Genomic DNA, 72,089 nt, shown 5'->3' on the forward strand with positions numbered 1-72,089 from the left:
AAAATAAGAAAGAAAAAACCTAAGTGTGACTCCTTATTTGGAAAAGGTGGTCTGTGAAAAACCGGATCGGGTTCGGGGGTCAGGTTACTTATCGGGAAGGTACGGTAAAAACCGTAGCACCCCTCTAAGCCCCTAAAGTCAGGTCTCTACTAATAAGGTGAAGCTGACGTGGAAATCAATAAGAAAATCAATGAATACTTAGAGCGATCATGCACATATGAGAGTCAGAAGATGCATATAGACTAACCAGAGCGAGAATGAGTGCGTACCTGGGCAAAGAACCTTCATGCGCTATCAAGATAGGGTTAGTGCACAATTAAGGAATAATAGCATGCATGTCAGATAGCAGGGTAAATAAATCATGTATGATAACCAAGTCAATCAATCAGAACAATCAATCGATCATAAGATCATGTATGTGGGGTCCCCACCAAAGCCCGATTATTTTTGCGCGGACCAAATCCGTAAATTCCATTATTCAGAATTACAACATTTGATTCTTTGTTTTTTTTCAAAACATTTTTAAAACAGAGGAGGTGTGAAAATGGCTTGCCAGAAATAAAGTGGCAACCCATTTTTATTAAAAATGTGATTTTTAGGACCTAAAACCCTAAGGATGAGAATTTAAGAAAACTAAAATTATTGAAAGGGTTTAGAGATTGGAAAACTATTTAAAAGCTTGAATTTGAAAAAAATGTAAGAAACAAGAGTATTAGAGATTATTCATAAAAAACAAATAAGGATGAAACATAGAGAGAATGACAGTTCAGGTGTAGGCATGTGAGACATCCGGAGAAGGTGGAACGTCGACGGGACAGAATTCCGGATGTGAGACATCCGGAGGAGGTGGGATGTCGGCGGACAGAATTCCGGATATGGGACATCCGAAGAAGGTGGAATGTCGGCCGAACAGGATTCCGGATGTGAGACATCCGGATGAGGTGGGATGTCGGCGGATAGAATTTCGGATGTGAGACATCCGGAAGAGGTGGAACGTCGGCGGACAGAATTCCGGATGTGGGACGTCGACCGGACAGGATTCAAGATGTGAGACATCCGGATGAGGTGGGACGTCGGCGGATAGAATTCCGGATGTGATACATCCGGAGGAGGTGAAACGAGTTATGCCGCGCGTTTCAAGGGGGACCGTCTACGTGTGCAAGGGAGAGAAAGAAAGGTGGTGGTGGTAAGCATAGAGATATAAAAGGTGGTGAAGGATATATGGCATATATGAAAAGAACAGATTGAAGGCGGTGGCAAAATATGGGAGGGGAAGCCATAGAGGACATGGGTTAAATGGGAAGAAGACAGTAGCATTAACCACTACTGAAAGTCTCTCCTTTGGCAGGGTAACAAGCCTTGAACCAATTTCTATGAGCAGGACCTCAAATTCACTAGCCAAATGGATGCCCTTGCTTCTAAGAGCCTCTATTTCATATATCAATCAATGACCTCATACGAAAGTGGGTGAAGTCAAATGAATACCAGATAAAAGTCAGAGCATAGTAGTAGATATATCAATGGGGAAACCAAAATAAGGGCGAAATGACCTTCAGCAAGAACCATAAAAGAGATATATGGACATACTTGCCCTCAATCCACAAACATCACCTAGGAATGAGCAGAAAAAGAAAAGAAAAGCATACCTGAAAATGATTGCCTCCCACAAGATCGACCAGAACTCAGCAAAACACCTTTCTTCTTCCTTGCCTCTCTCTCCAGAAAATGCTCTGTTTTCTTTAGCTCTCTCTCTCTCTCTCTCGCTCTCTTTCTCTCTCCCCCTCTCTCCCCCCCCCCTCCCCCCCCCCTCCTCTGATTTTTCTCCTTTTTGTTTATCTTTCTTTCTCTCTTTTGTGTCTTCCCCTGCAAGCCACTCTTCTGCCCTGCTGTTCACTGGTCAGCAAGCATGGCTTGCCCAACCACTCTCTCTGCTGCTGCACGCCTGCTGCCGCCGACCTCAAACCCTCAGCTGGGGGTCCCCTACCTCTACAGTTTGCAGCTTTCCAAATCCCCTTTACAAGTGTCGAATTCTGATAGCTCCTCAAAGCACTAACCTGATTCTCTGTCAGCCTCTCCAAAGACGCCACGTGGTCTCCCGGGATCGTGCCACCTGGCCAAATAACCTGCATGAAAGGTGAGAAAGAAAGTGCTCCAAAATGGGGGTCTACACACCTGTTAACAAGTACATATATCATTTATTTTTATTATTTCTCTCACATCAATATATCTCCCTTATCACTTGCCACGTTTCCACTTTTTTCTTTTTTTTTCCTCTTCTGCCACCATAATCCATTGTTACCTATTATAGTTTTTATTATTATTTTTCCTTTATATTCTTTTTAATATGCTCATGCATTTTCTCATAAAACTTCTTTAATTTTTTTTTTTTTTACTCTCTAATTTCTCCATATTTATTGATTTTAATTATTTTTTGACATATTAAACTTAAAATGATAATATATAATAAATAGTTAATATAACAAATTAAAGAAAAACAAAATATATAATAGACAAAAATGAAAATATTATCCCACAAATAATATATTCTATGATTTTAAATATTAATTATAATAATACATTTTATAAATTAAGGTTTAAATTAAAAAATTCTATTTTATTATTTAGAAGTTTATGATATAAGATTTTTTATATTAATACTAAACAAAATATTTATTTATTTTGTAAATTCTATCACATGTAAAAGTAAAAATATCTTATAATACAATTTTATTATTTACATTATTTTTCTTTTAATTTTTATTTTAAATTTATCATATCAAAATCACAATAAGTGATAGTGCTTTTATCATTTTTCTTATGATTTTAACTTGATTGTGGATCTAACTTTTTTTTTTTGGTTAAAATCTTTAATTTTTAATTAAAATAAAATATAAAAGAAAATATATTTTTCATAAAAAAATGTATGTAACCTTTTATATTAATTTCATAAAAAATAGGTACATTCTTAAAAGAAATAGGTAAATTCGTGTTTAGGGGAACCGGAAACACTATCATACTTATCATGGTATATATATTCATTTAGGACCCTCGATAAGAAATTAGAGGTTCTTGCCCACCCTAAAAAGAACTTTGGAAGCCTAATTATATCCATTCTTAGAAGAACCAAGACCCCTATCTCCATTCTCATGGTTCATATATTCCTTTGAGGACCCTCAAGAAGGAATTGGAGGTTGTTCCCCACCTTGGAATGGACATTAGAACCCAAGGTATATCCTAAAGACAATTTGGTACATCCTTTACAAATTTTGGTATATATTTCATAAAATTTAGCACATCCTTAAAACAATTTAGTACATCCAATCCATGAGCTACCGAGACCTTTATATTATTACCCATAGTTTGTTTATTTCTTTAGGGATCTTTAGGAAGTAATTAGAGGTCATTCCCTACTCTGAAACGAACTTTGGAACCATAGGTACATCCTTAAGGAATTTTGGTACATCCAATTCTCGGGCCATCAAGACCCCTATCTATATTCTCATGGTTCATATTATCCTTTGAGGACCCTCAGGTAGTGATTGAAGTTCATTCTCCACCTCGAAACGAACTTTGGCACTCTTGGCACATCCTTTACAAAATTTGATACATTATTTACAAAATTTGGTATATCTTTTCCAAATTTGGTATATCATTCAACAAATTTGGTACATCCTTAAAAATATTTGGTACATACAATCCTTGAACTACCAAAACCTCTATCTTATTACCCATGGTCCATTTATTCCTTTAGGGATATTTGGGAAGTGATTGGAGGTTGTTCCCTACACCGAAATGAACTTTGGAACCTTAGGTACATCTTTGAGAAAATTTGATATATCCAATCCTTGAGCTAACGGGACACCTATCTCTCTTTCCATGGTCCATTTCTTCCTTTGGAGACCCTTGGGAAGTTATTGGAGGTTGTTTCCTACCTCTGAATGGACTTTGGAAACCTTGGTACGTCATTTACAAAATTTGGTACATCTTTCACAAAATTTGGTACATCCTTAAAAAAAAATTGGTTCATCCAATCCTTGAGCTACCAGGACCCCTATCTTATTAATTATGGTATGTTCATTCTTTTAAGGATCTTCGAAAAGTGATTGAAGGTTGATCCCTACTTTGAAACAGACTTTGGAACCAGTAAATCCTTAAGAAAATTTGATACCTCCAATCCTTGAGCTAACAGAACACCTATCTTCCTTCCCACGGTCCATTTATTCCTTTAGATAGCCTTAACAAGTGATTGGAGGTCGTTTCCCACTTCAAAACGGACTTTGGATCACTTAGTACATCATTTACAAAATTTGGTACATTCTTTATATTATTATTATTGTTATTGTTATTGTTATTATTGTTATTTTATTTTATTTTAATAGTAATTGTTGTTTGTGAAATTTGGATTGTTGAATTAATATGAAATTTGAGGTTAATTTGTTGTGGGTAGATTAATACGTAATTTGATTTAATTTATTGTTAGTGAATTAATTTGAAATTTGTTAATTTGGGTTTGTGGGTATATTGTATTTGGTGATTAATTTGGGGATATTTGAATTATATCAATTGCATATTTTTTATTTGGACTTGGGCCTATTTTTAAGTTGTTATTTATTTGGGCCTATTGGATTGGGCTTGAAATATTATTTCTCTTGATCATGTATTTTTTTTTTATGTGGGCTTGTTAAATGATGTGAATTTTGGGACCCATAATGTGGGTGGGATTTGTTAGATTATTTGAATATTTTATATGAGCTTGACCAATTTGAATTGTTTAATTTGAACATGAGACAATTATTGTGCATATTAAACTAGGCTTAGATTATGAAATATTAAATTTAGGTATAGTAGAATTTATTTTAAATTATCCAATAGATTTGGTTGATTGTGTTTGTATTTTTTGTTATTAGTTTGGATGTTCTGGGTTAAGACCTATAATAATTTGGGTTCATTTTAATTGACGAAATTTATGAGACTAATTTGAAATTGAAATTTGGGTTTGAATATTTGTTTGAGATTTTATACATATCTAGATATTTACATTTGTGTTATTTTTGTTTTTGTATAGACCCATTATGGAATCTTACTGGTTGAGTACGAATTGATGACACGTGGAGCTTATGGTAAGTTTATTTGGACACATATTTTATTTTCCACTTTTATTTGCTTTTATTTTAATTAATTCTTGTAAATATTTGTTCATATATATTTATTGAGTGTGTACAGAATTGAATATCGAATAAATTAGAAATTTTGTTTAAATGAGAGGAAGAATTCAGTAAATATGTTATAATAAAATACTAATTTAAAAATATTCTTTTTAATAAAAGAAAGTTTTTTTTTCATTATTTATAAAAATTCAGAAAAATGCATTTAGAAAATCCAAAAAAATTGTTTTTAATAGAATTCGAAAAATTGTTTTTAATGACGTTGTTAAAAAATTTCTTTGTTTAATAAAAATGGTCCAAAAATTGTTTTGTAAATAAAGTTGTTCAAAAAATTAATTTTTAATAAAATTGTCTAAAAATATTTTTTCAAATGATTTTTTTTTTCTTTAATTAAAATAGGATTAAAAGTGTTTCAGAAATAGAGAATTTAAATCTTTGTTTTTCTTTTTAATTAAAATTTCTTTTGTAAATAAAGTTATGTCATTTTAAATAATTTATAAAAATCACTCTTTTAAATGAAAATGAATCTAAATACTTTTGTAAAAAAAAAAAATTGTAAAAATTCATTATTTTCTAGTAAAAGCAATTAAAAATAATTTTTGTACCCAAATTGAAATTTTGTAATGAATTCTTTTGATACAATAAGTGTAAATAGCTTTTTTGAAAATTGAATACAACTGAAATTGAGAAAATAAATTGATTCTTTTTTATAAGTAAATAAATGGAAATCATTAATTCAAAATCATTTTTAATAAAATCCTTTGAAATTTCTCTAATTTTTTTAATATCTTTTATTTATTTAATTCAATAAATCATTTTGCATAATTCTCTTATTATTTATTTTGTATATTTTTGTAATTAGATTTCATCATTGTTTTTTTACATATTAATTTTCACCATGACTTATATATTGATTACTTTTATTGATATCCATAATTAATTAATTGATTGCCACAATTTCCTCAATTCGTTTAGTAGAGGTCGTACGTATACAGGCTTAGAGGGAAGTTACGACTCACCACCGTACCTTTCCAATGAGTAACTTAACCCTCAAACCCAGACTCGGTTTTTCACAGACCCTTTTTTTTCTTTCAGGAGTCACATTTAGATTTTTTTTTTTTTCTTATTTTGTTTTTCCTTTTAAAAATAAAACAAAAATAAGTGACGACTCTAAATCTTTTTCTAAAAATCAAATTTTCACCAAACAAAATAAAAAAGCGAGTTTTCGCCATTGAGTGGGAACACATCGAGCAAAATACAAGGTCCACAACACCATTTTTCATTTATAATTATCATATTTTATGCTTAGTCTTATTTTTTTTCAATCAAGTTTTCTCTAATACCACACACATAAGTTTGATTAAATGAAGGATTTTAGTACCACACGTATATAAGTTTGATTAAACGTACAAGTAAATCATGTAAGTATCATTTTTATCCTCCTACATGAATTGATCCAATACAGGTATAGATGCTTTTCCTTCAAAATTAATTAGGGGATGATAGCGATGTTTTTCCTTCAAGATTAACTAGGGAATGATAGCAAAAGTAGGTTTGAGATGTTATTTTTATCCCAATTTGTCTTGATTATTTACATTTATTTTCATCTTTTTTAGATAGAGAAAAATCAAAATAAAAAAACAAAGGAATTTTCCACCTCCCTCCCTCCTTTATCTATCAATATTTTTTTAAAAAATAAATTATATTAAAAATATGTATTACTGATAAATAAAATATAATTTAGAAATAAATTTTATTTATTTATTTATTGATATTAAAAATAGAAAAATAAAAAATTAAATTAATTTTTATTTCACCATTTTTATAATCAATACTGGTGGAGTAAGATAAGACAATAAACCTAACTTGGAAAAAAAAAATCAAATTCTTGACTTCTAACCCATTTATAGTTATTCTAAATCAATCATCTTAAAAAAAAGACAAATCCATTTTGCTTCCCTCTCTATTTATGTATATATATATCCCTTCAATCCCTTTCTAAATTCCAAACAAGGCCATTTTCAATCACGTGGGGAAAAGAGATGTGATTCACAAAAAAATTAATGTTTGAAAATCTGGGTTGCTTGACTAATCAGGAATTGGACAAAGAAAGCAAGGTTAAGAGTATGGAGAGATGAAGTTGTTGGTGACCAAATGCCATCCACAATAATATAATTAATTAGAATCTGATAAGACAATACAGAATTAGTAACAAGTCAGTCAGTTTAGGAACCTCCTTTGATTTTTAAATCATAGAAATGGAGTGGTCCAGTGGGCTTGCTAGTCAAGTCAATACAATAATGCACCCATCACGGGGATATATATCGGCAAGACCAAATTAAGATAGGCTCAAAATTCATGCCAGCATGACACTTGTGACAAGGAAATCAATGGTTACCATCTTCGGGCTCAACAGTTTTTGGATGGATTATGCTGACTAATTGTCTGTCTCTTTTCCACTAAATTATCACGTTTTTATTATTACTTAAAGTGCTGAATGATGGGACCTGCCTGCATCATCTGTCAGTCCCGATAGAATCCGAATAAATAAAGGGATACACTCTTTTGAAATATTAATAATAATAATAAATAACCCTTTGAAAATAATTCATGGTTTATCCCTTGGTATAAGAAGAATTAGAGTTAGAGGAAGCCTCTATAATTCATAAACAGGTGTTCAATGGATTAATAATATAAGATAATAATTTTTAAAAAACTTTTATGAGCCAAATGAAATATAAATAAATAATTGATGAAGTTAAAAGAAATAATAAATAATAATTCATAATATAATACTAAGTAATCTTTAATAATTTATATGTTTTCAACTCTTTCTATAAACCTTCCCATATTTGATTTTTTTTTTTATTTTGATATTACATTTTGATATAATTTTTTAATAGTTTTTTTTTTTATCTTTTATAATTAATAATTATTTTTTTAAAGAGTATTTTAGGTTTTTATGTATTAATTTTTTACCATTTATATTATTTTTGGATTTATAAGTCACATAAATAATAGAAATATAACGCTCTTTCCAAATTAATAAATATTAATTTATGATAAATTATTTATTATCAATAAATTAATAAATTTTTATTCATCCAGAAATTAGTAATCCTATTAGAAAAATAATTTAATTTTTTATTATATCTAATTCTTTTTATATTTTATATCTATTGTAAATTAAATTAGAGATCTTGAATTTCTTTATATTTTTCTTCATCATACTTTTTGTCATCAAAATGTAGTTTTAAATTTAATTGTTATTCATAATTCATAATACTCTTAATTTTTTTAACAAAAAGATCTTAAATAAAATTTCAAAAATCTCTTACTCTTTTTTTTTTTTTCTCTTTTTTTTATCAACCGTATGTAAATTAGAAAATGGGTTTATATTTTCAAGAATAGCATTGGAGAAAATGGTTTTTAAAAATCTCATTGCACTTCCCACCCTAAATCAATCCAATAGGAGAAATTAGATTGATTTTTACAGTTGTCTTGCTTTCAAGAGGAAGCTAATTTCTATGATTCGACTGAACCTACACCCATGTATGGGATTAATACCTGCAAGATGTGCTGAAAACTTTTAAATAATAATATTATCCAAACAAATCCTTTTGGTGGATTTCCAGTCTGGAACCTGTCATCACTGATGACGATTTATTATTTAAGTGACTTTTTAAACACACCCCTGCAGGATGGCTTGTCTTAATCAGGAATTCATATTTAATTAGTCAAACCTTATGGTTTTTCTTTTGTGCATAAAGTAATTGGTAATTAAGCACGTTGCCACAGAAGAAGCTTAAAAAATTCATGCCTTGAGTAACACGGAAGTAGAAGAAAACGACATCCATCATCCATTATACAATCAAGACCTGTTCAAGCGATGCCATATATATCACTTTTAATGAAACATAACTTCCCTTGATCGCCATGGATTTAACATTTTTCGTTAGCCCACGTGGCTGTGTCCCTGAGGAGTACTTCCATCAATCTCTCACTTTCATATGTTTGATGCGTAATTTTATAATCCCTTTCATTTGTCAAAAAGAAATGCTCATTAGTCGCTCCATCTTGCCAACTAAAATTAGCATTTATGCACCTCCCCCATGAACCTGTATTTAGCCACTTTCATTGTATATTTAGGTTTCAAAATTAAAGGATCCAAAAATACTAACCCTAAATAGAATTAGTATTTTGTATACATGGTTAATTTGTTGTTGGAAATGAAATATTATAACTACTTTGCAAATTTACTGCTTGCATTTGTAGAGAAAAAATTAGGCTTTGTTTGAAATGTGTTTTCGACGTTAGGTTGTTTGTCCCATGTGTGGGTTGGACTCATAAATGGGCTTTAGCCCAATTTTTTTTAAAAAAACAAATAAATAAATAAATAAAAATTAGGAGTGCAAGATACAAAGAGTATAAAGTCAAGAAGGAGAGAATTAAAATATGATTTGGGTGAAACTTGTGCAAGACGATCAAGTGGTGAATTGTATTGATTTTAGCTTAAATTAGATTTGGTGAATCCTTATGATGAGCTTTTTGTTTCTATTAGGCTTAATTCCCCATTTGAACTTTTTAAGGTGTTATTCCAAAATATCCCCTTACCGAGATCTATACTTTGCTTTTGGTGTAATGTTGAAATATCTATCTTTATTGATGATAAGAATTATTGTTAGTCAAGAATGATGTATTTTTTAATAATTGTGAGCCTTTAGTTTTATTTAAAGAGAAATCTTATAAACCCATTGTTTTCATATAGTGGAAGTTGATAATGCACTACGACCTTGTAATTTTTCTTCCTTCACATTGAAGGGTTTTATAGATAAAAATGTCTTATTTGTGCCCGTATTATTTCTTTTTATTGTATTAGTTTTGGTTGACATATTTTGTGATATTGGTTTTGCCAAAATTGATTTAAAATCCCATTTTAATCATAAATAAGAGAAAAGATTTTCGTTGCTATGTACTATCACAAGTAGTTTTCCCAACAAGTGATATCAGAACTATGCAATGTTGGCTAGAATTAATTTCTTGTGTGTTGATGAGGTGTGGATGGTCTTCAAAAAAAAAAAAGAAAAAAAAAAGGTGGGTTTGGATGCCTGTGAACTCTCTCAAGTGTAGTGAATGTGGGAGACATTCTAGGGGTGTTCCCATACAGCTCTCACTGGCAACAGAAAATAATAATAATAAACATAGTCGGATCAACATTTCAAACCCTAGCCATGCATCATTTTCAAACCTAATTTATAACCGTTCTAATTAATTTTCTTCCAACTGACTGCAGCATTATTCAACTACTAATTCAATTGAATATCAAAATTAATAATACAAAGTATAAACATCTTATTTTGAAAGGGAAGAAGATATATAGGGTTTTCAAAAAAGCTTTATTTTTACTCAAAAAAGAAAAAAAAAAACTTGTTTTAAAACATAAAATGGTTTTCAATCTTAGAAACAAAAATATTTATATTGTTATTATTATTATTTTTTACTTCTTTTTCCCTTGTAGTTTTTTTTTTTTAAACTTTCAAAAAATAAAAAAGAAGACTAGTTTTTACCATCACAATAAATCAAGTCAATGCATGAAGGGCGACTAAATGACCATCTTGGATAAAGTAGCTAATCGACCAAATGACCATCTTGGATAAGGTACTAAACATCTATGATTGATAGTGTATTTTCAACACTGATTGAAAAAGCACCTTTTGATATTCTAAATGGCCCCACCAAATGTCATGTCATGCATAAAGTTAGTTAACCTAATTAAGATATAGAATTGAAGGATTTAGATTTTAAATAGACATGACAAATATGATAGAGAAATCAATGACTTCAATTGTACTAAACAATTTTTAGTTCAATTTTTTGGATTGAATGTCCCTTGCTTTTCTTCTTTCTTATCTTCTCACTTTTTTCTTATTATGAATTATGGATGTGATAAGTATAATATCTGTATATGTTATCCTACAAGCGTGTCAAGAATATACAAGACTTGAACCAAAATACAAAAATTAAATAAAGTCTTATCATAATATGATCCTTTGTGATTGATTATTATTTTTCCCTTGGAGTGATTGTTAAATTATGAATGGAGTGCTAACTCCCAAGTTTACTGATAAATTGTTATAAGAATAATGTAAATGCTCTTACTTTTACCAAAAAATAAAAATAAAAATAAATCTATATATATCAATCTAAACTTATTAAAAATAAATTTAAATAATAAATCATTTTCTTAATAAAATAAATTGAAGGGGTTATTAATTTAATTGCAATTCTATCAAAATGAATTATTGGGACATCATTTCTCACTCTTCCTAATCGGATTTTGAGATGGAATAAAAAAATCTATACATAAGTAATGAATGTATTCAATCTATATAAATCCTTTAACATTTTCTAGTTAGTTTGAGCAAATTTACTGTTACGAAATTCATTGTATATTGAGGAAATCCACTAATAGGGTCAAGGCATGTAACAAGTAAAGTCTAATTCAATACCCCAACTCAGGCCCATTTATGGGAACATCCCTAAATATCCAATTTTGTACTCTAATTATAGGTTAAGATTTGTTGCTTCAATCCTATATATGCATATGCATGTGTCTATACTTTACATTTACAACAGGCCATGTTTAATTCATAAGCGTCAGAGATAATTGCTAAGACGAGCATTATATTTTACATTTACAACAGGCCATGTTTAATTCATTCCATCTTGAGAAACTTAGTGAGCATTTTCGTTCCTGTAAGTAGACAATTCAAATCCATCACGTTTCATTTTTGGATGCTTATTCTAGACACTTCAGTAAAATTCTTCCACTCCATTTAGGTTCCTTTATAGATCGATCATCCAGTCAAGGATTTATTATAGGACCTTGCAAATTAAGTCAAGGTTGTTTTTTTTATTTAGTCAAAACCTGCTACATGTTTTGGTGATAAATTTATAAATTAGGCACGTTTATATACTGAAGAAGCTTAGAAAATTTCTGCCTCCACCAACACTTAAATAAGAGAAAACGGCATCTATCCATCATACAACCAAGACCTGTCCAAGGTTTTGGTATGTCATTGGTTGAAAATTATCTGCCATTTGCTTTTGATTTGTCAAAAAACAACTAGATCTTCATTAATATCTATATTTGCTAAATAAAAAAGGACTAGCATGTTGGTACAAGCTGTTCGCATTGTTTACTTCTTGAAACATGGGCATTGCATTTGTCATAAGGGCATGCATTTAAGAAAAGCTCCAAGAAGAGTTGTCACTTAACGTGGTTTACAGTCAAGGAAAAAAAAATTCTTGAGCACCGAACCATCTTTATGGATCGTAGATGGGCAGAAACAATGAGCTGGAATATTGGTTTGAATAGACAATAATTAATACCATCTTTGTGTAATATCTTTTTTTATAATAAGTACGAACTTAAATTCTTAAAGATTGTTTAAAATTTGAGAGAATAATTTTTTTTTAATGTTTAAAATTTTTTAAAAGATATTACATTTTTAAGGCAAGTTTGAGAAGCTTTTGTATTTCTATTTTTAATTGGAAGTACTAAATTTATACATTCAAACAACACCTTATACTTCTAGAAATATAAGGTGAATAACAATGGTTTGACAGGGTTCAGTTGTTGCTTATGCTGCCCCTTTTTTTTTTCCTTTTTCTTTTTCGTCTTCCTCAAGTATATTTGCATTATAAATACCCACCTCCAGATGGTTCAATTGGTCACTGAAATTAGGCCAATTAGCAATGGCATCGACACAATCTTCAAGCTTTCGTGCTGCTCCTATTCAAAGTGTTCAGGAGCTCATCAAAGAGCCCATCCCTGCAGTCCCACAGCCATTTATCCTGGATGATCCGCAGCCTCCAATTCTCTCAGCCAGCACTCCCCTGCCACTACTCCCCACCATTGACATGAAACATTTAATTATGAGTGAAACCTCAGGTTCTGAGCTGGAGAAGTTGCACTCAACTTGCAAAGAATGGGGTTTCTTTCAGGTTTCTCTCAACATCTATAATCTCTAATCATTTTTTCTGTATTGCACTTGAACTTTAGGGGCTGTTTTGTTGTGTCCAGGCAAACGGAGAGGACCATTTGGGGCGACTGACAAAATTACTCAGAAATTAATGATTTGGCTCATATGATATCCCTTGCAGTTTTGTATGAAGTAGACCCCTATAATCCGTTTGCACCATGCATGACATATATATAGATATTAAACCAAATCCAATATGAAAAAAATAATAACAAATAACAATACAGAAACTAAGATGTGTGTTCATGGATGCATAGTTGGTGAACCATGGAGTCAGCTCTTCACTTGTGGAGAAACTGAAATCGGAGATCGGAGAATTTTACAAACTTCCCTTGGAAGAGAGAATGAAGTACAAGATGAGGCCCGGTGATGTTGAAGGGTACGGGCATCTTCCAATCCGGTCAGAAGATCAAAAACTTGACTGGGGTGATAGGTTTTATATGATAACCAACCCTATACATACAAGGAAGCCGTATCTATTACCAGAACTCCGTTCATCACTAAGGTTCTCTCTCATCATCATCTTCTTCGTCTTCTTCTTTCAGCTTTATATATGTTTTCTTCTTTAACTGCAGGGATAGCTTGGAATGTTACTTAGCGGAGCTGCAGAAACTAGCGATGATGCTTCTAGGGTTTATGGCCAAAGCTCTAAAGTTGGAGAAAGGAGAGATGGAAGAGTTGTTTGAGGATGGGATGCAATCAGTGAGGATGACTTACTATCCTCCATGCCCACAACCACAGCTCGTTATGGGGCTTACGCCTCACTCTGATGCAACCGGCATCACCATCCTTCTCCAAATTAATGGAGTGGATGGTCTCCAAATTAAAAAGGATGGGGTTTGGATTCCTGTGAGCTTCCTTCTAGATGCTCTTGTTGTGAATGTAGGAGACGTTCTCGAGGTTTCCCCACAGACTCCTTTCTCTCTTTCAAAAAAATAAAACAAAATAAAATAGAAAATGCTAAATGGAATCCGCTCTATATTTTCGAAACTTAAATCTTTTGTGTTTTAATTAAATATCATTTGCAGCCCCACGCTTCATGGTTTTATGCGCTAGTGGAGCTGTCACTTTGAGATTACAGGCACTGGCATGTGTTTTCCTTCAATATTCATTCAAACCTAAAGTACAATACAGGGGTAGAAAAAGAATAGAACACACACACAACACCGAATAATGACTAGTACTTGAGGAAAAATGCCCCCTTTTTTACCAACTGCCGTGTCTTCCTATTTTGCAGATTCTGAGCAACGGGGTATACACCAGCATAGAGCACCGGGCAACAGTAAATGCAGCAAAAGAGAGGATCTCCATTGCCATGTTCTTCAATCCCAAATTCTCAGCTCAGATTAAACCTGTACCCAGCCTGATAAATCCTCAAAATCCGCCACTGTTCAAACAAGTAGGCATGGAAAAATACTGCAAAGATTTCTTCTCCCGTAGGCTGGATGGAAAATCGTATCTAGAGCATATGAAGATCAAAAATGAGGAAGAATACAGTACCTGAAGTCAGTCTGATAAATCCTCACAATCCGTCATTGTTCAAACAAGTAAGCATGGAAAAATACGTCAAGGATTTCGTCTCCCGTAAGCTGGATGGAAAATGGTACATAGAGCATTTGAAGATCAAAAATGAGGAAGAATACCGTACCTGAAGCCTGGCTACATGTATATGGTTATGTTTAATTATGGTATGCTATGGTTTGGCAGTTGCATGGATCCTAGAAAGATTATAGCTTTGAGATGGGTAGTATTGTTACTATCTTATTACGTACACTTGCCAAATAATTTCTGTAAAATAAGGATAATTTTTTTCTTTTCTATACCGGAGATTATCTTCCTAAAATTTCATTATATTACACAAAATTTTGCTTTGTTTTAAACTATTAGACACATCTAAATATTAAGTTACAAAATTTACCTCTATTCCAAAATATTATATTAACCTCTTTGTCAAACTTTTTCTCCTAATTGTATTTAAATAAAATTATAAAATGACATTTTTACCATTTCTTATATCATGATGGAATGAAGTTGTTTCAAATATCTTTTCCCTTCTAAATTCTTCTTTTTATTTCTTAATCTCATTTCTCCCCATAATCTAGTCAACATCCCCAAACTTAATTAGATTTTCTCTCTAAAATATCTTTTTATGTACACTCTTCCTATCCTTAACCTCATCTCTCGTTGAACCCTAATCAACATCACAAACTAATGAAAATCAATATGATTTCCCAAATATCATGTTCATTTTCATATTGCTTCCCATTTGAAGCAATTCCCAACCTCCCTTTTGCATCATGCATTGAAGCCAATAGAAGAAATGGATTTAGATGAGTTTCAAAATCGACATCCCAAAATCAAACATAAAATGCAAAAGAAGTAAATTTCACCCTAATCCATAAAATGAAAAAGAAAAAGAAAAAATCCCCACCCACTTTATTCCCGATTCACCTCATCCTTCAATTGTCGTCAACAGATACATCTTCCTTAAGTCAATAACTTCCCATCAAACCCTTCTTTTTACTCAGAATCTTCAGCCTTCCTACCTCAAAAACCCTTGTCTTTTATCCATACACATTTCGTTCATCCAGCTTCACTTTTAGAAAAATAATAAGCAACCGTTCTATTTGTCATAAATGACTTCATATTTGTCAGATGATGCAAAATGGACCACTTGCTTGTTTGCATCGCTAATTACAAAATGCAAGATGACCTGGCAGAATGATGTTCAAAAACACACTTACTTCAACATCTGACTACAACTGACCCCAACTTTCAATGGATCATATCCAAAGCGGACAAGAAGTGAAATAAACCTACCCTTTTCATACCAATTAAAGACTTCTACACGTGTCTCTTTCTTGTCCATATATAGTTTTATAAAATGAGTGTTTGATAATATTTACAAATCATAAAGGAAACCAATGCTACATATTTCAAAAATATCATTTTATATTTCTCTTATTTTATGCTTAGTCTTGTTTTACTCGATCAAGATCTTTCTAATTAATACGCCACACAGATATAAATTTGATTAAATAAAGAATATATAAGTAGATCATACAGGTATCATTTTTGTCCTCTTATATATATATCGGCACGTGAATATGTAGATGTTTTTTCTCTATGGTATGATAATGGGAGTAGATTCGAGATGTCATTCTTATTCCAAATTATCATGATTATTTATGATATTTTTATCTCTATCCAAAAGTACAAAAGAAATTCTAAAGGAGGCAACTTTGGGGCAAACATGCAAGGGAATTTTCCATGCCCACTACACTATATTTTTCATTTTTTTTTTATTTTTTTAAAAATGAAAAATTATATTTAAAACAAATATAACTTATAAATAAAATACAATTTATAATTTATTAATAAATAAATATTCTCTTATTAATTGTATTAAAAATGGAAAAATAAAAATAATTAAATTAGATTATTTTTAATTAATTATATTTATAATAAGATAGGTGGAGTGATGTAAGATAATACCTAAACCCAACCCGAATTTGGAAGAAAAAAAAAATTGAAATTCACTTCATTTCCATTTATGATTCTCCTAAATCAATCATCTTAGAAACAAGATAAAAAAACTCCATAAAAAAAAAAGAAAAAAAAAGAATCTATCTTTCTTCTTTGAGATAATCCTTCATATTGAACTTATTTGGACATTTCTAATCTTTTCATCTAACCTAAAACGTTTTATTGTTCAAAATAGGACAACATTATTCATTTTCAAATGGCTTTAATCCCTCCAGTTCATTCATACCCCACCTTTGTATTCAAGATATCCCAAAAAGTTTCCAAGGTTACCTTTGTTAATGGAAATAGTTATAAACATTAACAAGTAATGAACAATATGAAAAATCGAGTATACACAAGATAACATATAATTAATAAGATGAAAAACATATTTAATAGTGAAATCAAGCTTAAATAGTGGGATTTGCCTTTATTAAATGCAATATATGGTTTTATAAAATGAGTGTTTGATAATATTTACAAATCATGAAGGAAACCAATGCTATATATTTCAAAAATATCATTTTGCATTTATCTTATTTTATGTTTAGTCTTATTTTCCTTGATCAAGCTCTTTCTAATATGTCACAGATATATAAATTTGATTAAATAAAAGATAAATGAATCAAGTAGGTATCAATTTTGTCCTTTTATATAAATTAGCACATAAATAGATGTTTTTCTTCTATGGTATGATAACGGGAGTAGATTCTAGAGGTCATTCTTATTCCAACTTATCATGATTATTTATGGTCATTTTTATCTTTATCCAAAAGTTAATAAAATAAAATTCTAAAGGGTATAACTTCAGGGCAAACATGCAAGGGAATTTCCCATTCCCACTACACTATATTTTTCATTTTTCTTAAAATTTTTTAAATGTAAATTATCTTTAAAACAAATGTAACTTATAAATAAAATACAATTTATAATTTATTAATAAATAATTAAAAATGGAAAAATAAAAAAATAATTAAATTAAATTATTTTTATTTAATTATATTTATAATCAAGATAGGTGGAGTGAGGTAATATAATACTTGAACTCAACCTGAGTTTGGAAAAAAATTAAATTGAAATTCACTTCATACTCGTTAATAGTTCTCCTAAATCAATCATCTTAGAAACAAGATAAAAAAAACTCCACAAAAAAAGAAGAAAAAAATCTATCTTTATTCTATAAGCTAACTACTAATTTTAATAATCTTTAATTATTTACAACCAAACAACCTAGGAAACTTTCAAAATGAACTTATATGGACATTTCTAACCTTTCCAATCAACCTAAAACTTTTTATTGATCAAAATAGGACAACATTATTCATTTCCATTTGACTTTGATCCCTCTATTTCATTCATATACCACCCTTACATTTGAGATATCCCAAAAAATTTCAAAGATTATCTTTATTAATGAAAATAGTTATAAATATTAACAAGTAATGAAAAATATAAAAAACCGAGTATACACAAGATAACATATAATTAACTAAATGAAAAATATATTTAATAGTGAAATCAAGCTTAAAATGTGGTATTTGCCTTTGTTAAATGCAATAGATGTTATCAATCATAAAACGAGATTTATTTCAACATCTACACACTTGTATATGTCAGAAGTGCTTTTCCTCCACTAGCATCAGACCTTTAAAGGACAATTTAGGTCAACCTCTCACCAACTAGATCAATGTATTTGCCTTATTTCAACCTCTATTGCTATAAAAATATAACCTTATAGAGCTTTTATCAAAATTCCAAACAAGTATCTTTTTAATCAAGTGATGAAAATGGGATAACCATTTGACAAAATGGTGAAAAATATTCTGATTTATCTTGACCTGCTGGTATATGATGTTCATAGAAAATGGGTAACCTTATTTAAGTGCTTGTAAATAATGGGTCTAACTGATCAAATGGTAGCCAAATTGACATAATTTGTTAAGCAATTATATAATAAATCAATTAATTTAGGAATTTCTTTGGTTTTCATTATCATGAAAATGAAGTGGGCCGTTGAAGTCAATGCATCCTAAGGGAACCAAATGATCTATGATGCATAAAGCTAGCTAACATTATTAACATATAGAATGAAGGGGTTGAAAGTTATACATGGACACGACAAGTATGATAAAGATCTTAATGACTTCAAATTGGCTAGCTACTTAGGTTTTGGCTTGATGTTCTTATTATTGATGTGACAAGTATGTTTTACATTTCTATCTTAGGCATGTTTATGCCATTATATTGAAATGAAATTAGTGAGTCATTTTCATTAGTTTTATTTCCGTGTAGTAAGAATTGGAATAGAAAAGTAAATGTCTCTCCTAGTATGAAAAATCTCATTTCTCACTTTTAAAGAATGAATCACTTAATTGCACAAAATACCTACATGATGATAGTATAATAGTTATAAGAAAATTCTTTATTTTTAATATCGGTCTAGAAATTGGATGTGATAAATAATGGTCTTTTTATTTTAATTAACTAAATGCAAGTTTGTTTTAGTAATTAATTTCAATCAATTAGTACACATGCAATGAGAAATTTGGTTCATTTATATCTTAAAAAACTAAACTCTATTTGTTTTTAAATTTATTTAAAATAAAATAGTATTAGCAATTATTGGTTTTGAATTATTATTATTTATTTTTAGCAAAATGAATACATTATTTTCTCACTCCTCATTGTCACGTACCAAATATTACCTTACAATCATGGAAAACATTCTTGAGTGGAGGTCTCATGTTTCTACATCGATTCACACCCAAATTATAAATGTATCAAAGATGGGTGGTAATATTAATTAACATATGCTTAATTATAGAAATATTTTGGAGTGATTTAAAGGTTATAACGTAAATAACAATGGTTTGATAATATTAGTTAGTGTGTTTATTTTTTATTTTTTATTTTTATTTTTGCTCCCTTGAGTATATTTGCTTTATAAATTCTCACCTTAGGAGGGTTAATAAACTCATGTAAGGGAAACTTTTAAATCTATTGATTTTTGGTTTTTACAAGGAGACAAGTAATGTTTTATATAGATGTACATGGCTGAAGCTTAGATGGAAATCTACACAGCAGGAGGATACATGTATGGAAATTTAATATAAATAGGAATATGGTTATTCTATAATAATTGTGTGATTAACCTTTGACAACCTTCCTTACTACTGCAACAAGCAATGACAACTTTCCTTGTCTTCTTTAGGAGAAGAATCTCCCTTAACAAAAGAATCTTCCTTAACACCCTCCTCAAGTTGAAAAGGGAATAGAAGTTGACTCCCAACTTATCTTAAAAGAAAGAGAATATCATCAAAGGTTTTGTGAAGGTATCAACGTGTTAAGAGGATGAAGAAATGCATTGGGGGACAATAGTACCCATAAAAATTTTCTCATAAACAAAATGGTAGTCAATCGTGATATGTTTAGATCAAGCATGGAACATTTAGGTTGATGGATATATGGAATACACTTATCACAGAACAACTAAGGAGGGTGAGGAAGTGTCGTACCAATGTCTCGTAGTAAGAATGTTAACCAAGTAATTTTGACTATTGTAGATGCCATGAACCTATATTATGCCTCAAAACTAGAACAAGCAATTGTCGGTTGCTTCTTTGAACACCATAAAATACAATTTGCCCTAAATAAGACACAAAAACCAATGGTGCTTCTCCTTGTAATTGAACATCTAGCTCAATTAGCATCACTAAAGACATATAATGGACTTTGTGAAAGATAGTGTAATCCAAAGTGTTAAGTGCCCTTTAAATACCAAAGGATTCGCTTCATTGCCTGTAAATGAATCGACGTAGGATTATTGAAATGTTGACATACCCGATTTACAGTTGGCATAATGTCAAATTTTGTAAAGGTTAAATATTACAAGACACCAACAACACTATGATAATCAATGGTATCAATAGAATTTATGTCGGTAGAAGTTTCCTTCTCTTGGAGGAACATTGGTGTGACCATGGGGGAACCATGAAGCATTTTCATTCTAGTGAGAAGGTCTTGAATTTATTTTGTTTGAGAAAGGGAAATCACGACTAAGTTGATGTTCTTTATTGCAAACTCACGACTAAGTTGGGTAATTAAATCTATAATACGGGGATCATTAATTATTACCACCAACAAAAATGTCATCCATATATATAAAAAGAACAATGGTGATATTACTTGTATGATAAATGAACAAAGAAGAGTCAGCCTTGGTATAATAGAACGTGTGAGTAAATATTGAATTTTCGATATATATATATATATTGAAAGGGGAAAAAATTATTTTGAAATAATTTGGCGCATATCATGTTAATTATATTTTTGAATCGAGTAGACTTAAAGTTTGGGCAAATGGATGTTTTATATTTCAGTTACACCATGGCATATATGGCTATGGTAAAAAAATAATAATAATAACATTTAAAGTAAAACGTGTGTTATGCACACTTGATGAACCATGGTCTGCTCTTCACTTTTGGAGAATCTAAAATATGAGATTGGAGAATTTTACAAGCTTCCATTGGAAGAGAGAATTTCCAACCGTACTAATTAACTGAATTCCAACTTACAGAAGCATTATCCCACTACTAATTCAATTGGATTTTAAAATTAATAATGCAAAGTATAAAATCTTATTTTGAAATGAAAGGAAGATATAAATAGAAAAATATGTTCAGCAATCAAAGAATAAATAAATCACTACAAAACAAAAGATATTTTAAAAAAAATAAAAAATATAGAAAGTAGATTAAGAACATTTTAAGCTTTCAAAATCATTTTCAAAAAACACTTGGCAAACAACATTTTAGGGTCCTTCCTCAAGCAGTTGGAATAGAACTCAATATATAAATCAATCTTGTGGCATAATTTTGCGAAAATGTTCAAAAGCTAGCCTTCAGGAAAAGGTATGTTTCTCTCTATAAATATGTATAGCCTTTATCAAATACTATATAAAACTTAATAAAATAACTATATATGAAATATCCACTAGTGAGGGTCGAAATTTATAAGTGATTAAGACGGCAGATCTAATGGTGAAGACTATATAAGTTATAATTTAAAAGTATGGAAGTAATTGTCGGCACGGTCCCATTTTTCATTGTTTTAATAACCACCATTTGTTAACTAAAATATTTAACGGGTTTGTCGGGTCAACATTGGAGTATATGCAATGGTGTCTTAGCCCCGAATATAACTCAATCTACAAATCAACCCTCTTGCGAGATCTAATTTGCAAAAGGTTCAGTCACATTTAAACTAGCTAGCCTTTTGAAAAAGGGTATGTCCCCCACTATAAACATAAATATACAGCCTTCATCTAAAGTCATGTAGGCTACCAAGACAACATTATAACAGATTTCCATAAATGAGATTGATATAAAGTAGGATGACAAATCTATACCTTATAACGCCAACATTGAGTTGAAAACCATGAGTTATAATTTATAAAACCAATTGCCGTCCCATGTTTAATGGTTTTAAGGTCTATATTTTCTTAACTAAAATATATAACAGTAGGGTTTTTTTTTTGGGTCAAGGTCAACTTTAGAGTATATGTGATTGATTGTGTTTTACCCTTTGTAGAATCAGTTAAGGGAATCAAATATTTAGAATTTGTTTGACAGTAATTCTAAAAAGTGTTTATATTTTTTTTCATATCTTCTCACATTTTTCTTATTATGGATGTGACAAATATCATAATTTATCCTTTACGATTAATTATTATTTTTCTTATTGAATGATCCTTAAATTATTAATGGAGTGATATCTCCCAAGTTAACCAATAAATTGTTATAAGAGTAACCTAAATGTTCTTACTTTGATAAAATAATAATAATAAAAAATAAAAAATAAAAAGATCATATACCATTATTGAAAAGATCTTACTTTGATAAAAAAAAAAATTAAATAAATAAATAAATAAAAAGATTATTGAAAAGAATTTAAATAATAAATCATTTTCAAATGAATTTAATAAAAATAAATTAAAGGAGCTGTTAATTAAATTTATATTCTATCAAAATAAAATACTGACACATTATTTATCATATAACATAATTAAAATATTCATACATAAATAATAAAACATGTATTCAGTCTATATAAATTCTTTAATAGTTTTTTTCAAACTTTTAAGTGTCTTTCTAGCCTTCATTGTAAGTTAAGTTCATAATTTTGTTCCATTCATCCTATTTTAGGATTCTACATACTTTCATGTGATTTAGACTCCTTTAAGGCTTCAAAGTTGTTGTAGAATCAATTGAGATTGAATTATTTGAGAATAATGATATAAAAGACTTAAAGTGGACTTATAGAATTAGAAATAAAATTAATTTGAAAAGAATTTTAAATGGAGAATTTAAAAAGAAAAATCTTTTCAAATAATAAAAATAATTTTTAAAAAAAATTCTAAGTTGAGAATTTTTTTTAAAAAATCCAAATCTTTTATGGAATTTGAAAAAGAAGTTAAATTAAGAATTTTAAATTTTTTTCAAATTTTTTAAATTTAAAATATGAAAATTTTCCAAATCTTTCTAAAATTCTTAAATTTCTAAATTATTTTTAATAAAATATAGTTTCTAAATTGACTCTAGGTCCATTGAGTTTTCTCTTATATACACCTATTGGGCAAATTCTCTCAAGTACAAATGCACCTAAACTTTTAGGTCATTATTCTTTACATGTAACTCTCTCTCAAGAAGTTCGTGATTTTTATACTTGGGTTCATGAGATAGATTTGTTGAATTGAGCCCTTAAAAAACAAGACATGATGTAATAAAATCGGACTTAATTGTCCCTTTACTATCATTTTTATGCATTGACATTGATTTGAACATTCAACACATATCTTTTAGATTGTATATGACTTAGGAATATTAGAAGTTATATAAAAAAAATATAAGTTATAGGTTATTTGTAAATAGATAAGTTGTACACAATCAATTCATAAATTTGGGTAATCTAGTAGAAATTATAGTGCAACACCTCCTAATTGAAAGAATGACTTATCTTGACTATCAAGATGAGTTTCTCTTAGTGAGTCTACTAGTATATGTAATGCATACTGGATAAAAACTACGATGAATTATAATATAAAACTATCAAATGTAATGATTCATTAAGTTACTATATTGTATGAATTCTTAACTTTGAGAGGATATTAAATCTATACTGAAATCAACAGGAAACTTTGACTTATGGATTAGACCTTAAAGTTGTTATATATTCCTATGAATTAAGTCGCTATTGATAAAGACTAGTGACAATAGATATTCTCAATAGAGACATCATGATATTTCATGGGATTGAAACATTGTGTCCCCTTGGGTGATCTATAGAATATGTGATCATAAAATCTATGATTGCAATAATTCATTTAGTGGAATTTAACATGTTTCTTAGAATTAAAGTATGTTAGTTGATTACATAATAAATGAGATTTATAACTCAATGATTTGAAAGGTAGTCTCGATAAGTGATAACACTATATTATTATATTACAAATATTAGTTCATTGAATGTTTGCATGTAGTGGATAGTAGGTACAGACCTGAGCTTCATCTCATTGTCATTTATATAAGGTACTAAAGTGTAGTTGATTATTTGTGGTGTGAAATCTTGCATCCACTTCATAATTAGATTTTAAGGGAGTTAGTATTCCTATGGGTCCTAGTGGTCCTTACTCTAAGTTCATATACTATGATGACAAGGTTTATAAGAGTTGGATTAACTCTAGATTTATTCTTATACATAAGGGCGTTTTGGTAATTACACAAAATTGCACAAGGGATAGTGAACAAGTTTTCTAAAATTGACTAATTGATTAATTAGATGATCATGTGTGATTAATTAATCAATCAGACTTATTGTGTGTTATATTAAGTGACCCCAGCTTTGGTGAGTTCAAATCATATAAACTAAGAAAACTGTATAAATACTTCTTTAAGGGTTAAAGTTTCTATAATTAATACATATTTTTTAGACTTAATATTTTATTTATATAAATAATAATAATAACAATTCAAGTGTATTTAACAAAAATCTTAAGAAATATGATTGAAATTAACCATAATATATATATATATATATATATATATATATATATATATATATATATATATATATATATATATATATATATATATATGCATTTTATTGTGGTTTCTATTAAGTAAATAAGTCAAATCCGTCAAATTTCATTTTTAATGCATTTCCGGATTCTTATCCTAGACACTTCAATAAATTTCTTAATTTTGATTTATATTAGGTGCTTTCATTCTATTTCCACTCCATTTTGATTCCTCCTGTCTTCGACTTCCACCCTGCTTTCAATAGTTAAAAAATGCCAATCTAATCAAGGGTTTTATTATAGGACCTTGCAAATTAACCCTCCATCAAGCGCAAACCCTCTAAAACTTGGCATCACAGGTGACGGTATGATAATGATATCGTTTCTGGCACACATGATTCTTTTCTTTCTTTTTTTTTTTTTTTCTTTTTTAAGTCAAAACCTGCCACATGACTTGGCAATGAATTTGTAAATTCCGCACGTTTATAGGAAGAAGCTTAGAAAATTCATGCCTCAACTAACACTTAAATAGGAGAAAGCGACACCCATCCATCATGCAACCAAGACCTGCTCAAGGGCTGCTTATGAGATAAGAATTAATTAATTATCTTTATTGTCTATGATGTTATAATTTAAAATAATTTTGATTTGTAATAGCAAATTTATTCTAAACTTGACTAATCGATAACTTGTTCTACCAATGGAAACATCATGGTAAACATATTAATAGAAAAATATAAATAAATTACATATGAAGATGTACAAGATTTTAACGTAATCCGATCAATCATATTTACTTCAACGTATGAGAAATATCATTTCACTATACGATAAAAAATATTATAAATAATAAAAATAAATACAAGTACTAGGTTTTGAAACATCCCATGTTTTTCACTTAACTATTATATTTTTGTTTTCGTATCATAAAACAAATATTCCTTCACATGTGTTACATGTTTTACAGACATGGAAAAATATTCCTTGAGCACTAAGTCTTACATTTCTACAAGGACCATCTTCATCATAAACGGCCGTGACAATTAACTTGAGTGATTGATGGGATATATTTTTTGATTTTTTGTTTTTCAAATTAGAAAATAATATGGTATGCTTATATAAAAAGTATAAATTTATAATTTTTAAAATTTGAGGCAGTAAAAAATTGTTTAATAATTTTCAGAAAAGTTATTGCCTTTATAAAATAAATCTCATAAAACTCTTCTATTTCTATTTTTAAAAACAGATGAAAGTAGTAAATATATCCGAACAACTTATGCTTCTCGTAATATTTTGGAGTAGCCTCGAAGTTATAATGTGAATAACAGTGGTTTGATACGGTTCAATTGTTGTTGCTGCTTTATTTGCTTTATAAATACCCACCTTAAGATGGTTCAATAGGTCACTGAAATTCGGCCAATTAAGAATGGCATCAACACAGTTTCCAAGCTTTCGAGCTGCTCCTGTACAAAGTGTTCAGGAGCTCATCAAAGAGCCCATCCCTGCAGTCCCACAGCCCTTTATCCTGGATGAACCGCAGTCTCCAATTCTCTCAGCCAGCAGTCCCCTGCCACTACTCCCCACCATTGACATGAAACATATAATCATGAGTGAAACCGCAGATTCTGAGCTAGAGAAGTTGCACTCAACTTGCAAAGAATGGGGTTTCTTTCAGGTTTCTCTAATCATTTGTCTATGTAGCACTTGAACTTTTAAGGGCTGTTTTGTTGTGCATGAAATCTAGTTTCATGTGTCCAGGCAAATGAAGAGGACGATGTGGGCCGACAGAAAATTATTCGGAAATTAATAATTTGGCACATATGATATCCATTACAATTTTGTATAAAGCATACCCCTATAATATCTGTTTGCACCTTGCATGACATATATATATATATATATATATATATATTAAACTAAATCCAATATGAAAAAATAATAATAATAAATAACAATACAGAAACTAACATGTGTGTTCATGGATGCGCAGTTGGTGAACCATGGAGTCAGCTCTTCACTTGTGGAGAAACTGAAAACTGAGATCGGAGAATTTTACAAACTTCCCTTGGAAGAGAGAATAAAATACAAGATGAGGCCCGGGGATTTTGAAGGGTATGGGCTTTCCCCGATCCGCTCAGAAGATCAAAAACTTGATTGGGGTGATAGGTTTTATATGGCAACCAACCCTATACATACAAGGAAGCCGTATCCATTACCAGAGCTCCCTCCATCGCTAAGGTTCTCTCTCATCATCATCTCCTTCTTCTTCTTCTTCTTCTTCTTCTTCTTCTTCTTCTTCTTCTTCTTCTTCTTCTTCTTCTTCTTCTTCTTCTTCTTCTTCTTCTTCTTTCAGTTCTATATATGTTTTCTTCTTTAACTGCAGGGATAGCTTGGAATGCTACTTAGCGGAGTTGCAGAAACTGGCGATGATGCTTCTAGGGTTTATGGCCAAAGCTCTAAAGTTGGAGAAAGGAGAGATGGAAGAGCTGTTTGAGGATGGGATGCAATCAGTGAGGATGACTTACTATCCTCCATGCCCACAACCAGTGCTGGTTATGGGGCTTACGCCTCACTCTGATGCAACCGGCATCACCATCCTTCTCCAAATTAATGGAGTGCATGGTCTCCAAATTAAAAAGGATGGGATTTGGATTCCTGTGAGCTTCCTTCCAGATGCACTTGTTGTGAATGTAGGAGACATTCTCGAGGTTTCCCACTTTCCCCACATACTCCTTTCTACATTTTAGAAACCGTAGCTACCGTTTTCAAACTTAATTTTTTCTGTTTTATTTAAATATCATTTTCAGCCCATGCTTCATGGTTTTAATAATTATGGGTTTATTAGAATGTAGGCTCCGTATATGCTTGGATCATGTAAAAAGCCTAGTCGTTCTTTCATTCTTTCTTTCTGTTTATTTCTCTCACCTTTTGGATAGATTTTGGTTTCTTTTTTAGGAATTATGAGTTTAATTATTAGAACATAAGCTTCCACTTATGATTGTAATTTTTTTTATTGTGCTCTAAAAATAGCCAAATAAAGTAAAATATAATTAAAATTAGTTAAAATTTTATATATTTTTAAATTATTTAATTTTTATATTAAGAATTAAATAAGTAAAATAAATTTAAAGAAATATATAAAAATAATTTATTAGTTTTAAATTTATTTTTTATTTTTTACTTTGTTGCTTCTTCTTTTTTTTTTTCGTTTTATTTTTAGGAAGGAGAACAGGGGAAAGAAAAAAGAAAAGAAGATAGAAGGCACACACAACACTGAATAATGAGTAGAACTTAAGAAAAAATTCCCCTTTTTTAACCAACTGCCGCGTCTTCCTATTTTGCAGATTCTGAGCAACGGGGTATACACTAGCATAGAGCACCGGGCAACAGTAAATGCAGCAAAAGAGAGGATCTCCATTGCCATGTTCTTCAACCCCAAATCCTCAGCTCAGATTAAACCTGCAACCAGTCTGATAAATTCTCACAATCCGTCATTGTTCAAACAAGTAAGCATGGAAAAATACGTCATGGATTTCGTCTCCCGTAAGCTGGATAGAAAATGGTACATAGAGCATTTGAAGATCAAAAATGAGGAAGAATACCGTACCTGAAGCCTGGCTACATGTATATGGTTATGTTTAATTATGCTATGCTATGGTTTGGTAGTTGCATGGATCCAAGAAATACTATAGCTTTGAGGTTGCTTGTACTGTTCCTATCGTACTACGTACGTTCTTGTCCAATAACTTCTGTAAAGCATGCATAATAAGAACCCGGCTCCACTGGGGCACTACTTGCCTGTAAAATAAGCATTCCCTGTAGCTGGTTGTTGTGATGTCGTTGCCTTGTTATGCATAAATATATAAAGAAGGAAAAACTTAGAATGATTGTGTTCCCTTGACATTGCACCGGAGTTACTTGATTTTCTGATCACTTAAATATTCAAAGTAATCAGTAATAATAAACAAGGGCCCCTTTAAGAAAAATATATATAGTTTTTTCGAATAGTTTTTAAATACAATAATCCATCGTTTTTAAAAACAAAATTTCAGTTAAAAACTTATATATATATATAAATCAATTTACTCTTGATGAAAATACACCTATCACTACTACAAAAATAATTTATGGTGTTACTTTTAAAATAATGACACCATATGACTTAAAATCCATAAAGGTGACACATCATATAAAAAATTTCAATTAAAATAGATGATATTAATTTTAAGTTTATATTGTTAGTTTTTGAAAAGTGACGCTATATAAAATAAAAAGTTAAAATACTATTAACTTAATAGGCCCACTTTAAGAATAATAATAGTATATAAAAATAACTCATTGTTTCGACATATTCACAATCCAAAAAAATCTCATTCTATAACCCTAACCATAATTTTCTTCTATCTCTTCTCACATTCATAGTTAACACACAATTGTTTTTCTCTACTTTGTGGACTATCAGGTAACTCAAAATCTCTTAGACCTATCATTTTCTTTTTTTTTTTTTCTTTTTTTTATTAATATCAAAATCTTTATTAGCATAATTGATTTATATTCATTGAAAATCTCATTCCATAACGCTAACCATAATTTTCTTATACCTCTTCTCACACCTATAGTTAACACATAACTACTCTTCTATACTTCGTAGACTCTCAAGTAACCCAAAATCTCTTAGATTTACAATTTTCATTTTTTTTTTTTTATTAATGTCAAAATCTTTATTAGCATAATTGATTTATATTCATTGATTTGGTATATATGTAATATGGATTGTGTAAATAGGGTTTTTTTATTAAGTTGTAGGAAAGTAAAAATTAGGTTTGACATTCCACCATATCTTTTGTTTCATTGTTAAACCCATAAACCTTAAAATGAAAGAAAATAAGATAAATGAATGATTTTTTAACATCTTTCATACTCAGAATGAGGGATAAATATTTTACAATATGAAATTTTCTTTTGATCTTACAAGAAATTTCCTTTGATGGGACTTTATGTTTATTTTCTATGAATATTATAGTATATTGTGATAATGATATGTATCGATGATATTTGAAAAATAGTTTTTTAGAAATTTATTCTTAATATTGTCATCTCCCACAAAAGGAAAAATGAAATAGTTTTCATATCATGTTGGAGTTGGTTTGGAATGTTGGAATTAACAATGAAAAATTAATTTTATCTTTTATTTATTAATGTAAATTAATTGTTTTTTAAAATTTAAATAGGAATTAAAATTTTTATAATTATAAAAATGATCAAATCTTATATTTTTATTTATTTTTATTCTTTTACATGGTATTATGGTTAATATCTCATTTTGTTCTATTCATATTTTTTCTATTTTTAAAATATGTTTTTTGTTTTTTGTTTTTACCTTCTTTTCTTATTGTTTTTATATGCATTGACCAAAATTTAGAATTTCCCTTTCAAAGTTAGAAAATTTCTATAAAATCCTTTTATTACATAAATTTTTTCAATTCCTTCCATAAAGCTGTTCCTTTTTTTTTTCTTTTTTTCTTTTTTAAGAAAATGTTTTATAATTTTCTTTTGATTTTCTATAAAAATTTCCTTTAATCAGACTCTTCATTGATGAAGATATTGGTTGGTCATATTTGGAAAATAATTTTTGAGAAAATTATTCTCAATATTGTCATTTCCCGCAAAAGGATTCTAAAAATATGTTTTATTTTTGCCTTCTTTTCTTATTGTTTTTATATACATTGACCAAACTTTGGAGTAATTTGAAATTGATGATGAAATTTTCCTTTCAAGGTTAGGAAATTTCTATAAAATCCTTTTATTACAAAAAAAATTCCAATTCCTCCCATAAAACTCTTCTTTTTCTTTTTTTTTTTTCTGAAAAAAAAAAATGTTTGATAATTTATTGATCTAAAGAATATTAAAAGTAAAAAATTTAAAATATTGAATATCTTTTCCTTTGATGTTTTTAATTTTTTATTAATTTTATTTGAACATATTTTTCATATCCAATTTTTTTTATTAATTATTTTAATTAGAAAAAAGAAATATCAATTGCTAAAAAATCAATAATTTTTATGAAAAGTTTTTTAATTCTTTCTTATACTATTTTTTATCTTAACATTTTTTAATAATGAATTAGGTTTTTTTGTCTTATATACACAATTTTCAATAATATCATGTCCTATCATATTAGTCGTTGAAAACTTTTTTATATTTTGTTACTAAAATTTTATTTTATATAATTGAGATGATATTTAATGGATATTATTATTTCACAAAATGAACATTAAAAAAATATTGAAATTAAGAAAATCCTTCCAAGAAATTAATATATATATATATATATATATATATATATATATATATATATATATATAAAGAATTAAATGTTAAAAAAGATTTTTAAAAGCATAACGAATTATAAAAAATAAATTTAAAAAGTGCAGATTTTAAGTGGAAGATTAGTATTTTCTAAAATTTTATATTTATATTTTGATTTTGTAGTTTTGATTTATTTTTTATTTTCTTGAATTGTTTTTATTTGAGTTCAAATGTGACGACTACTTTGTTATGAGATTTATTAAAGATGTAATTGTTGATTCTACAATTATTGCATTAAAGGTTTTACTCATTTAATAAATTATATATAGTTTCATACTTCCAATTATTGTAATATTAATGTTATTCTCATTTGATTTCAGTTTGATGATAAAAAAAAAAAAAAAAAAAAAAACATATTCTTAAGTAGAATTTGATGAAATTAAAGGAGAATTGACTACTTTTGTGTTATAATTAATCATGAATTATGTTGATGTATCGTGATCATGCTTGGTGAGTCCCTTAGTTGTTATATGAGTTTTCCATTAGTATTGTATAGCATTACTAATTCTTTACGAAATATTTTTATATCAAAATGGGAAAACGGAAAAAGAAAACATTAGTACTTAGATTTGTTTATTTTTTATAACATTAATTCATTTTTATTTTCAATAAGAACTCTAAAACTCATTAAACTATGAAATGCAGTTATATACTCTTTGGAGGACCGTATGAAGAATAAAAAGAAATGAGAAAAATGCAACAAGATTTTAGGTTTTTAGATATGACTCTTATGCCATATATTATAGGACATAAACGTTACTTTATTTGGTATTGAGAATTTTGGGTTTTTGGATGCAACTCTTGTGTCATTTTATGGTTAGCCTGTTTTATGCATATGAATTGCAGGTATACATAAATGTTGGGATGCTTCACATTTCTAAATCATGTTTTAATGTGCATTCACTTTTCTCTTTTAGTTTTGGTGGGTTTGATGTACTATCGTTTTGTGAACATTTGATATACAAATATTACTGGATGATGTAATGTATTACAGGTTAATCCCTAAGCATTACAAAAATATAAGTTAAATGTGATATAATTATTATATTTATGGACAAAATATGCATAGGTTGATCTTGTTTATTAATAAGCATTACAAAAATCTACAGGTTAATCAACTAAAAACAATTATATCTTCCATAATCATTTACAATGATATGATACCATAACTCAAAGGTAGTGCATTTAACGTGAAACCATAACTCAAAGGTGATGCATTTAATATGACACCTTATATATCTCACACAACTCTATATCAAATTAAGGATCACTAGAAATATATGGTGTCGCTTCCGAATGTGTCATCATTTATCTACTTTAGTGTCACTTTCAAATACGTTACCAATTGGTACCCTCTATGGTGTCAGTGGATAAAGTGACGCTATGTTGTAGCGACACCCTATGTTTATAGTGACTCATTATAAATGTCACTATATATTTTTTTCCTTGTAGTGTATGTAGAATGTAAAGGTTATTGGCGTAGTATTAGTATTTTCAATTATTTTTTAAAAATATTTAACCAAAAATAAATAAACGCTTTGGATTTGTTCTAAAAAATCAATATATTTTGATAATAAATTCTCAAAAACTGTTTTGAATCAAAATTAATCAAATACATATTTTTTTAAGTTAAAAAATTATTTTTATTTAAAAAAATAAAAACCATTTTTCAGAACAAATTTCAAACCAAGCCCGAGTCATCAAAACTTATGTTGTTAGCTAGAATTTGACTAACCATATCAAGGTGGTAGAAATGAATTCAAGTTCTTCCACAGATGAAATTGGATAATGTTGAGTCCAATTTCCAACCTAAATGAATAACTCTCAATTAATTAACCCTGCATTGTCTATTCTTAAATTATTTTTATTAAGGATAATTTTTCTCCTCTTTGTACATAATATGACCTTCCTCAAATTTCACAACCTTTCATTAAATTTTGGAAAATTTTGGATTATTAGATAGATCTAAATATTACACTACAAAATTTACCTTTACTTCAAAATACTATATTAACCTCTTTGTCAAGGTTTTTCTCAGGATTGTGATTAAATAAATTAAAAACTCAAAATGATATTTTTACCCTTCCTTGTATCATGATGGAAAGAAGTCACTTCAAACATGCATGTTTTACCTTCTATATTCTTCTTTTTTACTTCTTAATCTCATTTCTCTCATAATCTTATCAGCATCCTCAAACTTAATTATATTTTCCCTTTGAAATGTTCTTTTAAACTTCTTCCTATTGTTAACCTCATATCTTCTTGAACCCTAATCAACATCACAACCTAATTATCAAATCTTCCCTAAAAAACTTAATTAATTGCAAAATATTTATACTAAAAGCAATCAATATCTCGATTTTTTGTCTTATCCAAAGTCGTATCCCCTATCAATATGTTGAGAACTTTTAAGATAATTCCTTTTTTTTTTTTTAACCCAATGTTGAAGTTGAAGTTGAAGTTAAAATTATTATTTTCAAAAAATAATATTAATATTGTAAAAGTTTTATTAAATATGAAATAACTTCTTACATAAATCAAGATAAAGTTTTGTTAAGAGGTAATATTTTTCTAACTTTTATATTAAGATGTTTTTAAGTTATAAACTCTTCAATTAAAATTAATTAGTTAAATATAAAAAAAAAATTATTCATCTTTAAAAATAAAAATAAATAAATAAAATAAAAAAAGAGTTTTTTACTTCTCAAAAGTCATTCCACACGTATTATGATTGAAACTTGTTAACTCATGATGTCACTTTTGAGAGTCATTGTTAAATCACTTTTTAAGTATAAAAAAGGCAGCAAAAATATAGTAAGTTAGCAACACTATTGAATAATCAATAACAAAAATTAAAATGAAAGAGAATGAAGGAAGAACAAGCACAATTAGTTGAAGAACATGAGAGGCAAAATGAATGAAATTAAAGGGTTGAACATAATTTTTGGAAATTGATTTGTTAATTAAAGAAAGTGAATATGATTCTCAATATCCTATTCATTTTCAAATGGTTTCCTATTTGAAGCAATTCTCAACCTCATTTGAAACATACATTGAAGCCCGCTTTTATGGTGTTCAAAATGAACATTTTGAAGTCGGAGATGGTGTCGAGAACTGCTTTTATGCCAATGGCAGGAGCGGTGGGACATGCCCTTAAGGATGCATGTCCCTATCAGAATGATGATAAATTAATGAAAGTAGGGATGGTAATGGGCGGGTTTTTTCGGGTACCCGCCCCGCCTTGCCCCTAATGGGACGAGATTTAATTTTACTAAACGGATTTGGGGCGGGTATGAAATTTTTATTTAAAACCCAGGGTGGGTTTGGGTATTGCCTTATCCCGCCCCGTCCCTATTATATATAAAATTTAATTTAATTTAAAATTTAAAATTAATTTAATTTAAAATTTTATTTAACTATTTTTAATATATAGATAATAAAAAAAATTTAACAAAATAAGTTATAAAAAATAAAATAATTTTATTATTTATAAAATATATTTATTTTGATGTAATTAAATTTTTTTAAAGTAATTTAAAAAAAAAAAAAGTTAAATAGGGCAGGATGAGAATTGTTTTTAATAAACGGGGCAGGGTTGGGATGGGGGCGACCCGTCGCGAATCTGCCCCGTTGCCATTCCTAAATAAAAGGGGTGACAAATGGTGTTGATGCATCATTTTCATATTGTATTTAAGTTTTAAACCAACAATACATTTTGTAATCTATTTAACCTATTTCATGATTAGGTATTGTTTAATAATCAAATGGAATTAAATCTTGTATGAGTTTATATAATTAACCTTATGATTTAACTTTGACTTGTTTATTCAAAATCAAATTTATGTTATACAAACTGGTCAAAGATATAGAATAACATATTTATCAAACAAGTAATATATATTGACATGAATTTACTCTAAATATGAATATATATATATATATATATATATATATTCAACCCAAATTTGTAAAGGAGCAGTTGGATTCTAATCATGTTGTGTTAATCATTTTAAACTTTGTGACCCTTACAAAGGACTAGGCCTTTTGGGGATCTTATGAAATGATAATTTTTCACATAAAAGTTAAGAAAAAAAAAATTGTGGATGAGATATAACTCAAGATGAGAAGATATATTACATGGGATTTTAAAAAGCCAAAATTGAGAAGAGATAGATGGTTTTCAAAAATTAAAAAATTAAAAAATTAAAAGATTTTGTGAGTTTGAGCATATGAGAAATAAAAAATATTTATGAAAATGAAGATGAAGATGATTTATGAAAGATATATGATACTCTCAAGCTTAGAGTAGAATCTTTAAATTAGCCAAAAAAAAAAAAAGGTTTTCCATGCTAGAGTTTCATCTACACTAATTAAGATGGGTATTATGTATTGAAAAATAAGTTAACATTAATTAAAGTAATTTGGTTTTGATTGAAATTAATTTATACACCTTTGGACACATACGCAACTGGTTAAAGGCCAAGCTAATAAAGCGATTAGGTAAAAAGGTTCATATTTGTCAAATGTTTCAAAATGGATCACAAGTTGATTTGGACAAATCGTAAAATGTCATATGCATTGGTAGATTATCCATCCCTCCAATAGTAAGTACGGCTAGGTACATTGGATAATATTTTTATTTGACATGTTTATAGTGAAAATGCTAAAGAATCATATGTAAAATGACTTTTAAGAAAATGATTTTTTAATTTTTTTAAAATATTATTTAAATTTTATCAAATGTCTAATTTTTCTTTAAAAACATGTTTTATAATAAAAAACTATTTTTTAAAAAGCATTGTTGAATAGACTTTCACTCTTGAAAAAAATACCTCTAAAAGAAGATGTCAAATAAAATGATTTTTAAAAATACACTTATTTCAACACTTATTATGATCCAAAGTTTCAATAGAGATGAAGTGAAATAAACCTACCCTTTTAAACACTTTAGCACACATTTTTTTCTTGTCACATGGTGTCATAAATGTTTCTTTGTGCTTCATTTCGAGAAAAATATTTTTACAACTACTCTGAAACAAATAAATTAAAAACATCATTTTCATTTATAATCATCTTATTTTATGTTTAGTCTTATTTTTTTCAATCAAGTTTTCTCTAATACCACACATATAAGTTTGATTAAATGAAGGATTTTAATACCACATGTATATAAGTTTGATTAAATATAAGACAAGTAAATCATGTAAGAATCATTTTTATCCTCCTATATGAATTAATCCAATACAGGTATATATAGATGCTTTCCCTTCAAGATTAACTAGGGGATGATAGCGATGTTTTTTCTTCAAGATTAACTTGGGAATGATAGCAAAAGTAGGTTTGAGAAGTTACTATTATCCCAATTTGTCTTGATTATTTACATTTATATTTATCTTTTTTTAGATAGAGAAAAATCAAAATAAAAAAGCAAAGGAATTTTCCATCCCCTCCCTCCTTCTTAATTTATCAATAATTTTTTAAAAAAAATTATATTAAAAATATGTATTACTTATAAATAAAATATAATTTAGAAATAAATTTTATTTATTTATTTATTTGTATTAAAAATAGAAAAACAATCAATTAAATTAATTTTTATTTAACCATTTTTATAATCAATACTGGTGGAGAAAGGTAAGACAATAAACCTAACTTGGAAAAAAAAATCAAATTCTTGACTCCTAACCCATTTATAGTTATTCTAAATCAATCATCTTATATATATCCCTTCAATCCCTTTCTAAATTCCAAACAAGGCCATTTTCAATCACGTGGGGAAAAGAGATGTGATTCACAAAAAAATTAATGTTTGAAAATCTGGGTTGCTTGACTAATCAGGAATTGGACAAAGAAAACAAGGTTAAGTGTCTGGAGAGATGTTGTTAGTGGCCAAATGCCATCCACAATAATCTAATTAATTAGAATCTGATAAGAAAATACAGAATTAGTAACAAGACAGTCGGTTTAGGAACCTCCTTTGATTTTTAAATCATAGAAATGGAGTGGTCCAGTGGGCTTGCTAGTCAAGTCAATAATGCACCCATCACGGGGATATATATCGGCAAGACCAAATTAAGATAGGCTCAAAATTCATGCCAGCATGACACTTGTGACAAGGAAATCAATGGTTACCATCTTCGGGCTCAATAGTTTTTGGATGGATTATGCTGACTAATTGTCTGTCTCTTTTCCACTAAATTATCACGTTTTTATTATTACTTAAAGTGCTGAATGATGGGACCTGCCTGCATCATCTGTCAGTCCCGATAGAATCCGAATAAATAAAGGGATACACTCTTTTGAAATATTAATAATAATAATAAATAACCCTTTGAAAATAATTCATGGTTTATCCCCTTAGTATTAGAAGAATTAGAGTTAGAGGAAGCCTTCATTGAGAAGATTGCAAAAATTATTATTATTATTATTATTATAAAAAAAACTATAATTATTATTATTATGAAAAAATGTGTGGTTTTATACCCACATGAAAAAAAAAATTAAATTTATTTAAAAACAATTAAAAATTTATGCACTTTTTATTTAAAGTTAATATTTTGAGTGGTTGAAGTACTGTCCTTATTTTAGAGTACAAAAGACTTGGGATGACTTTTAAAGGATTGTATCTTATGAATATTTTTAAATGAGCCCATGAAATTACACTTTTCCCTGTTAAACTTCCTCTTTCTTTACTTGTCAATCTTCTCTCCTCGTAGCCTAAAGATTAAGGTGTCAAATGTCAATGAACACTGGCTTCTCCCTTTCCCAAAAATGCTTCTAAGCCATAGCCACTATCCCCAGTTAGCATAGGAAATGCTAAAAACCCTTCAAAAATAATTCATGGTTTATCCCCTTAGTAATTTTTGGATACACTCTTTTGAAATATTAATAATAATAATAATCAATAACCCTTTGAAAATAATTCATGGTTTATCCCCTTAGTATTAGAAGAATTAGAGTTAGAGTGAATTCATAAATCTTACTAAATGTATAAGATAATAATTTAAAAAGAAAAATTATGAGCCAAATGAAATATAAATAAATAATTGATGAAATAAAAAATAATAACAAGGACGTTGTGTTTGCATGGGGGGTGTTTGTGACATCCCACATCGGATAGGAGGGAAAGTTTCTGATGCTATATAAGTATGGACTTCTCTTAACCTTGTAAACGTGTCTTAAAGCCTTAAGGGCCCCTTTGGGTCCAAGGCGAACAATATTTACACGGTTGGAAATGGATCATTACAAATGGTATCAGAGTTGATCTCTGACTTCAGTGTGGGGGTTTGTTTGGCCCCGTAGGGGTGTTTGTCTGTTTGACCCCGCAATCCTATAGGATACAACGAGGACGTTGTGTTTGTATGGGGGGTGTTTGTGACATCCCACATCGGATAGGGGAGAAAGTTCCTGACGCTATATAAGTATGGACTTCTCGTAACCTAGTAGACACATTTTAAAGCCATGAGGGCCCTTTTGGGTCCAAAGTAGATAAGATCTACACGGTTGGGAACGGGTTGTTACAACATGAACCCTGAAACGACTTATTAAAGCAGTAAGAACACTACATTTCAACATGGCTAGTTCCACCACATAATTGGCACTATGGTTTATTAAAATTCCACAATTATCGTTCTCTACTTTTGCCTTTGCTACCAAAATAACCACCAATGCTCCCAAATCTACCACCAACATTACTATATCCACGACCTCCAAAGCCATTTCAATCCCAAAATTTTCCTCCACTATTACCTTGACTAGAGTTACTAAAACTATTATATTGATTCTAATTGAAAGAATTGTGTTGTTCAAAGAATTGGCCTTGTCCCCGGCCATATGGAACAAACTTTTTCTTATCCTTATTAAATTGATTATGAGTAGCTATATTAACACTAGGAAATGATTACAGAGAATTGTTATTTTTCTCAATTCTCCCTTCTTGAGTAAGCAAAAGAGACTCTATCTCATTAACCATGCATATATCAGTTCTTAAAGTAATTGAAGTAATAAATGTATCATACTATAAGCTTAAGCCTTCAAAGATTACCTAAAGATGATCAATAATTGATACAATATAACTAATAGAGGCTAAGCTATCAACTAGATTTTTTATCTTCAAAAAATAATTGTCAATAAAGGTTGATCCTTTCTTGGTGTTTCAAAGTTGTGTCAATAGAGGAAGGGACTATGTTTCAATAATAACATAAAACTACTATGATCCTTATTAGTTTTTTTGTTGAACGATGATTTTATGATATGACCAATGTAAGAAAGGATTTAAATTCTACTATCCCCATTAGGTTTTACTATTAAACCGTGAAGTTAAATATGTCACATGGGCCAAGAGAATGTTAGCTTACTTTTGCGAAGTGACTGAAGTGCCACTTATATTTAGGTATGGTAAATATGCCCAATTTGGTTTAATAAATATATAATTATTGGCTAAAAATCTCATTAGTCAATTTTAAGAAAATTTGATGATTAACTGTCCACTTCAATGAAAAATGGGATAAAAGGATTTATTTAAAAACTAATCATTTCTTTACTAAAAATTACATAGATACTTTTCTTTCCATCCAGCAACGTTTCATGATCCTACATGGGTTAAGAGATGGAAAGACAATTTTCTTCATCTTTGCTTTTCTATAATAAATTTCTTTTGCTCATGGGTCGAAGTATGTCTTCTCTCAATATATGTAAAATTAGTATATATATATATATATATATATATATATATATAGATATATATATATATATATATATATATATATATATATATAGATATATATATAGTGATTAATTTCTACATCCATTCAAATAAAGTGTTAAAATATGTAGCGTTATCCTTTGCTAATGTCCAAACAAGTCCATTTTCAATGACGTGATGATATTTGAAAATCTGGGTTGTATGTTAAGTAAAACGTCATATTAAGTGTCTTGGGGAGATGAATTTGCCGGTGACTAAAAGCTATCTAGAGTGATGTAATTCATGGGAATCTGGCAAGAAAATACAAAACTAATTACAAGTCCGTCAGTCTTGGAACCTCCTTAGATTTTTATACCATATGAATGGATTGATTTAGTGGGTTAGTCAAATCAATGCATCCATTACGGATGTACCTGCAAAATGAAATTAAGATAGGCTCAAAATTCACGTTAACATGACGCTTGTGATAGAGAAGTTAATGGTTACAATTTTTTAGTCAATAGTATGGTTTAAAATAGTCAAATTTGGAAAGATATATCCATTAATTAATATTTCTCCGTCTATATTCAATATATCCAATATTTTTTAATATCGATATAAAATTTAGAAATATATATATCCATCAATCAATATTTTTAGATATTTTAATGATATTTCACCAATTTCTTTATTTTTTTATTATTAAATAAATTAATTCTAATTATTTTATTTTTACATTTGATTTAATTTATTACCAAAAAATATAATTCTCTTAATAAGTCTTTTTTTATAGAATCTATATATTTACTAAATATAAAAAACATATAAATATTAAAAAAAATTATACATATATTATTATTTATTTCATATCCTTGAACATATTTAAATTAAAATGGATCATAATTCTAATATTAAATATATTTTAAAATTTGGGATGTTATCATAATATTATTTTAAAATAATATATAATACAACTTAATAATAAATATACGTTTATAAAATTTGTATTTTTTTTATCTATGTAGAGGATATTATTATCAAATATAACAAATTAATATATATATATATATATATATATATATATATATATATATATATATATATATATATATATATATATATCAATTTAAAAAAAAATAACTTCAAAATATCTATTTTTACTTCTTATATAAATTTTTAGAATTTATCTTAATATTTTCATAATTTTCATTTATTTCATTTTCATGTCACTGATATTTTGTATAAATTAATATATTTTTTATATATCCAATATATCCGTAAAATGAAATTGTTTATTGATATTTTCATTCTTACTTAATAGTTTTTTTTTTTTTTTTTTGTGGATTATCGATTATTTTGAATAATGCTCTTTTTCTGATTTTATGAAATGATAATTTTTCACATAAAAGTTAAGAAAAGAAAAGAATGTGGGTGAGATATAACTCAAGATGAGAAGATATATTAGATGAGATTTTAAAAACCCAAAATTGAGAAGAGATAGATGGTTTTCAAAAATTAAAAAAAATAAAAGATTTTGTGAGTTTGAGCATATCAGAAATAAAAATTATTTATGAAAATGAAGATGAAGATGATTTACGAAAGATATATGATACTCTCGAACTTAGAGTAGAATCTTCAAATTAGCCAAAAAAAAAAAGGTTTTCCATACTAGAGTTTCATCTACACTAATTCAGATGGGTATTATGTATTGAAAAATAAGTTAACGTTAATTAGAGTAATTTGGTTTTGATTGAAATTAATTTACACACCTTTATATACATATGCAACTGGTTAAAGGCCAAGCCAATAAAGCGATTAGTAAATGAGATTAGGTAAAAACGTTCATATTTGTCAAATGTTTCAAAATAGATCACAAGTTGATTTAGACAAATCGTAAAATGTCATATGCATTGGCAGATTATTCATCCCTCCAATAGCAAATACGGTTAGGTACATTGGATGATATTTTTATTTGATGTGTTTTTAGTGAAAATGCTTTTGAAAGAATCATATGTAAAATGACTTTTAAGAAAATGATTTTATAATTTTTTTTAAATATTATTTAAATTTTATCAAATGTCTAATTTTTCTTTAAAAACATGTTTTATAATAAATAAATAAAATTTAAAAAGCATTGTTAAATAGACTCTCACTCTTGAAAAAAATACCTCCGGAAGAAGATGCCAAATAAAATGATTTTCAAAAATGCACTTATTTCAACACTTACTATGACCCAAAGTTTCTATAGAAATGAAGTGAAATAAACCTACCCTTTTAAACACTTTAGCACCCATTTTTTTCTTGTCACATGGTGTCATAAATGTTTCTTTGTGCTTCATATCGAGAAAAACATTTTTACAACTACTCTGAAACAAATAAATTAAAAACGTCATTTTCATTTATAATTCTCTTATTTTATGATTAGTCTTATTTTTTTCAATCAAGTTTTCTCTAAAACCACACATATAAGTTTGATTAAATGAAGGATTTTAGTACCACATGTATGTAAGTTTGATTAAATGTAGGACAAGTAAATCATGTAAGAATCATTTTTATCCTCCTGTATGAATTAATCTAATATAGGTATATATAAATGTTTTTTCTTCAAGATTAACTAGAAGATGATAGCAAAAGTAGGTTTGAAAAGTTACTATTATCCCAATTTGTCATAATTATTTATATTTATATTTATTTTTATCTTTTTTAGATAGAGAAAAATCAAAATAAAAAAGCAAAGGAATTTTCCACCCCCTCCCTCCTTCTTCATTTATCAATAATTTAAAAAAAATTATATTAAAAATACATATTACTTATAAATAAAATATAATTTAGAAATAAATTTTATTTATTTATTTGTATTAAAAATTGGAAAACAAACAATTAAATTAATTTTTATTTAACCATTTTTATAATCAATACTGGTGAAGGTAAGACAATAAACCTAACTTGGAAAAAAAAAAAAAACCAAATTCTTAACTCCTAACCCATTTATAGTTATTCTAAATCAATCATCTTATATATATCCCTTCAATCCCTTTCTAAATTCCAGACAAGGTCATTTTCAATCACGTGGGGGAAAAGAGATATGATTCACCAAAAATAAATGTTTGAAAATCCAGGTTGCTTGACTAATCAGGAATTGGACAAAGAAAGCAAGGTTAAGTGTCTGGAGAGATGTTGTTGGTGGCCAAATGCCATCCACAATAATCTAATTAATTAGAATCTGATAAGAAAATACAGAATTAGAAACAAGTCAGTCAGTTTAGGAACCTCCTTTGATTTTTAAATCATAGAAATGGAGTGGTCCAGTGGGCTTGCTAGTCAAGTCAATAATGCACCCATCACGGATGTATACCGGCAAGACCAAATTAAGATAGGCTCAAAATTCATATCAGTATGACACTTGTGACAGGGAAATCAATGGTTACTATTTTCGGGCTCAATAATTTTTGGATGGATTATGCTGACTAATTGTCTGCCTCTTTTCCACTAAATTATCACGTTTTTATTATTACTTAAAAGTGCTGAATGATGGGACCTGCCTGCATCATCTGTCAGTCCCGATAGAATCCGAATAAATAAAGGGTACACTCTTTTGAAATATTAATAATAATAATAAATAACCCTTTGAAAATAATTCATGGTTTATCCCCTTAGTATTAGAAGAATTAGAGTTAGAGGAAGCCTCCATAAATTCATAAATCTTACTAAATGTATAAGATAATAATTTAAAAAGAAAAATTATGAGCCAAATGAAATATAAATAAATAATTGATGAACTAAAAAAAATAATAAATAAAAATTCACAATATCAAACTAAGTAATCTTTTATCATTTCTATGTTTTCAACTCTTTCTATAAATGATTCGCATATTTAAAATCTTTTTATCTTTTTGATATTACATTTTGACATCATTTTTTTAATAGTTTTATTATTTTTATAATTAATAATTATTTTTTAAGAGTATTTTAGGTTTTTATGTATTAATTTTTTACCACTTATATTATTTTTAGATTGATAAATCACACAAATAATAGAAATATAATGCTCTTTCCAAATTGATAAATTATTTATTTGTCAATGAATCAATAAATTTTTATTCATCCAAAAATTAGTAATCCTACTAGAAAAATAATTTAATTTTTTATCTATTGTAAATTAAAGGGAAAATCATCTAACCATATACCAACTACAAAAAATTTGAGATTTTGGAACTTTACTTTTTTCTTTTTAATTTTGATATAAAATGGGAAAAAATATTGTCGATTCATGCGCTCCAATAGTGCTTTCAAATTTATTTCACAATTACCCTTAAAAGTAAATGACAAAGTATACATTAATTTAATATTATCTGTTAACAAGTACACGTGTCATTTATTTTTATTATTTTTCTCACATCAATATATCTCCATTACTACTTGTCACGTTTCCATTTTTTGTTTTTATTTTTATTTTTCTGTTTTTTTCCTCTCCTGCCACCATAATCCATTGTCACCTATTATAGTTTTTATTATTATTTTTCTTTTTTCCTTTATATTCTTTTTAATATGCTCGTGCATTTTCTCATAAAACTTCTTTAATTTTAATTTATTTTTACTCTCTACTTTATCTATATTTATTGATTTTAATTATTTTTTTGACATATTAAACTTAAAATGATAATATATAATAAATAATTAATATAACAAATTAAATAAAAACAAAATATATAATGAACAAATTTTGGTACATCCAATACTCGGGCTATATTTATCTATATTTATTGATTTTATTATTTTACCTCATTTTCATTTTTGTCCATTATATATTTTGTATTTATTTAATTTTTTATATTAACTATTTATTATATATTATCATTTTAAGTTTAATATGTCAAAAAAATAATTAAAATCAACAAATATAGGCAAATTAGAGAGTAAAAATAAATTAAAATTAAAAAAGTTTTATGAGAAAAGGTAAGAGCGTATTAAAAAAAATATAAAGGAAAATAATAATAATAATAATAACTATAATAGGTGACAATGAATTATAGTGGTAGGAGTGGAAAAAAAAGTGGAAACGTGGCAAGTGGTAAGGGAGATATATTGATGTGCGAAAAATAATAAAATAAAATGACACATGTACTTGTTAACATGTGATATTAAATTGGTGTGTACTTTGTCCTTTACTTTCAAAGGTAATTATGAAACAAATTTAAAAGCACTATTGGAGTGCATGAATAGACAATATTTTTCCCATTTTACACCAAAATTGAAAAGAAAAAAAAGTAAAGTTCCAAAATCTCATATTTTTTGTGGTTGTGTATGGTTAGATGATTTCCCCTAAATTTTAAATTAGAGATCTTGAATCTCTTTCTATTTTTGTTGATTGATACTTTTTATCAACAAAATGTAGTTTTAAATTTAATTGTTATTCATAATTCATAATACTCTTAATTTTTTATATAAAAAAAAATCTTAAATAAAATTTCAAAAATCTCTTCTTTTTTTTTCTTTCTTTCTTTTTATTTTTTATTTTTATCAACTGTATGTAAATTATAAAATGGGTTTATATTTTCAAGAATAGCTTTCGGAGAAAATGGTTTTTAAAAATTTCATTGCACTTCCCACCCTAAATCAATCCAATAGGAGAATTTAGATTGATTTTCACAGTTGTCTTGCTTTCAAGAGGAAGCTAATTTCCTTGATTCGACTGAACCTACACCCATGTACGGGATTAATGCCTGCAAGATGTGCTCGTCTGATTGAAAACTTTTAAATAATAGTATTATCCAAACAAATCCTTTTGGTGGATTTCGTGGATTTCCAGTCTGGAACCTGTCATCACTGATGACGATTTATTATTTAAGTGAATTTTAAACGTGTCCCCTGCAGGATGGCCTGTCTCAGTCAGGAACTCATATAAAATATAGGAAACTTGTGTTTGGGCTGAGACTGGAATCCCAACTTTCCATTTTTTAATATTCTAATCCCAAAAATAATATAGGTTCATGCACTTTGGGTTGAGCTATTTTTTAATACCCAATATGTTCTCCTCTTTCTGTCAAGTTAACCTCCACATGTGAAAAAAAAAACCAAAAATAAAAGGAATTATTTTTAAAATATCGTTGAAAGCACAATTTCCTTTGTTTGTTTGGATGACGGGAATGGAAAATGAATTATAAAGAAGATAAAATGAGGGAAAAGACAAATCCTTGTGATTGGAGTCGTTCATTCAGTAATTTTTAATTAGTCAAACCTCGTGGTTTTTCTTTTGTGCATAAAGTAATTGGTAATTAAGCACGTTGCTATAGAAGAAGCTTAAAAAATTCATGCCTTGAGTAACACGGAAGTAGAAGAAAACGACATCCAACATCCATTTTCCAATCAAGACCTGTTCAAGCGATGCCATATATATTACTTTTAATGAAACATAACTTCCCTTGACCGCCATGGTTTTAATATTTTTCGTTAGCCCAAGTGGCTGTGTCTCTGAGGCGTACTTCCGTCAAGCTCTCACTTTCATATGTTTGATGCGTAATTTTATAATCCCTTTCATTTCCTTTTCATTTGTCAAAAAGAAATGCTCATTAGTCTCCATCTTGCCAACTAAAATTAGTATTTATGCACCTCCCCCATGAACCTTTATTTAGCAACTTTCATTGTATATTTAGGTTTCAAAATTAAAGGATCCAAAAATACTTACCCTAAATAGAATTAGTATTTTATATACATGGTTAATTTGTTGTTGGAAATGAAATATTATAACTACTGTGCAAATTCACTGTAAATATTTGTTAAAGGACAATTAATGTTGAAGAAAATTAAAGAGTTAAGAGTCTATTTGAAAGGTATTTTTGATGTTGGGTTGTCTACCCCATGTGTGGGTTGATGTGTGGGTTGAACGTATCAATGAATGGGCTTTAGCTCAATTGCTTTAAAAAAACAAACAAATATATAAAAATTAGGAGTGCGAGACACAAAGAGTAGAAAGCAAAGAAGGAGAAAATTAAAATAGGGTTTGAGTGAAACTTGTGCAAGACGATCAAGTGGTAAATTGCATTGATTTTAGCTTAAATTTGATTTGGTGAATCCTTGCAATGAGATTTTTGTTTTTATTGGGCTTAATTCCCTATTTGATCCCTCTGAGGTGTTCTTCCAAAATACCCATTTAGTAGATCTACACTTTGCTATTGGTGTAATGTTGAAATATCCATCTTTACTGATGATGAGAATTATTGTTAATAAAAAATGATATATTTCTTAATAATTGTGAGCCTCTAGTTTTATCTAGAGAGAAATCCTATAAACCCATTGTTTTCACAAGTGGATCAAGAATGATGTATTTCTTAATAATTATGAGCGTCTAGTTTTATCTACAAACAAACCTTATAAACCCATTGTTTTAACACAGTGGAAGTTAATAATGTACTTCGACCTTGTAAAATTTCTTGTGTGTTGAAATGGAGTAGCAAAATTTATTTTGGATGATAAAATTAACCCCATTTGTCAACCATGCCTTTCTATTATTTTATTTTCAAGATAAAGAAAGTTGTTTTAAAAAACAATTCTCAAACGTGGCCAGGTTCCTGAATCCACGCAAATGAGGAGGAAGATCATACCGGGGTGCTAAAAAGTCGTTGAGAAATAATGTGGCCATATCATGTTAATTGTTGTATTTTTTAGAGTAGACTTAAATTATGGCCAAATGGACCTTCATATTTCAGTTGTGCCATGGCCGGCAACATGGTTATCGTAAAATGTACCAGGAAAAAAATAATACAAATTAATATTATTTAATCTAAAGGGCTTGTTATGCACCGTTTATGAACCCTGGTCGGCTCTTTTGGAAAATACAAGATGAGGCCAGGAGATGTTGAAGATATGGAATGTCCCTAATCCGATGACAAGATGGAAAACTTGACTGGGGTGATATATTTTATATGATAGCCAACCCTATCCATAGAAGGAAGCCATATTTATCGCCAAAGCTCCCTCCCTCCATCACTGAGGTTCTCTCATCATCATTATCATGATCTTTTCTTCATACTTTTTCAATCATTTAATTTACGTTTTCTTCTCTTGATTGCAGGGATACATGACTGTTACTTATCGGAGTTGCAGGAACTTTGCGTTGACGCTTGTACGGTTTATGGTCAAAGCTCTAAATTTGGGCAAGAGACGGATGGAAGGGTTGTTGATTTGATGTGGGGAATATGGGATGCTGTAAGTGATGATGACTTATCCTCCATGCCCATAACAAGAGCTGGTCATGGGCCTTACGCCTCACTCCGATGTCACCGGAATACCATCCTTCTCCAAGCTAATGAGGTGTGGATGGTTTTCAAAAAAAAGAAAAAAAAAGATGGGTTTGGATGCCTGTGAACTTTCTCTCAAGTGCATTTGTCGTGAATGTGGGAGACATTTCAAAATATAGTCGGATCAACATTTCAAACCCTAGCCATCCATCATTTTCAAACCTAATTTATAACCGTTCTAATCAATTTTCTTCCAACCGGCTGCAGCATTATTCAACTACTAATTCAATTGGATATCAAAATTAATAATACAAAGTACAAACATCTTATTTTGAAAGGGAAGAAGATATATAGGGTTTTCAAAAAAGCTTTATTTTTACTTTAAAAAAAGAAAAAGAAAAAAGGAAAACATGTTTTACAATCATGAAACATAAAATGGTTTTTTATCTTAAAAACATAAATATTTTTATTGTTATTTTTTTTTTTACATTTTTTGCCCTTTATTTTTTTTTTTTAAAACTTTCAAAAAATAAAAAAGAAGACTAGTTTTTACTATCACAATAAATCAAGTCAATGCATGAAGGGCGACCAAATGACCATCTTGGATAAAACAACTAATCGATCAAGTAAATCTCTTGCATATATGTGTGTGTGAAAAATGTTAGTGGTATTTATCGAAATTCAAATTTGAACTTTTAAACAAACAAAATTGAGTGATATAAACAAATATAGATCTTAATTGAAAACAAATATATCACTATATGATTGATAGTGCATTTTCAATATTGAGTGAAAAAGCACCTTTCGATATTCTAAATGAACCCATCAAATGTCATGTCATGCGTAAAGTTGGTTAACCTAATTAAGATATAGAATTGATAATTTAGATTTTACATAGATATGACAAGTATGATATAGAAATCAATGACTTCAATTGGACTAAACAATTTTTAGTCCAATTTTTTGGATTGAATGTCCCTTACTTTTCTTCTTTCTTATCTTGTCAATTTTTTCTTATTATGAATTATGGATGTGATAAGTATAGTATACGTATATTTTATGCTACAAGTGTGTCAAGAATATATAAGACTTAAACCAAAATACAAAAATTAAATAAAGTCTTATCATAATATGATTGATTATTATTTTTCCTTTGGAATGATTGTTAAATTGTGAATGGGGTGATAACTCCCAAGTTTACTGATAAATTGTTATAAGAATAATGTAAATACTTTTACTTTTACCAAAAAATAAAAATAAAATTATATACATCAATCTAAACTTATTAAAAATAAATTTAAATAATAAATTATTTTCTTAATAAAATAAATTAAAGGGGCAGTTAATTTAATTGCTATTCTATCAAAATGAATTATTGGGACATCATTTCTCACTCTTCCAAATCGGATTTTGAGATAGAATAAGAAAATCTATACATAAGTAATATAACATGAATATATTCAATCTATATAAATTCTTTAATAGTTTTCTAGTTTGAGCAAATTTATTGTTACGAAATTCATTGTATGTTGAGGAAATCCACTAATAGGGTCAAGGCATGTAACAAGTATAGTCTAATTCAATACCCCAACTCAGACCCATTTATGGGAACATCCCTAAATATCCAATTTTGTACTCTAATTATAGGTTAAGATTTGTTGCTTCAATCCTATGCATATGCATGTGTTTATACTCAACGTATACAACCATTCCAGTAAGATAAGCGTCAAAGATAAATTGCTAAGACGAGCGAGCATTATATTTTACATTTACAATAGGCCATGTTTGATTCATTCCATCTTGAGAAACTTAGTGAGCATTTTCGTTCCCGTAAGTAGACAATTCAAATCCATCATGTTTCATTTTTAATTCATTTTTGGATGCTTATTCTAGACACTTCAGTAAAATTCTTCCACTCCATTTAGGTTCCTTTATAGTTCAAAAATACGGCCTAGATCGATCATCCAGTCAAGGATTTATTATAGGGCCTTGCAAATTAAGTCAAGGCTGTTTTTTTTATTTAGTCAAAACCTGCCACATGTTTTGGTGATAAATTTATAAATTAGACACGTTTATATACTGAAGAAGCTTAGAAATTTTTTGCCTCAACCAACACTTAAATAAGATAAAACGGCATCTATCCATCATACAACCAAGACCTGTCCAATGTTTTGGTATGTCATTGGTTGAAAATTATCTGCCATTTGCTTTTGATTTGTTAAAAAACAACTTAAATAGATATTCATTAATATATATATATATTTGCTAAATAAAAAAAGACTAGCATGTTGGTACAAGCTGTTCACATTGTTTACTTCTTGAAACATGGGCATTGCATTTGTCATAAGGGCATCTAAGAAAAGCTCCAAGAAGAGCTGTCACTTAACGTGGTTTACAGTCAAGGAAAAAAAAATTTCTTGGGCACCGAACCATCTTAGATGGGCAGAAACAATGAGCTGGAATGTTGGTTTGAATAGACAATAATTAATACCATCTTTGTGTAGTATCTTTTTTTATAATAAGTACGAACTTAAATTCTTAAAGATTGTCTAAAATTTGAGAGAATAAATTTTTCTTAATGTTTAAAATTTTTAAAAATAATTTTTAAAAGATATTATATTTTTAAGGCAAGTTTGAAAAGCTTTTGTATTTCTATTTTTAATTGGAAGTACTAAATATATACATTCAAACAACACCTTATACTTCTAGAAATATTCTGGGGTAATGGCTTACAAGTCGTAACGTGAATAACAATGGTTTGACACGGTTCAGTTGTATTTCTATTTTTTCTATTTTTCCTTTTTCTTTTTAGTCTTCCTCAAGTATATTTGCATTATAAATACCCACCTCCAGATGGTTCAATTGGTCACTGAAATTAGGCCAATTAGCAATGGCGTCGACACAATCTTCAACCTTTCGTGCTCCTATTCAAAGTGTTCAGGAGCTCATCAAAGAGCCCATCCCTGCAGTCCCACAGCCATTTATCCTGGATGATCCGCAGCCTCCAATTCTCTCAGCCAGCACTCCCCTGCCACTACTCCCCACCATTGACATGAAACATTTAATTATGAGTGAAACCGCAGGTTCTGAGCTGGAGAAGTTGCACTCAACTTGCAAACAATGGGGTTTTTTTCAGGTTTCTCTCAACATCGATAATCTCTAATCATTTTTTCTGTATTGCACTTGAACTTTAGGGGCTGTTTTGTTGTGTCCATGCAAATGGAGAGGACCATTTGGGGCGGCTGATAAAATTACTCAGAAATTAATGATTTGGCTCGTATGATATCCCTTGCAATTTTGTATGAAGTAGACCCCTATAATCCGTTTGCACCTTGCATGACATATATATAGATATTAAACCAAATCCAATATGAAAAAAATAATGACAAATAACAATACAGAAACTAAGATGTGTGTTCTTGGATGCATAGTTGGTGAACCATGGAGTCAGCTCTTCACTTGTGGAGAAACTGAAATCGGAGATCGGAGAATTTTACAAACTTCCCTTGGAAGAGAGAATGAAATACAAGATGAGGCCCGGTGATGTTGAAGGGTACGGGCATCTTCCAATCTGGTCAGAAGATCAAAAACTTGACTGGGCTGATAGGTTTTATATGATAACCAACCCCATACATACAAGGAAGCCGTATCTATTACCAGAACTCCCTTCATCGCTAAGGTTCTCTCTCATCATCATCTTCTTCGTCTTCTTCTTCTTCTTCTTCTTTCAGCTTTATATATGTTTTCTTCTTTAACTGCAGGGATAGCTTGGAATGTTACTTAGCGGAGCTGCAGAAACTAGCGATGATGCTTCTAGGGTTTATGGCCAAAGCTCTAAAGTTGGAGAAAGGAGAGATGGAAGACTTGTTTGAGGATGGGATGCAATCAGTGAGGATGACTTACTATCCTCCATGCCCACAACCAGAGCTGGTTATGGGGCTTACGCCTCACTCTGATGCAACCGGCATCACCATCCTTCTTCAAATTAATGGAGTGGATGGTCTCCAAATTAAAAAGGATGGGGTTTGGATTCCTGTGAGCTTCCTTCCAGATGCTCTTGTTGTGAATGTAGGAGACGTTGTCGAGGTTTCCCCACAGACTCCTTTCTCTCTTTCAAAAAAAATAAAATAAAATAAAATAGAAAATGCTAAATGGAATCCGCTCTATATTTTCGAACCCTAGCTACCATTTTCAAACTTAAATCTTTTGTGTTTTAATTAAATATCATTTGCAGCCCCACGCTTCATGGTTTTATGCACTAGTGGAGCTGTCACTCTGAGATTACAGGCACTGGCATGTGTTTCTCTTTAATATTCATTAAAACCTAAAGTATAATACAGGGGTAGAAAAAGAGTAGAACACACACACAACAACGAATAATGACTAGTACTTGAGGAAAAATGCCCCCTTTTTTACCAACTGCCGCGTCTTCCTATTTTGCAGATTCTGAGCAACGGGGTATACACCAGCATAGAGCACCGGGCAACAGTAAATGCAGCAAAAGAGAGGATCTCCATTGCCATGTTCTTCAATCCCAAATTCTCAGCTCAGATTAAACCTGCACCCAGCCTGATAAATCCTCAAAATCCGCCACTGTTCAAACAAGTAGGCATGGAAAAATACTTCATAGATTTCTTCTCCCGTAAGCTGGATGGAAAATCGTATCTAGAGCATATGAAGATAAAAAATGAGGAAGAATACAGTACCTGAAGTCAGGCTACATGTATATGGTTATGCTTAATTATGGTATGCTATGGTTTGGCAGTTGCATGGATCCTAGAAAGATTATAGCTTTGAGATGGGTAGTATTATTACTATCTTATTACGTACACTTGTCAAATAATTTCTGTAAAATAAGGATTTCCTGTAGCGAGTTGTTGTAATGTTGTTTCCATGTTATACATAAATAAGATTGTATAAATTATATAAAGAAGAAAAAAAATTTGTCGTGCTTGTGTTTCCTTGACACCACCATTGCTAGTAATAATAAACAAGGGTTTGTCAACATAAAAAAAAAAAAAAAGTTTTTAAATAGAGCTTTTAAATATTATCAGTTATTTTTAAAAACAAGTTTTTTTTTTTTTTTTTTTTTTTTTTTTTTTTTTTATAAAAAAACTTAGATATAAAAAACAAGTTTCTTAATTTATTCTTTGTAAAATCACTATGAACCTATATTAAATGTAAATTTACTCAACAAAGTATATTAATATTTTCATTTTTAGAATTTTTTTTTTTTAAAAAAAAACCCTCAAATTTGTTCTCAAAAATCAATATATTAAATTCTCTAAAACTGTTTAAGATAAAATAATAATAATAATAAAATTAATTGATATGTTTTTTTAAGTTAAAAAATTATTTTTTATTTTAAAAAATAAAAAACTATTTTTTAGAATAATTTTCAAATAAATCCTAATTCATTAAAACTTATTTTACTAGCTAGATGTTGACTAATAACTTATTTTACTAGCTATATTTTGACTACTAAGCCATTGTAAGGTGATAGAAAAGAATTCAATTTCTTGAATAGAAGAAATTGTATAATGTTGGTCCAATTTCAATTCTATATGAGCAAGTCTTAATTTAGTCATAGTTTTCTATTCTTAAATTATTTTGATTAAGGGTAACATTTCTCTTTTTTACACCGGTATCATCTTCTCAAATTTCATAATATTACACAAATTTTTGCTTTATATTAAACTATTAGACAAATCTAAATATTATGTTACAAAATTTATGTCTATTTTTAAACATTATATTAACCTATTTGTCAAGCTTTGTCTCCAAATTGTGATTAAATAAAATTATAAAATGACATTTTTATCCTTTCTTAGATCATGATGGAATGAAATCGTTTCAAATATGGTTCCCGTTCTTAATTCTTCTTTTTAATTCCTAGTCTCATTTCTCCCCACAATCTAATCAACATCCCCAAACTTAATTTGATTTTCCTTCTAAATGTTCTTTTATACTTCCTCCTATTCTTAACTTCATCTCTTCTTGAACCCTAATCAACATCACAAACTAATGAAAACCAATATGATTTCCCAATACCCTTTACATATGGTTTCCCATTTGAAGCAATTCCCAACCTCCCTTTTGAATCATACATTGAAGCCAATAAAAAAATGGATTTAGATGAGTATCAAAATCGACATCCCAAAATCAAACATAAAATGAAAAAGAAGTAAATCCATGATGAAAAAGAAAAAGACAAAATCCCCACCCATCTTATTCCCGATTCATCACCTCACTTTTCAATTGTCATCAACAGATGCATCTTCCTGAAATCTAATTTCCAATCAAACCCTTCTTTTTACCCATAAGCTTCAACCTTCCTACCTCAAAAATCCTTATCTTTTACTTTAAAATACTCATTTTCAGTTTTCAACTCATCTTCTAGTGTCCAGATTTGAAAGAAAAGAGAGCAGAGATATGTATGTTTTGAAATTTCAATATGTTCAAAGTTTCATTTTCTCATTTATGTGTGTTCATTTTTATTTGAAATATAAATAGGTTATAAATGTGTTTTTAAGTTGAAATGCAGGTCATGATTGAAAAATTTTGTGTCCAAAACGACCATTTCGAGGTCAAAGATGGTGTCGAGAACTGGTTCTATGCCATATGGCGAGCATGGTGGGACATGTCCTTAAGTTTGTCCATTTTCGTATGTATTAGAAAGTAACCATAGTCTTAAAAGCAATTATTAGTTTTTTTTTATCTTCTTTTCTTTCTTTCTTTTTTTCTGTTTTGCTTTTTTGATGGTAGAGTAGGGGAAGAGTGATTGTAAAGGAAGGGATGAAAAATTGTGTTGGTGAATTATGCTCATGTTGTGTAAATTGTTAATTACTCAACTAAATAGATCAACTTATATATGATATAAATAATTATCAAATAAAAATAATAAATTTAAGCATTATATAATTATTAAAGACCCAACACATCTTATAACTTATTTAACTAATTCAATAATCATGTACTATTTGATAATCAAATCGAATTAAATCTTAAGTAAGTCTATATATTTAACCTTTTCACTTAATTTTGATTTATTTATTTAAAATCAAAATTTAAATGAGTCAAATATAAAATTAAATAAGTTCGAGTTATAATTAGGTTAATAAATATGATTAATTCGAATTAAATTTATGCACTATAGGTTATAAAAAAACTTATTTATTAAATTGGTTACATAGACAAAAATGTGTCTCAACACAAGTATAATTAATTTAAATATGTGAATACCGTGTTGAATTTGAATCAAATTGATGAATCCTTTCAAACTTTACTACCTCGGATTGAGTCTTTTGATTTTTATAAAATGACTCTTTTATTAAATAAAAAAAACTAATAAATAAATGATAAAAGAGGAGAGGCAAATATTCTCGGGTGGGATATAACTCAAGATAAAAAAGATAGATTAGATAGGATTTTAAAAAACAAATTTGAAAGCCGAGAAGAAATGGATGGTTTTCAAAAAGCCATTGGTCTCATGCCTAGATGAGAAGATATAGGATCAATTCAATTTAATACAATTGAAAATTTGAAGATGGATATATACAGGGTTCCCATTTCATTTCAATTCAAAAAATTATCTTTTTTTTAAAAAAAAAAGAATAATTGTGAGTATATATAGAGACTAGCCGATGAGAGATAAAAATGAAATATTTGGTTAAAATGATGAAATAATTCCCAAATAAAAAATTTAACAATTTTCATGTTTTTTATTTATTTATAGAAAAGTAACTTATTTTTTTACATAAATGTCATTTCTTATGTCAACTTTTACATGTAGGTTTTAAGAGAAATAGTTTATTCACAAGAAAATAATGAGGACATTTTTATCCAAATAATACCAAAAGATGGTGAGAGATTAAATTTCAAAAATTGAGTTTTGAGAGGCTCTTTTAATCAAATAACCCAATAAAATATATATGAAAATAAAGATCATAAACAAAAGATATATGATGCCCTTGGGGGTTAGTTTAGAATCATTAGATTAACAAAAAAAAGGTTTTCCAAGTTAGAATTTCATCTACACTAATTAAGGTGATTATTATGCATTGAAAAACAAGTTAATGTTAATTAATGTAACTCGATGTTGATTAAATCTAATTTATAAATTAATTTAATAGAGATATCTTAGAAATAGAGGGTGGTGAAAAAACACCTTCTTTGTTTTTTTCTCAATAGCTAATTGCAAATGATTGGTAATTAATTTTGCATAAAAAAAACATTATTTGCCACAAAATTTTTTAAATCATTTTCCAAATAAATTTTTGTTAATGGACCTAACTGAAGAAACCTTCATTTGTGACTATTTCATAATATTTTCCTATTTGTAATAGTGCCCAAAAAAGGTTTGGGTCCACCCTTTGTTTTACTCAGATTAATCAATTCTATTTCTTAATAAAGGGATTAGTAAATGGGATTAGGCAGAAAGTAGTTCATAGTTGTCGGATGATGCAAAATGTGAAAATACTCGAGCACTGATTTAGCAAAAAGAAGAATCTGTTTCTATTCATGCATCAGTTACAGTAGACTAATGGCTATATATATATATATATATATATATATATATATATATATATATATATATATTACAGTGTAACTAACCTAACCATCTAACCATCTATTGAACCACCTAACCATTCTCTAACTAACCATAACAGCATCTGTTAGAGAGGAGAGGAATCAGCTGCTGGTGCGGGTGCTTGTCTATCATCCCCCCGCAAGCTGACTGGTCTCGGGACAACAGAGAGACGAGTACGAGCGGCTGAGAACTGACAGCTTGGAACATGTTTAGTAAAGACATCTGCCAACTGGTCGGTAGAAGGAACATATTGAATCAAAAGCTCTTTGCGAAGGACCTTATCACGGACAAAGTGAAAATCAATCTCTATGTGCTTGGAGCGGGCATGGAAGACAGAGTTAGTTGCAAGAGCAGCAGCACTGATATTGTCACACCAGATCATAGGAGTGTCCGGTTGAGGAATGCACAATTCTTTGAGCAGAAATTGAACCCAGGAGACCTCAGCGGCGAGAAAAGCAAGTGCCCGGTACTCCGATTCTGCACTACTACGAGAGACGACACGTTGCTTAGTGGAGGACCATGAGATGAGATTGGTGCCAAAAAAAAAAACAAAAGCCACTGGTGCTTCTTCTATCATCGGGACATGAAGCCCAATCTGCATATGTATAGCCTTGAAGAGACCAAGATGGTGAGGCATGGATAGAAAGACCATGAGTAGCAGTACCTTTGAGATAGCGAAGTATGCGTTTAGCAGCTTGCAGATGAGAAGTGGTAGGATGAGCCATGTATTGACAAGCTCGATTTATTGCAAATGAGATTTCTGGTCTTGTAAGAGTGATGTACTGAAGAGCACCCACAAGACTACGATAGTGAGTAGCATCAAGAGTAGATAAAGGTTCTCCATCTGCTGCTGATAATAATTTTCCCAAAGCACCAGGTGTGCTAGCAGATTTGGCCCCAAGAAGATCAGCACGCTCAAGTAGTTGATGTATGTAGCGTTGTTGATTGAGATGAAGAACATGAGGAAGCCGAGTGACTTCAATGCCAAGGAAGTAGCTAATATCCCCAAGGTCTCGAAGAGCAAAATGAGAGCTAAGCTGAGAAATGATATGATGGACCTGTGGTGGATTGCTGCCAGTAATGAGAATATCATCCACATAGATTAAGAGGATGACAATATCAGATGCAGAGTGGAAATAAAATAAAGATGCATCAGCCCTTGAGCATTGGAATCCCAACTGTAAGAGAAAGGAGCTGAGCTTGTGGAACCAGGCTCGAGGCGCTTGTTTAAGACCATAGAGAGCCTTCTGTAGATGACAAACATGAGTGGGGCAAGAGCTATCTTCAAAGCCTGGAGGTTGCATCATGAACACCTGTTCTTTAAGATCTCCATTTAAAAAAGCATTGTGTACATCTAGTTGTTTAATAGGCCAGTTGGAAGAGACAATAATGGAGAGAACAAGCCTGATAGTGCAAGGCTTCACAACTGGACTGAATGTCTCAAAAAAATCAATGCCATAGGTTTGATGAAAACCTTGGGCAACCAGCCGAGCTTTGTACCTATCAATGCTGCCATCAGGTTTATGTTTGAGTTTGAAGACCCATTTACACCCAATAATTTTGGCATTAGACGGAGGTGGCACCAAAGACCAAGTTTGATTCTTCAATAGAGCTTGATATTCTTGTTCCATAGCAAGCTTCCAATTGGAGTCTTGAAGAGCCTGTTTGATAGTTCGTGGCTCAGCCATAAGTGAGGTAAGGTAGGTCTTCTGCTTACAAATACCAGATTTGGATCTGGTAATCATAGGATGGCTAGGAATTGGAGCTGTGGAGTCCTGGAGGGAAGCAGTAGAAATCTCAGTTGTTTCATCCACAAATGGCACCTGAATGAGCGGGGGTAAAGACAAGGAGCTGGCTGGAGGTGATGTGGGGACTGGTTCGGATGGGATAGCTGGAGGAGAGCTGGTTGTGGAGGGGAAGAGAACAGGAGATGGAGGAAAAGGAAATGCTGGAGTGACAGGAAAATCAGCTGATTGGTGGGAAGGAGAAGTCAATGTCTGAAATGGAAATGTAGTCTCTGCAAAGACTACATGCCTAGAGATATATACTCTGCCAGTTGTAGGATTAAGGCAAAAATAACCCTTATGAAATGTTGCATAACCAAGAAAGATACAGGGTATGGACCGTGGTTGAAATTTGTTGGAGTTGAGATGTCTGAGGTGTGGATAACAAAGACAACCAAAGACTTTGAAATGGAAATAATCAGGTGGGTGTTTGTAAAGGAGAGAAAATGGGGAGCTGTAATTGAGCAAAGGAGATGGCATGCAATTGATAAGGGTAACTGCTGTAGTGAAAGCATAGGACCAAAATTTGGATGGAAGGGCAGCTGTGTAAATAAGAGTGAGCCCGGTTTCTACAACATGGCGCATCTTGCGTTCGACCCGGCCATTTTGTTCAGGTGTATAAGGGCAAGAAAATCTATGGAGTATACCATGAAGAGATAGAAATCTGGTGAGGGCAGTGAACTCTCCACCATGATCTGTTTGAAGACATTTAATGGTGGTCTGAAACTGGTTTTCAACAAGATTTTTAAATTGAACAAAAGTGGAATGAACCTGGTCCTTAGTAGGGAGTAAATATAACCATACAAACCTAGAGTAATCATCCATGAGCAATAAAAAATATTGGGCACCTGTGGAGGAAGGAACAGGTGCTGGTCCCCACAAGTCTGCATGGATGAGTTCAAAAGGAGAGGAGGCCCAGGAAGTGGACAAAGAGAAAGGAATTTTGTGACTTTTGGCACAACAACAAGCATTGCAAACATCAATTGTTTTATTTGAGTTATATGAGTTGTTACATGTATGAAAAATTTTCTGAAGTATTATAGCAGAAGGATGGCCAACTCGTTGATGCCACAACATAGTAGTAGGCTGAGTTTTTGTGAGAAACACTTGATGTTTAGAACTGGCAGTAGGTGAGCTGATAGATGAGGTAGGAAATTTGTAGAGTCCACGTTCAAGTTGGCCTTGGAGAAGAGTCACTTTGGTATCCTTGTCCTTGACAAAAAAGGAAGAAGGATGAAATTCAAGAATGGTATTATTATCAGTACAGAATTTTGACACACTGATGAGATTTGAAGTGAGTTTTGGAACATGAAGCACATTATGTAAGACAAAGGGTTTAGCAGAAGTGTGGAGAAAGGAATGACCAACTTGGGTTATGGGTAGGGACTTACCATTGCCAACCATCACAGAGTCAGTACCATTGTATGGAGTACCATTGTGGATATTAGCAGCCGTGTGGGAGAGATGGTGAGTGGCGCCTGAATCCAAAAACCAGGAGTCCATTGATGCTGGGGAAGGTACTGCTATCATGGCTTGAGCAGGAGGAGTGGGACCAGTTTGAGAGGTTGATGAGGCTGGTGCATGTGGCCCTTGATAATTCACATCAAATCTGTGATAACAAGAGAGGACCATGTGCCCAAACTTGCCACATAACTGACATTGTGGTCGGTTATTTGTCAGGGATCGATTATTGTTGAACCGGTTAGGGCGATATCCTTGAGGATGTTGCTGTCGTGAATCTGGAAGAGTGTCAGGTCGTGGGGTTGACATGAATGGCTGAGGTGGTTTCCCTTGAGAGGGTTTGTTGGACTGTGACCTTCGTGGTCTGTTATGAGTTGCAATATTGGCAATGAGGAGGTCTTCTCAGCAGCTGTGGTTTGAAGATGCAGCCTCTGTTCATGAGTCAGAAGGATGCTATGTACCGCATGAAGTTGAAGGTCATCATCTCTAGCTGTGAGAGAAGCCATGATGGGGTTGTATTCAGCCCCTAGTCCACTTAGTAATTGAAGGATTTGATCCTTTTCTGGCACTGGTTCTCCAATAGTTGCTAGACTATCGGAGATGTGTTTATGAGTTTTTGGATGTATTCCATCATGGTAAGAGGGCCTTTTTTGGTTGTTTGAAAAGCAAGTCTCAGCTGCATTGTTCTTGCTTTGGTGGAAGCAGAGAGGCTTCGTTGGAGGGCTGTCCATGCTTCATGGGATGTTCGTAGCCCAACAATTTGTCCCATAACATCTGGGGTGAGAGAAGAGTAGATCCAACTCAGGATCATACTATCATATCTCCTCCAAACCAGAAAATCTGGGTTCACTTCTCCGGTGGATATTATTTTTGGAGGACATGGTCTCCGACCTTCAATATGGTCCTCAAATCCATTGGCATATATCACATTCTCCATTTGTGTATGCCAAAGGATGTAATTATCTCTATCTAGTTTGATAGGAAGAGGATGATTCAGCATGCTCATGTTCAGGGTAGAGGTTACCTGAGAAGAGACAATCTCCGACGTGGTTTGTGTTGATGAAGCCATCGGAAACTAGGTACTGTATGTTCTTGAAGCTTTCTTGAGGTGAGTAAGAAAAGCAAAAGATAATCTACAGATGATGTATATCAGAAGAAAGTTGCAGCAGAAAGAGTTGTTGGAGATTTCTTGATTGTCTTGCCGGGGAAAGAAATCAGAAAAAAAAAATTCAGGAGCCTATGGCTCTGATACCATGAAAATACTCGAGCACTGATTTAGCAAAAAGAAGAATCTGTTTCTATTCATGCATCAGTTACAGTAGACTAATGGCTATATATATATATTATATATATATATATATATTATAGTGTAACTAACCTAACCATCTAACCATCTATTGAACCACCTAACCATTCTCTAACTAACCATAACAGCATCTGTTAGAGAGGAGAGGAATCAGCTGCTGGTGCAGGTGCTTGTCTATCAAAATGGACCACTTGCTGATTTGCATCACTAAAAACAAAATCCAAGATGTCTAGGGGGAATGATTTTCAAACACGCTTATTTCAAAACTTGACTAATACTGACTCAAACTTGACTAGTCAAAGTAGACAAGAAGTGAAATAAACCTACCCTTTTCATACCAATTAAGCACTTTTACACTTGTTTCTTTCTTGTGTCAAGCAGAAAGGTGGTGTTATAAATTTTTCTAAACACAGGTACTTTGACCATATATAGCTTTATAAAATAGTGTTTGAAAATATTTACAAATCATAAAGAAAACTAATGCCGTATCTTTTAAAAATATCCTTTTGTATTTCTCTTATTTTATGTTTAGTCTTATTTTCCTCGATCAATCTCTTTTTTCTAATACCACATATGCGTAAGTTAAATTAAATAAAGATAAGTAGATCATGTAGATATCGGTTTTATCCTCTTATATGAATTAATCAACACGTTTATAAATAGACATTTTTCTTTTATGGTTAATTAGGTATAATAAGGGGAGTCGATTCTGGAGGTGATTCTTATTTCAATCTGTCATGATTATTTATATTTATTTTTATCTCTATCCAAAGGAAAATAAATTTCTATGTGAGACAAGTTTGGAGCAAATGATCATGAGAATTTTTTCATACCTATTACATGCTCTATGTTTTTCATTTTTCATTTAAATTATATTTTAAACAAATCTAATTTATAAATAAAATATAATTTATAAATGAATTTCCTTTTTTGTATTAAAAATAGGAAAATGAAACAAAAATATTTAAATTAAATTATTTTTATTTAATTATATTAATTTATAATCAAGACAGCTGGAGTGAGGTAAGATAATATTTGATCCCAACATGAGTTTGGAAAAAAAAATCCAAATACTCACAATCTATATATATATATTATCTTGCTTCTTTAAGCTAACTACTAAATTTAGTAGTTTTTAATTATTTATAAACAAACAACCTAATTATTTATATATTTAGACATATATAACTCTCTCAACATTATTCATCTTCATGGGACTTTAATTCTTGACTTCATTCATACCTCACTGTTACATTTCGGGTGCATGCCCCAAAAGCTTTTCAATATCATCTTTATTAATGAAAATATTTATAAATATTAACAAGTAATGAAAAATATGAAATCTGTACACAATATAATACACAATTGACTAGATGAAAAATATATTTAGAAAAATATATTTAATGGTGAAATCAAGTTTAAGATGTAATATTTACCTTTATTACCAAACAATATATGATATCAAATCATAACGAGATTTATTTCAACATCTATACATTTGCATCTATCAGGAGCGCTCTTCCTCCACTAGCATCAGACATTTAAAGAACAATTTGGTCCGACTTCTCACCAACTAGATCAATGTATTTGCCTTCCTTCAATATCTATTCAAACAAGTTGCTATAAAATATAACCTTACAGAGCTTTTATTAAAAGTTCAAACAAGTCTCTTTTTAATCATATGATGAAAATGGGATAAAAAAAATTGACAAAATGGTTAAAAATATCTGGTTTATCTTGACCAGCTGGCATAGGATGAACATAGCACATGGGTAACTGATCAAATGGTAGCCAAATTGACATAATTTGTAAAGAACATAAAAAATCTTTAAGACAAACTTCCATCTAACATCCATTCAAATAAGCTGTTCTGAATTATATGCCTATAAACCTTTATTAAGATCGTTTTTATCATCTAGTGATGAAAATGGGATGAGAATAAGACAAAATGGTCCAGAATCTGGCTTACTTTGACCTGCTAGTTTGGACTCAAAAAATAGCAATTGTTAAATATAATGTCCTTATAATAATTGATCAAATGATAACTAAATTGACATAAATTTGTTAAGAATTACAAGAAATTAATCAATCATTTTATGAATCTCCTTATGTTTGGTTTCCTAAAATTCTAAGGAAAAGGAAAACAATATAAAATAATAATTTTTTCATATTCAAGTTAGTATTAAAATATAATTAAACTATTTAATTTTTAAATAAAAGAAGAAAAGTAAGTAAAATAATTTTGAAGACTAAGCAAAAAAGAAATAGTTTATTAATTTTAAATTATTAACTATTGTTATTTTTTATTTTGGTTTCCTTTTTTCTTCTATTTTTCTTATTTATTTTTTCCCTGATATTTTTTCTTAGACATTTCCAAAATCAAACAAGGGCTAGCTTTTATTATCATGATAAATCATGTCAATGCATCAAGGGGGACCAAATGACCATCATGGATAAGGTCAGCTAACCTAACTAGGGGTTAGAGTTTATATATATGGACATATGATAAAAGAAAGTAATGACTTTAGTTGGGTTAAAGAGTTATTTTGGATTGAATGCCACTTCTCCCTTATTTTCTCATGATTTTCTTATTTCATGTTTATATGCACTCCAAGGGCACCAAATGTTAGGTCTAGCATAAAGCCAACTAGCCTAATTAAGATTTAAAATTAAAGGGTTCGGAGTTTATGTGGACATGACACAATTTTTTGACCATTCTCCAAAAAAAAATAATAATAATAAAATAAATAAAAGGTTGGTGTTGATTATTTTCATTTACAAGGTTAGCTTAACTTATTTGGAAATATTCATAAAAATAATTATCAAAAACAATCTTTGAAAGTATAATCTATCTAGGACAAGTCATGTTGTGCATAAAACTACTTAACCTAATTAAGATAGAGAATTAAAGGGTTACGTAAACGTATATGACAAGTATTTCTCAATGGCTTCAATCAGCCTAAACAATTTTTTGAAATATTGAATGTCACTCACTTATCTTATTTAATTTGTATCTTCTCACATTTTTCTTATTTTGGATGTGACAAATATCATATCTTATCTTTTGTGATTGACTATTATTTTTATTTTGGAATGATCCTTAAATAACAAATGGAGTGATATGTCCCAAGTTTACTAATAACTTGTTACAAGAATAATCTAAATGTTCTTACTTTCATAAAAGGAAAAAAAAAAAACATAACCATATACATTTATTGAAAAAAATTTAAATAACAAGTAATTTTCATTAATAGAATAATTCTTATTTTAATAAAGATATGGTTACAATACCCAAGTGTATATTTTTTATATGAAAAGACACTATTAATTAAGTGGTATTATGATTATATTTTTAGGTCATATTTTAATTTAATTTATTTATATTTTATATATTAATTTAATTTATTTATATATTTGTTTAATGATATAAATCTCATAGTTATATTTTGTTTGGTGGGTGCTACCACCACCACCACCACCATGTCTTAATATTTTCCTTTCATTAATTCTTTATTTTTATCATGAAAAGTATTGATTTGATATGATAAAGAGTAATCATTATTTTTCAACCTTTTACATTCAATATTTGTCATTTACCAACTAAAAAGGTAATAAAAATAATAATAAACGCCCCTGCAAAATAATAGTAGAAACAAGCTTTTTTAATCATGACAAGTTTTTTCCCTCTTTGTATATTTATACAATACTATTTATGAATAACAAGGAAACAACATCACAACAACCTGCTACAGGGAATCTTTATTTTACAGAACTTATTCGATAAGTGTACGTAATGAGATAGGAACAGTACTACCAACCTCAAAGCTATAATATTTCTTGGATCCATGCAACTGCCAAACCATACCATACTTAAACATAACCATATGCATGTAGCAGGGCTTCAGGTACTTTATGCTTCCTCATTTTTTATCTTCATATGCTCTAAATATGATTTTCCATCCAGCTTACGGGAGGAGAAATCTTTTAAGTATTTTTCCATCCCTACTTGTTTGAACAGCGGCGGATTTTGAGGATTTATCAGACTGGCTGCAGGTTTAATCTGAGCTGAGGATTTGGGGTTGAAGAACATGGCAATGGAGATCCTCTCTTTTGCTGCATTTACTGTTGCCCGGTGCTCTATGCTAGTGTACACTCCGTTGCTCAGAATCTGCAAAATAGGAGGACGCGGCAGTTGGTTAAAAAAGGGGCATTTTTCCTTGAGTTCTACTTATTGTTTAGTGTTGTGTGTGCCTTTTATTTTCTTTCTTTTGTTTTCCCTTTTTAGAAAATTTGAAGGAAAATGCAAGAAAGAGAAAAATGAGAGGGAAAATAGAAAAAATAAAAAATAAAGTCAATAAATTAATTTTATATATCACTTCAAATTTATTTCACTTATTTTAAATATTTAATATAAAAAATAAATAATTTAAAAAATGTCTTAATTTTTAATTAATTTTAATTATATTTTATTTTCTTTTGTTATTTGTAGAGTACAATCAAACACAGGAAAATTATTGTCATCGATGGTGGAAGCTTATGTTCTAATAATTAAAACACAAAAAAAATTAAGTTTGAAAACCGTATATGGGGATTCCATTTAGCATGCATTTTCTAGTTTATTTTATTTTATTTTCTGAAAGAGAGAAAGGAGTCTGTGGGGAAACCTCAAGAATGTCTCCTACATTCACAACAAGTGCATCTGGAAGGAAGCTCACGGGAATCCAAACCCCATCCTTTTTAATTTGGAGACCATCCACTCCATTAATTTGGAGAAGGATGGTGATGCCGGTAGCATCAGAGTGAGGCGTAAGCCCCATAACCAGCTCTGGTTGTGGGCATGGAGGATAGTAGGTCATCCTCACTGATTGCATCCCATCATCAAACAATTCCATCTCTCCTTTCTCCAACTTTAGAGCTTTGGCCATAAACCCTAGAAGCATCATCGCTAGTTTCTCCAGCTCCGCTAAGTAACATTCCAAGCTATCCCTGCAGTTAAAGAAGAAAACACATATATAGCTGAAAGAAGAAGAAGAAGAAGAAGAATATGATGATGATGATGATGATGATGATGATGAGAGAACCTTAGTGCTGGAGGGAGCTCTGGCAATAGATACGGCTTCCTTGTATGTATAGGGTTGGTTACCATAAAGAACCTATCACCCCAGTCAAGTTTTTGATCTTCTGACCGGATTGGAGAAAGCCCGTACCCTTCAACATCACCAGGCCTCATCTTGTATTTCATTCTCTCTTCCAAGGGAAGTTTGTAAAATTCTCCGATCTCCGATTTCAGTTTCTCCATGAGTGAAGAACTGACTCCATGGTTCACCAACTGCGCAATCATGAACACATGATTATAGGGATCTGTTTGCACGAACCCTAGGTCTACTTTATACAAATTTGTAATGGACATTATATATGCTAAATTATTAATTTCTGAATAATTTTGTCAGTCGCCCCACACATCGTCCTCTTCATTTGCCTGGACACATGGAAACCAGACTTCATGCACAACAAAACAGCCTCTAAGAGTTCAAGAACTTAAAGAAAAGTGTATAGATTTTGAGAGAAACCTGAAAGAAACCCCATTCCTTGCAAGTTGAGTGCAACTTCTCCAGCTCAGAACCTGCCGTTTCACTCATAATTAAATGTTTCATGTCAATGGTGGGGAGTTTTGGCAAGGGAGTGCTGGCTGAGAGGATTGGAGGCTGCGGATCATCCAGGATAAAGGGCTGTGGGACTGCAGGGATGGGCTCTTTGATGAGCTCCTGAACACTTTGTACCGGAGCAGCACGAATGCTTGAAAACTGTGTTGATGCCATTGTTGATTGAGCAAATTTCAGTGACCTATTGAACCATCTTAAGGTGGTATTTATAAAGCAAATATACTTAAGGGAGAAGGGAAAAAATAAAAATAAAATACATAAATAAAACAAACAAACAAACAAAAACAAAAGCAACAACAACAATTGAACCGTGTCAAACCATTGTTATTCACGTTATAACTTCTAGGCTACTCCAAAATATTTCGAGAAGCATAAGGTGTTGTTTGCGTATATTTACTACTTTCATCTGCTTTTAAAAATAAAATACAAGATTTTTACGAGATAATAACTTTCAAAATTTGTTAAACAAATTTTTACTATTTTAAATTTTAAAAATTTTAGAAATAATTTGTAAAAAGAATAAATTTATACTTTCTATATAATAAAAAGCAAAAATTCAGAAAATATATCCGATCAATCACTCAAGTTGATCGTTACAGCCCGTCAATGATGAACATGGTCCTTGTCGAAATGTAAGACTTGGTGCTCAAGAATTTTTTTTTTTCCAAGTATGTAAAACATGTCAAGGAAGTGGGAGATCTTTTTCGAACTTTTCTTAAATGCCCTCATGACAAATGCCATGCTTGTGTTTAGTGCTTTCCAAAAATAAACCATGTAAACAACGTTTCCGATAAGATTAAGTGGCCACTCCTTCATCGAATTTGGCATTAATGGTATTGTTTACCAGGCTGACATGCTAATGCTTTTTATTTAGCAACATATATATCAGTGAATATCGTTATTTTTTTTTACTAATCAAAAGCAAATGGAAGACAAATCTCAACAAATGACATACCAAAATTATACGCAAACACATGCCACAAGAGCCGCATAATGGTGTGGACTAAAACAAAATATTTATTCTATGGTTAAAAAAATAAAACATATATAATAGTCAAATGACCCAATGTTTTATTTATTATGTTTCAAACTTTCTCAAATTTTTAATTATTTCTTTTTGTAAAAAGATGATTGTATAAAATATTTGTTAAGTTTATTTATGTAATTAGATTTCTTATAGAATAAGAAAGGTTAATAGAAATATTTTAGGTCATGAAAGGAAAAAGTTAAGAGAGAGGACATGGATTAACAAGAGACACTTGATGGAATAAGATGACTCATGAAGATATAGAATCAACGAAAAATAAGAAACACATGGTGGAATAAAATTATTCATAGTTCAAGGTTGAAATATAAAGAGAGAAAATATAGGATGTTTTGGGATCCTATACTCGTGTTTGGATTCATCTTTATAATATTTTTTTTATTACATAATAAAATGATATTTTTCATCTGTGAAAATAGACATGATTGGTCATATTGGGCTAAAACTTTATGTACCTTTATATGTGATTTATTTTATTTTTGTGTTATTATGTTAATGTTCATGTTTTAAAAAATCATTTTTTTTCTCTCATAATTACCCCTTGAAGGGGTCTTGATTACATGATGGACGCATGATTATATAAAATATTTGTTAAGTTTATTTATAATTGTAATTAAATTTTTTATAGAATAATAAAGAAATATTTTTATAAATATTTTAGGTCATGAAATGAAAAAGTTATGAGAGATGACGGGGATGAACAAGAGACACTTGATGGAATAAGATGACTCATGAAGATATAGATATGAGGAAAAATAAGAAACACATGGTGGAATAAAATGGTTCATAGATCAAGGTTGAAATATAAAGAGTGAGAAAATATCGGATGTTTTGGGATCCAATACTCGTATTTGGATTCATCTTTATAAAAAAAATTTATTACATAATGAAATGATATTTTCATCCCTGAAAATAGACATGATTGGTCAAATTGGGCTAAAACTTTATGCTTATATGTGATTTATTTTATTTTTGTGTTATTCCATTAATGTTCAAGTTTCAACTGGTACAACAAATTAGCGGTCAATCAAGCCAAGACCAAAATTACTAATACAAATCAAAATGATTTTTAATTATAACATCATAAACAATAAAATAAAATAAAAATCATTTTTTTCTCTCATAATTACCCCCTTCAAGGGTCTTGATTACTTGATGGACCCATGATTATTTAAAATATTTGTTAAGTTTATTCATAATTGTAATCAAATTTTTTATAGAATAAGAAAAATTAATAGAAATATTTTAGGTCATGAAAGGAAAAAGTTACGAGAGAGGACATGGATGAACAAGAGACACTTAATGGAACAAGATGACTCATCAAGATATAGATATGAGAAAAAAATAAGAAACACATGGTGGAATAAAATGGTTCATAATTTAAGGTTGAAATATAAAAAGTGAGAAAATATCGGATGTTTTGAGATCCAATACTTGCATTTGGATTTATCTTTATAATACTTTTTTAATTACATAATGAAATGATATTTTTTATTTGTGAAAATAGACATGATTGATTAAATTAGGTTAAAACTTTATGTATCTTTATATGTAATTTATTTTATTTTTATATTATTCCGTTAATGTTTACATTTCAACTGGTACAACAAAGCAGCGATCAGTCAAGCCAAGACCAAAATTGCTATTACAAATGAAAATAATTTTTAATTATAACATCATAAATAATAAAATAAAATAAAAAATCATTTTTTTCTCTCATAATTACCCCTTGAAGGGGTCTTGGTTACATGATGGACGCATGTCGTATTCTCCTATTTAAGTCTTAGTTGAGGCATGGATTTTCTAAGCTTCTTCCCATATAATAAATGTGCGGAATTTACAAATTATTTGGCAGACCAAGTGGCAGGTTTTTGACTAAATAAAAAAAAAAATGAATCATGTGTGTTCCTGAAACAATGTCATATCGTCATCTGTGATGCCAAGTTTAGAGGTTGGCGCTAGATGGATGGCTAATTTGGAAAGTCCTATAATAAAATCCTAGGTTAAATGATCCAGGCCGCAATTTGTAACTGTTGGAAACAAGGTGGAAGTCAAAAGACAAAAGGAACCAAAAAGGTGTGGTAATAGAGTGAAGGCGCGTAGTACAAATCAAAATAAAGAATTTTATTGGAGTGACCCAACGGAATGTTTTTGATGGATTTGAAGTATTTACTAATAGAAACCCGTAATGCATATCCTTCAAACTTTTTAAATTCTTGATTAAGAGTCTAGAAATTTTTAGAAAATATTTTTAATATTTTTAATATTTAAAAAATTTTATCATTCAAATATTAAAAAAATTAAAAATATTTTATAAAATTATTATCAAATATACTCTAAAATACACTTCTATAATATAAAAGTTCATATAATACCTCTTATTATTTTTTTTTGGTACTTTTACTTACCTCTCCTCCTTCAATCATTATTTTCACTTAATTATTTTTCATTTTACTCGATTTTTTTTTTCTCTGTCTTCTCCATGGTTGTATCTTCTATCAATATGTTATACTTCCCTATTTTTTTGTTTTAACCCGTTGAAGTTGAAGTTGCAATTCTCAATTCCCCATTTGAAACATATATACATACGTACATACATTAAAGTCCATAAAAATAAAAGGATTTTGATGAGTTTTAAATTCGACATCATCAAACATAAAATATGTGAAATCCGTTTTTGTGGTTTCCAAGAGTTTTCTAAACCCCAATACTTCATCTACACTAATTAAGATGATTATTATGCATTGAAAAATAATTTAATATTAATTAAAGTAATTGGATTTTGATTAAAATTAATTTATAAATTAATTTAAAATATGAATTTTGAAAATATTTGAGAGTGACATTAATCATGATTCTGTTAATAAGTAGAGGGTACATTAATAGCCATCAATAACCATATTATATTTTTATCAAAACCTCCAGAAAGATCAATTCAATATACCAAAATTATAAGTGCAGTGTTACCTATGAGAAGGTTCCTACAATTTACTCTAAATAAAAAATAGTGTCTTATATGACACACTTATCCATGCACGTTTTGTTCATCCAACATCATTTTTAGAATAATAATAAATAAATAAATATATGAGTTTTATTAAATGATGAATGCTCATACCACGTATATAAGTTTGATTAAATGTGGGATAAGTAGATGATTTATCATTTTATATATCCTTTATATGAACCTTCTCCGCATATGTATGTATAGATGTTTTTCCTCCAAAATTAATTAGAAATGATAGTGAAAACGAGTTTTGAAAGTCACTATTATACCAACTTGTCTTGATTATTTACTTTTATTTTCATCTTTGTCCAAATAAAAATTTGTAGATGGAGAAAATTTAGAGCAAAAGATTTGGGGGATTTTCCACACCCACTTCACCCTTTATTTTTTAATTATTATTTTTAAAATTTTAAATTATATTAAAGTTAAATATAACTTATAAATAAAATATAATTTATAAATAAATAAATTTTATTTATTTGTATTAAAAATAGAATAATAAAAAATTGAATTAAATTAAATTATTTTTTATTTAAATATATTTATAATCAATATCGGTGGAGTGAGTTAAGATAATACCTAAACTCAACTTGAGTTTTAAAAAAAAAAAAATTCAAATTCACTCTTCACCTGTATATAATTGTCTTAAATTAGTCATCTTAAAGACAAGAGGGACAACTAAATACTAAAAAAAAATCCATCTTTCTTCTCCCTCCCTCTTTCTCTCTCTACATAGACATTGTTTCGTTTCGACATATATTCAAGTAAACTTTTATCATATGCAACCCTTCAATCCTTTTCCAAAGTCCAAACAAGCCCATTTTCAATCACGTTAAGCGTTCTATTTTTAATATCACAAAAAATTAATATTTGAAAATCTGGGTTCCTTGACTAATCAGGAGTTGGACAAAGAAAGCAAGGTTAAGTGTTCTTGGGAGATGAATTTGTTGGTGACCAAATGCCATCCGGAGTAAAATAATTAATTAGAATCTGATGGGAAAATACAAATTAGTAACAAGTCAGTCAGCTTAGGAACCTCCTTTGATTTTTATATCATAGAAATGGAGTGGTCCAGCGAACTTGATGGTCAAGTCAATGCACCCATCATGGATGTACCGGCAAAACCAAATTA

At 29.7% G+C, this 72,089-nt stretch overlaps 4 protein-coding genes across 4 annotated transcripts; 3 read left to right on the top strand and 1 right to left on the bottom strand.

Annotated features, from left to right (window-relative positions):
- Positions 1 to 12,918: 12,918 nt before the first annotated feature.
- On the top strand, positions 12,919 to 15,001 carry LOC117924340 (protein SRG1-like). The gene is made up of 4 exons (XM_034842953.1): positions 12,919 to 13,172; positions 13,468 to 13,715; positions 13,786 to 14,110; positions 14,448 to 15,001. Exons 1-4 carry the CDS (start codon positions 12,924 to 12,926, stop codon positions 14,712 to 14,714), a joined length of 1,089 nt encoding a protein of 362 aa, XP_034698844.1. The 5' UTR covers positions 12,919 to 12,923; the 3' UTR covers positions 14,715 to 15,001.
- Positions 15,002 to 26,238: 11,237 nt separating this feature from the next.
- LOC117923127 (protein SRG1-like) lies at positions 26,239 to 28,453 on the top strand. Its single transcript, XM_034841368.1, has 4 exons — positions 26,239 to 26,487; positions 26,803 to 27,050; positions 27,196 to 27,520; positions 28,157 to 28,453. Exons 1-4 carry the CDS (start codon positions 26,239 to 26,241, stop codon positions 28,421 to 28,423), a joined length of 1,089 nt encoding a protein of 362 aa, XP_034697259.1. The 3' UTR covers positions 28,424 to 28,453.
- Positions 28,454 to 50,977: 22,524 nt separating this feature from the next.
- Positions 50,978 to 53,049, top strand: LOC117924341 (protein SRG1-like). Its single transcript, XM_034842954.1, has 4 exons — positions 50,978 to 51,237; positions 51,533 to 51,780; positions 51,863 to 52,187; positions 52,545 to 53,049. Exons 1-4 carry the CDS (start codon positions 50,992 to 50,994, stop codon positions 52,809 to 52,811), a joined length of 1,086 nt encoding a protein of 361 aa, XP_034698845.1. The 5' UTR covers positions 50,978 to 50,991; the 3' UTR covers positions 52,812 to 53,049.
- Positions 53,050 to 65,152: 12,103 nt separating this feature from the next.
- On the bottom strand, positions 65,153 to 67,061 carry LOC117923128 (protein SRG1-like). The gene is made up of 4 exons (XM_034841370.1): positions 66,813 to 67,061; positions 66,324 to 66,571; positions 65,907 to 66,228; positions 65,153 to 65,410 (listed from the first exon to the last, which is right to left on the bottom strand). Exons 1-4 carry the CDS (start codon positions 67,059 to 67,061, stop codon positions 65,153 to 65,155), a joined length of 1,077 nt encoding a protein of 358 aa, XP_034697261.1.
- Positions 67,062 to 72,089: the final 5,028 nt, after the last annotated feature.

The sequence above is a fragment of the Vitis riparia genome, chromosome 10 (genome assembly GCF_004353265.1).
Source record: "Vitis riparia cultivar Riparia Gloire de Montpellier isolate 1030 chromosome 10, EGFV_Vit.rip_1.0, whole genome shotgun sequence".
Lineage (NCBI taxonomy): Eukaryota > Viridiplantae > Streptophyta > Magnoliopsida > Vitales > Vitaceae > Vitis > Vitis riparia.

What these genes read in the sequence shown, in the direction of transcription:
- LOC117924340 (XM_034842953.1), top strand. Translation starts at nt 12,924, where the DNA reads ATGGCATCGACACAATCTTCAAGCTTTCGTGCTGCTCCTATTCAAAGT. An exon ending in AAGAATGGGGTTTCTTTCAG is followed by an intron (nt 13,173 to 13,467) that starts GTTTCTCTCAAC and finishes ATGGATGCATAG; the next exon opens with TTGGTGAACCATGGAGTCAG. An exon ending in GAACTCCGTTCATCACTAAG is followed by an intron (nt 13,716 to 13,785) that starts GTTCTCTCTCAT and finishes CTTTAACTGCAG; the next exon opens with GGATAGCTTGGAATGTTACT.
- LOC117923127 (XM_034841368.1), top strand. Translation starts at nt 26,239, where the DNA reads ATGGCATCAACACAGTTTCCAAGCTTTCGAGCTGCTCCTGTACAAAGT. An exon ending in AAGAATGGGGTTTCTTTCAG is followed by an intron (nt 26,488 to 26,802) that starts GTTTCTCTAATC and finishes ATGGATGCGCAG; the next exon opens with TTGGTGAACCATGGAGTCAG. An exon ending in ATGTAGGAGACATTCTCGAG is followed by an intron (nt 27,521 to 28,156) that starts GTTTCCCACTTT and finishes CCTATTTTGCAG; the next exon opens with ATTCTGAGCAACGGGGTATA.
- LOC117924341 (XM_034842954.1), top strand. Translation starts at nt 50,992, where the DNA reads ATGGCGTCGACACAATCTTCAACCTTTCGTGCTCCTATTCAAAGTGTT. An exon ending in AACAATGGGGTTTTTTTCAG is followed by an intron (nt 51,238 to 51,532) that starts GTTTCTCTCAAC and finishes TTGGATGCATAG; the next exon opens with TTGGTGAACCATGGAGTCAG. An exon ending in ATGTAGGAGACGTTGTCGAG is followed by an intron (nt 52,188 to 52,544) that starts GTTTCCCCACAG and finishes CCTATTTTGCAG; the next exon opens with ATTCTGAGCAACGGGGTATA.
- LOC117923128 (XM_034841370.1), bottom strand. Translation starts at nt 67,061, where the DNA reads ATGGCATCAACACAGTTTTCAAGCATTCGTGCTGCTCCGGTACAAAGT. An exon ending in AGGAATGGGGTTTCTTTCAG is followed by an intron (nt 66,572 to 66,812) that starts GTTTCTCTCAAA and finishes ATGATTGCGCAG; the next exon opens with TTGGTGAACCATGGAGTCAG. An exon ending in ATGTAGGAGACATTCTTGAG is followed by an intron (nt 65,411 to 65,906) that starts GTTTCCCCACAG and finishes CCTATTTTGCAG; the next exon opens with ATTCTGAGCAACGGAGTGTA.